Below are 63,299 nucleotides of genomic sequence, written 5' to 3'. Positions count from 1 at the left end.
ATGTTTAAGGATAAAGTGGAAAAGATTAGAATTTTTAAAAATAATGGTGTCATAGGATCTAGCTCGGAGGGAGCTTCTGGAGGAACTGCGATTTTTTGGAACCAAAAAACCATTAAAGGTAACGAAATCATCTCTGCTTCTAATAGGAACTCTGTGCAGCTTGAGCATATCAAGGATAATTTTGTATGGGTGTTAACCAATGTCTATGCGCCTAATACCAAAACTGGGAGAGCTAAATATTGGGGAAGCCTTGCAGATGACAGACTTCAGTTTGTTGATCAAAGCTGGATAATAATGGGAGATTTAAATACTCCACTAAAAGAGGAAGAGAAGATGGGAGGTCTCTCCTTCCAGCTTGATGGGAAACAAGACCTTATGGAGTTCATTAATGATCAAGCTCTTATGGATGTGAATCTTCAAGGGATTAACTATACATGGACTAATAGAAGAACTGGAGCTGACCTGATTCAAGTGAAGCTAGATAGAACTTTAATTTCTCCTGAGTGGTTAGCCAAGTATAGCTGCTCTCTTGCTTCTATTATCAAAATTGGGCCAGACCATTATCCTATCTCTTTCACGGCCAACTCTTTTTCGGCTAAGAGAAACTTCCCTTTTAGGTTTGAAAAAGTGTGGTTATCCCATCCATCCTTGGAAGCTTGTGTTGCTGATTGGTGGAATTCTGAGGTTGAGGGTACGACTCTCTTTAGAATAGCTAAAAAGCTCAATATTATAAAGGCTAAAATTAAAATCTGGAATAAAGAGATTTTTGGGGACATCTTTAAGAGTAAAATTCAAATTAAAACTGATATAAAAGAAGTTCAGGATAGAGTCCAAGAGAAGGGGTTGTCTAATGATTTGAGGGAGGTGGAAAATGTTCTTTTGTCTAAATACCACACCATTATCTCTAATGAGGAGATGTTATGGAGACAAAGATCTAGAGCCCTATTCTTGAAGGAAGGTGATAAAAAATACCTGGTTTTTTCACCTAATTGCTCTTAAGCATAGGGCAGCTAACAAGATATCCAGATTATCCTGTAATAAAGGGATTTTAACGGAGGATAATGATATTAGAAAGGACGCTCTGGAGTATTTTGGCACCCTATTGGGAGAAGTGGATAACTTGGATATCAGTAATCAAGACATCCTGTTGCAAGCTATTCCATCTACCCTGACTGTGGAAGACAATAACTTCTTATCCCGTATCCCCTCTAATCAGGAAATCAAAAAGGTGGTGTTTTCATTTCAGGGAGATAAATCTCCTGGACTAGACAGGTTTCCAATGTTTTTCTTCCAATATTTTTGGCATATTGTGGAGACTGACATCTGCAAAGGTGTTAAAGAATTCTTTGGCTCTAGAAGGCTTCTTAAAGAATTGAATGCAACCTTCATTGTCCTAATCTCGAAGATCCCAGGAGCTAATTCTTTCAATAAGTTTAGACCCATTAGTCTCTGTAACTTTGTTTACAAGATTTTATCCAAGGTTCTGACTTCTAGGCTACTGGAAATTCTTTCGAGAATTATTTCTATCCAGCATAATGGTTTTGTCCCTGGTAGATAGATTTTGGACTCCATAATATCTGTTCATGAAAATATCCATTCCCTGAAAGTTGCTAATAATCAGGGGTTCTTTCTGAAGTTAGATATGGCTAAAGCTTATGATAGAGTGAATTGGCAGTTTCTCCTATGGATTATGAGAGCGTTTGGTTTTGGTGAAAAAGTTATTCAACTTTTCGCTCAACTTATGGAAACTTCTTCTACTGTTATCGTCAATGGATCCCCGTCAAGTTTCTTCAAAATCTCTAGAGGTCTTAGACAGGGGGACCCCATATCCCCTATCTTGTTTACTATTTTAGCTGAAAGTTTGGGTAGATTTATATTTAAAAATGTGGAAGAAGGCAATCTTAGAGGTCTAAAACTATCTTCATCCAATTTCACTTGTACTCATGAACAATTTGTTGATGATTCTATCACTATGGGGGAAGCTGCCATTATGGAAGCTAAAAATATGAAGAATGTGTTGAATATTTATGAATCTGCCTTTGGTCAAAAAATTAATTGGGATAAGAGTTCTTTGTTCTTCATCAATACCCCTGTTCAAAGGCAATTAAGGATTGAAAGAATTCTTGGATGCAAAATATCTGAGCTTCCCTCTTCTTATCTGGGGCTTCCTCTGTGTATTAAGCTTGAGGATTTTTTCTGGAATAAGTTGGTTGATAGATTTAATTCAAAACTAATTGGGTGGAAAGGGGCAGTCCTTAGTCAAGTAGGCAAAGTTACTCTGCTCAAAGCTACTCTCCAAAACTTGCCTGTTTATACTCTCAGTTTGTTCAAAATCCCCAGAAAGTTTGCAGAAGCAATTGAAAGAATTCAAAAAAAGTTTCTTTGGTCGAGGGTGGAAGTCAAAAATAGAATTCCCCTTATTGCCTGGAACAAAATCTACTCCCCTAAGGCCTCAAGGGGTTGGGTTTAAGGAATATTAACTCTATGAACAAGGCTTTATTAGCTAAACAAATTTGGAGAATGAAAGGGGAGGAAAGAGAATGGAATTTAATCTGGAAAAACAAATATCTTTATATGCAACCTTCCGAGGAAGAATTTTTAGATGATTCTTTTATTGTTGAAGGATCTGCTATATGGAATGCAGTCCAATCAGCTAAAAGTTGGGCTGCTGCTGGTCGAATTTGGAACCTTGGGGATGGTAGGAAAATAAGATTTTGGGAAGATAGGTGGATAATGGATAAACCTTTGGAGGAAGTTCCAATCCTTAATGAATAGAAAGACTGGTTTAAAAGTAGGTTTGGGGAGCTAGTTAGAGACTACTGGAGAAATGGGAAATGGATAGACTTTAGCCAGTATTGCCCGGGGCTTAAGTTCCTTCAGATTGCTCTCTCTGCTAAAGTTCCTAGAGACAACAAAGATGACAGATTGATATGGAGGGAAACCCTGGATGGGAAATATTCTGTGTCCTCAGCTATGGCTATCCATAATGAATTTGTGGAAGAAATTCCTATTTGGGCTAAATTATGGAACAAGAAGTTAGTTCCTAAGGCTAATATCTTTTTTTGAATTTTCATCCAAAACAAGGTTTTAACTCTGGACAACCTTCAAACGAGAGGTTTTGTTTTTCCTAACAGGTGTTCTCTTTGTTGCAGGGAAGAAGAGACTGCTTGCCATATTCTTAATCAATGTACATTTAGTCAGGAAATTTGGAAAGTCATCTTAAGCAGGTGGAATTTGAGTTGGGTTTTTCCGAATTCCCTAGGGGATTCTTGGCAGCAATGGCAATGCCCTAGTTCTAATCCAAAGATTGTGGAGACTTGGAAACTTACTGTCCCGAATGTTATCAAGAATATATGGAAAGAGCACAACAATAGGATTTTTAGGGATAAAAGTGCTACTCCTGAAGTGGTGGTGGATAAAATTTATAGGAGCATATTTGAATGTATCTATGGTACTGATAATGGACCAACTGCTAAAGAAGATTTCAATGACAGGTGAAACCTCTCTACTACTACTACTAGTAAGGAGAAGGGCATAGAAGGTCTTGTTTGGTGTTTTCCTCCTCAGGGGTGGATTAAGGCTAACTTTTATGGGGCCTCTAAGGGGAATCCGGGTAAAGCTGGATATGGAGGCATTGTCAGGAATTTTGCTGGAAGTTGCTTAGTGGCGGTGGATGGTCCTTTGGGGAGTCAAACTAGTCATTTTGCCGAAGCCTCAACTGCCCCAAATACCATAATTATAGCTAAGAATCTTAATCATGATAAATTATGGCTCGAGGGGGATTCACTTAATATTATTAAGTGTTTGAAGGGGGAGTCAGAGCCATCTTGGTCAATTGAAAACATTATCCTAAAAGCTTGGGAAATCATCGCTAGTTTTAAAGAAATAATTATTCAACATGCCTTTAGAGAGAAAAATATGGTGGCAGACTATCTGGTGAACCTAGGAGTTAATTTTGATTCTTAAATGATTTGGCATGGGGAAGATATTAATATGAACATTAAAGAGCTCCTTAGAAATGATAGATTTACGGGGAGGGAAGGACCGCATAATCATGATAGGGTATATGAATAATTTACAATTTGATGGAAAGGTAACGATTACCTGACAAAGCGGTAGAACCCCAACCATTTTTAATATTATGTCGCACACTTTTTGGGTCAGCCTTTTCAAAATCCTGAGTAACTATAGGAAAGAAGTGTTGAGTTTGCAGAGGAATAGAGCTGAGAATCCGAATTCGAATATGGGAGGAGATTTAAGGAGGGAGGAACCATATAATACGTCAAGATGGAAGGCGATGCCGAAAGTGTAGGCGAAGCTGGAAAAAGGGTCCCTCACAAGCTTTATGGAGAAGCTGGTGGATTATGACAAAGGTAGGGTGAATCTCGCCGTTTCCAAAATTTTTGAAAATTGGTGTAATGGGTCCTTTAAAATCTATGGGGTTAAGTTCAAATTGGATGTGGATTCATTGTTACTGTGACTGGCATGCCCCATTCTGGGCTTAATTTTTTTAAAAACCTCAAAGTCTCCAGTAACGCGGTTAATTTGTTCCCGCGTAAGGAAAAAGAGAGAGCTAGAATTGGCAAAGCCACATGGGGTTACTATGAAGCTTCTAATATCAAGAAAATCTGGGGCTGGGTTTTGAACGCCATAGTGGAAGATATCACTATTGAGGGCCGATTTTCCAGGGCCCACACTTACCACTTTGTTCTTTTAAACCATTTTAGACATGACAAAAGGGTCTCCCTGCCCTACTACCTTTTCAAGTCCCTTTCAAGGTCCCTCAATAAACACAGTAAGAATCCCTCTAATCTAGTTCTCCATTGCGGGATTTTGTTGCTCATTTATGAGCACTATAAAACCCTCACCATTTTGGAAAACAAGAGGTTATCCACCTCCCTGGGGAAGAGAAAGTTGGAGGGAGGCGATTCCAGCAAGGAGAAGGCATCTTCTAGCAAAAAAAGTAAGAGTGCCTCTGGGATGGAAACCTATGAAGAAAAGATTGAAATAGAGGAAATTGGAAAAGAAGGCAGCGAAATGGATATGGATGATTCTGATGGTGAAGACAGCTGGAAAGATGAGGAGGTGGGTATTGAGGAAGAAGGTGGTGATAATGAGCCCAACAATGAAAGCCCTATCCACAGTGATTGCCCTGGCAAGGACAACAACAACCCTATGGAGGATGTGGAGTACAAGGATAATGAGGAAAGAGATGTGAATTCTGAGAGGGAGGAGAACAAGGATCCTGAGAAGGACATGACTAAGGACAGTTTAAGTGAGGATAAGGAAAGCGTAGGTAAAGGGTTATTCCTAGACAACCTTAGAAAACTCAGTGAGGCGAGACTGGATTATGACAGATGGACCTATGAACTCTTGAGAACTTGGAAAAAAATGAGAAACAGGTGGGCGAGAAGAGGAAGGATGACAACAGGGATCAGATAAAATGGAAGCAGGATATGGAGGAGAAGGTTAAATCGCTAGAAGAAGGGAGTGTGACGATGAAAAATTTGCTGGGCATTATCTCGAATATCCTGTCAACAGTCACTAAAACCTAGAGGATATTGCTAAGGTCTTTGATAATTCTAGTTCTCCTAAACCAGTGGTGGACCTTGACATGGATGAAGATACTATCCAGATTGGCAGTGGTGAAGCTACTCCAACTGGTGCTGCTAAGAGGACCAGGGCAAGTGTCAAGAAAGTTGTGGTTGTTTCTGCTAAGGATATCCCTAATCTTAGGGAAAACATCAAAGAACTGCATGGGATTAGCAACGCCTTGGTTAATGCCCTAAAAAAAATCAATTAGTTTCTTCTCTTGGGTCATGCTGGTTTTGCTGGCTTTGTGGGGCTTTAGCCAGTTCTCTATGGTTTTTTGTTGTCTTTTCGTTGGTATGTCCCTTTTTGTCTCTTTTTTCTTTATCTGCTAAGTTCTGCTTGTAAAGGGTTTTGGGGCCCCTTCAAAACCTATTTTTACCTTAATCAAAAACACAATAACATGATATTTACATGGAAACCGTTGTGGGAGAAAACCACAATACAATAATGATTTTATATGAATTCTTCTTTTCAAAAAAATTTACGCACCAACTTAATAGAGGCACCAATCCCTCATTCAATTTATGAGAGAAATTCTACTAGAGGCACCAACCCCTCATTCAATTTGTGAGCACTATTTCCCACAATTGAATTCGTAGGCACCAACCTACTAGAGAGATACCAATATCTCTTGTAGGAAGCACCAACTTCCAAAACAAATTACTACCCTCTAAGTTGCTTCTTCAATAGATGAAGGGTATATATATAATGCTTATTTCTCCACATCTATTTATTCTTCTTGAATGATCTTCTTATAGGTTCTAATCATTCCAAAAATGTCTTTAGATTCATTCGTAAACTTTCTTTTAATTTGTTCTTGAAGTCTGATTTTACTTGTTTCAAATCTTCTCATAAACTTCCTTAAATTATGCTCAGATCTGTTGATAAACCTGTCTTATTCTTTCTTCACATTTTTCACATTTTCTTATTCCAAAACATGCTTGAATAGTATTGCATTTATTCCTCACAAACACTTCTTATTTTTTCTTATTTCTTACTCCTTTCTCACTTCTTCCTTATTTCATTTTATATCTTACATTCATATATGAATTCTCCATATAACAAACTTAATTTGTATCTTCTGAAAAGAGAGTGATTTCACCAAAAGACATCTTTATTGAGGTAAACTTTTATTTGTTTGCATCTCTTCATAAACTAATAACTGGTTTTAACTCGTTGTTTTATGATTAATAAATTGTTGTCTTTAATAAGTGCTACCTTTGTTGCCTTTTTCTCTTATTTTTAATGGTTTCTTTGGACTTATGTATTGTATCTTTTGAATTGCTACATCTTTTTGTCTTGTGTGATATTTTGTCTTTTGTGCTATTTTGTCGAATGCAAAATTTGTCTTTTGTGCTATTTTGGAGATTAATTTGTTGCTTTTCAATGATTAATTTGATGTCTTCATAATTATATTGGAAATGTTGGTCTCACACATATTCATGATCACTATCCAATTACATTATCATCTTTGTTTCATATATTCATTATTGTTGTCTAATGAATATATAGGTAATTGTTGTCTCATTCCTTAGACTTAGAGTATTGTCTTTGGCTTCCCATAGCTATCCATTTCTTTTATTTTGTCTTGATGATGGTGGCAATATTATTCATGATTTTATCTTAATTGTTATACAATCTTTTGTAAATTGTCTTCTTGTCCTATTTCATGATTGATTCTCTTAGATTGTACCTCATATTAGGATTTCTTACTTCATATATACTAGGTTAACTAATAATTTAAAGGTTTTTTGCCTATGTCATCATCTCCATGACTTGAATTTAATATGTTTGCAATGAAATACCATCAACAAGTGTGTAGAATGTCCAACCTCTCATAAAACCTAATGAATCATGACTTGTCACTTGAACCTTTTATAGACTGCCAATTTACAATTATCATTCTTGAACTACATAGACATCAACTCTATCAGAAAAATCATAAAACCTTTGAACCACACAGTCAACTACTCCCGCTGAGTAGTAGCATCAACACATCAATCTAGAATGAATGATAGCACTGATAAATGCATACTGGATTGATTCCAATCAACATCAGTCAAGTCTTTACTAGAGGGGCAAAAACTCCCAATCTGTCTTTGAAGTACTCAAATGATTCCTTAGGCAAAGGTTTAGTGAAGATATCTGCAATCTTCTCTTTAGTGTTCACATAAACCCGTCTGACTTCATTTGCTTCCACCTTCCCCTTCAAAAAATTATACTTGATAGAAATTGCTTAGTCTTAGAATGAAATACAGGATTATTTGATATATCAATAGCAATAGAGTTATCACAGTGACTAACTACTGGTTCATTGTAATCAATCCTTATATCCTTCAACATTTTCTTCATCCATAAAACTTGTGTACAGTTAGTAGCAGCAAAAACATACTCAGCTTCAACAATAGATAAATAAGTACATGATTTCTTCTTGCTGATCCATGAAACAAGTTTCTTTCCAAGAAAGAAAGCTCCACCGGATGTGCTCTTCTAGTCATCAACATCTCCAACCCAATCAACATCTGTATATGCACATAGTGTAAAGTCAACATCTTGAGGATACCACAAACCATACTCAGTTGTTCCTTGCAAATACCTGAAAATCCTTTTCACCGCAAACTCATGATTCTCTCTAGGATCACTCTGATATCTTGATACAATACAAACAACGTTCATTATATCCGGTCTAGTCTGAGTCAGATATTACAAACCTCCAACCACATATTTGTACCTTGTAGGATTTACCAGAGCTGATACATCTTTCTTTGTCATTTTCTCACTTGTAACCATAGGGTACCAACCGTTTTAGAATTTTCCATACCAAATTTTATCAACAACTCTCTAGCATACTTAGTTTGATAGATGAAAATACCTTTATCATTCTGAGTAATCTGCAAAACTAAGAAAAATTTCATCTCCCAATCATAAACATCTCAAATTAATTTTTCATATTTTCAGAGAATCCCATACATATTTTATCCTCACCTCAAAAAATGATATCATCAATAAATACTTAAACAATCAATATGTCATCATCAGTGATCTTATAATATAAGTTACTATCAACATTACCTTTAGTGAAACCAAGCTTCAAAAGATATTTTTCCAATCTAGCATACCAATCTCTAGGGGCTTGTTTCAATCCATATAATGCTTTCCTTAACCTACAAACCATGTTTTTATCATCTGAAAGTGAAAAACCATCAATTTGCTCAATATAAACTTCCTCTTCAAGATCTCCATTAAAAAATGCACATTTAACATCCATCTGATAAACCTTGTATTTCTTATGGGCAACATAAGCAAGAAATAATCTCACAGCTTCAATCCTAGCTACTAGAGAAAAAGTCTCATCTTAATCGATTCCTTCCTTTTGAGAATATCCTTTACATACCAATCTAGCCTTATTCCTCACAACTTGTCCATCCTCATTCTATATGTTCCTAAAAACTCATTTAGTTCCAATAAAATTCTTATTTTTAGGCTAGGGAACTAAAGTCCATGTGTTGTTCTTTTCAATCTAATCTAATTCCTCTTCCATAGCTTTCATCCAACATTCATTTTTACAAGCTTCAATAACTGATGCTGGTTCAACTTGATAAATTAAACATACCTCATCAGTTGCCAACCTTCTTCTTGTCATTACTCCTTTGTTCTTGTCTGCAATGATATGATCTTCTGAATGATTCAACCTTACATACCGAGGAGTCTTATGAATTTCTGTTTCTCTGCTTTGATCTTCAGTCACTGTTACATTTTCTGATACTGCCAGAGTAACTGGTTCAACATTCTTTTTCGGTACAGGTGCTATCGGTTCAGTTATGATCATCTCCACTTCTGGTTCTCTCTCATAAGTTCTAATTTGACCTTTGTACAGCTCATCCACCTTGACATTAGCACTCTCCATAATTCTCTGCAATCTCTTGTTATAACATCTATATGCTTTTCTTTCATTAGAATAACCAAGAAGTATCCCTTCATCACATCTAGGATCAAACTTTCTGTTGGGTCTCAAATCAACAGATTGGACAGGTTCTAAGGAAATGCCAACTCCTATGATCAAACCCTCCAATTGACTTGGCCAACTTATAGAGTGAACCTATTTGGTTACTAACTCTCTCACTTTAGGCTCTGCAGGACCTAGGCAGGCATACCTACTCACTAGTTGTTCCTTCAACTAATGCTTTTTATAGCAGATTTAGTGTCTTAATCTGATATCTCCTAGTTTCAGAATGGCATAAGTTTCTTAAACAGACTGAATTCAGATGTGTGTATTGATCTATGTATCTTACAAAAGTATATATGTTACACTTTGGCTAAATTACCTACTATACCTACTCTACTAATCCTAATACTTAAAAGTAAAGGGTGATTGGTATGGTTAAAGGGTTTGTTTACAAATGATCAGTGCCTTTCCTCTTTTTTGGGCTACAGAGTCTTATATTTCTTCAGGACTTATTGTGTAAACTTATGAGACGGTTTTTAAACCCACCCCCTCTCGACGAGTCTATCAGTTACTGTTTCTTATGAGCTCTACTTCAATGTCTATATTGTAAACCACTTGAATGAATTTAACCCTAACTTTGAGAGACCATCCAAGGAAGAAATACCAGGAACAATTACAATTCACAAGTAAATCTTTTTTGATCCAAATCTACAATATGAAACACAAAATTTCACTGGAAGAACACAAATAACCTTATCTCCTTTAGATAATATCACAAGCAACTGCCTTCTAAAATATGTTAACTCTCAACACATATGAGAAAGAAAATGCATCTGGTTATTTTTTGATAAAAAGTTTAAAAGTACAAAATTGCCTCCCCCTCTTGTCTCTCTCTATTCTCTCTCTTTTTTTTTACATTTTACATCACACATGTATATGTGTTTGAATGGTTTTCATACCCCTTTGGGTGAAAAGACACCCCCCTTTTAAATAAAAATAATTCCAAATCCCGAAATTGCCTTAGTTTATGTAATTAATTGTCACTTTACAAGTTGTTTAGGCATATTAGAGGTATTTTAAGGCTATTTTATGGGTATATAATGGATAAATGGTCTTTAAATGATGTAAATACCCCCTTTGGTGCTTCACACTCCATTTTTTATGCCCATTATTGTGTTTATGTTATGGTTTCATATTGTGCAACAAATATAAAATATATTACTTGTACCTATTCAATATATATATATATATATATATGTATATATATATTTGGAATTTTTCTTGCTCCTTGTCTTGGAATTTGGAATTCTAAAAATTGCAAATTTTAGGGTTCCAACACTTTCCAATGGAATCATCTCTTTTGATATAGCATTTGCTACCAAAGATTCTGAAATACTTAACTAAAGGTGTATGACCAAACCATAACTCATAAGGTGTCTTACCAATGTCTCCTTTGATATGTACTCTATTGAATGTTTATACCGCCGTGCTCACAACTTCTCTCCAATAGATATGAGGCATATTAACTTCCATCATCATAGTTCTAGCTGCATCCAAGATAGTTCTGTTCTTTCTTTCCACAACACCATTTTGTTGAGGTGTCCGGGGGGCAGGCAACTGTCTCCTTATCCCATACTTCTCACAATAACTATTAAATTCACTGGATGTAAATTTACCACCCTGATCTAACCTTAAGAATTTAATCTTCAACCTTTTCTCTGTCTCAACTTTATCTTTAAAGATCTTAAACTTTTCAAAAGCTTCATATTTCTTCCTCAGAAAAGTAACTTGCATCATTCTAGAATAGTTATCAATGATTAGCGTAAAATATCTATGACCCTGAAAACTCTTTATTCTAGCAGGACCACATAAATTAGTATGAATAAGATCAAGAACATCATTAGATTTATATTGAATACTCTTAAAGAAGTTCTGGTTTGCTTTCCCAATTGACATTCCTTACATACTGGATTGTAGGGCTTCACAATCTTAGGTATATCTCTAACAACCTTAGTTGAATTGATCATTACAATGCAATCAAAATTCACATGACACAACCTCGTATGCCATAGCCAACTCTCATCAATTTGTACAATCAAACATATCTCACCAGAGTTCAAATGAAAGATGCTACCTTTAGTCTGTGATATCTTTAACTGCCTTAGTTGAATTGATTTTTACAATGCCATCAAAATTAACATGACACAACCTCTTATGCCATAGCCAACTCTCATCAATATGTGCAATCAAACATGTCTTCTCATCGGAGTTCAAATGAAAGTTGTTACCTTTAGTCTGAGTACCAGTTGCAATCTCTAATCCCGATCTGTTGATAGTTTTGCATTTTCTATCCTTGAACTATAATTGAAATCCCTTATCCACCAGCTGTCCTACACTCAAAATATTATGCCTTAAACCTTCTAAATAATAGACTTTATTAGTGTTATGCTTACCATCCAATGATATAATTCCTCTTCCTCTGATCATGCATGCTTTGTCATCTTCAAATCTAACCAGACCACCATCAAATTCTTGCAAAGATAGAAACTTCCTTTTGTCTCCAGTCATATGATGTGAAAATACACTGTCTATCACCCATTCATCCTTATCTTCAACTTTAGTAGCAAGGGCATTCTCTTTATTTTGAATGACAGGTTCCAGAGCATCTTCCTTGATAGGTAACAATACCCATTCCTTTCCATTGCCAAATCTTTTGTTGGTTCATCATCAAAATCATCAGTCACACCTTCCTCATCCACATAGTAGCATGATTTGTCTTTGTTCCCCTTATTCTTATGCTTGTTCTAATATTCATGGTTAGGCTTAAAAGATCTTCTATCTTTTTCTTCAAATCTTGAATTCCTCTTAGGACATCTAGATGCAAAATGACCTATGTTATTGTATGCAAAACATTTGAAAGGTGATTTTCCTTCATATTCACTTCCTATCGAACCTTTAGGTACTCTTCTAGAAAAAAGGGCTTCAAGTTTCTCAAGCTCTTCATCTTCTTTCTTCATATCCTCTAGTTCCTTCACATATAGCACTTTCCAATCACTCTTGCTGGTTGATGATGTAGATGCCTTGAATGCAGAATCTATCTTTGCAACTTCTTGAGGACCAAATTCTTCAAGCTCAAAAGAAGATAACTTTCCAACCAAAATATACCTATTGACAGAAGTGTTAGACATTGTTCGCAGCTCATTGATTGTAGTAGCCTTCATCTTGTAAGCAGGTAGAAAAGCTATCAATACTTTAGAAACAATCTCATCTTCGCTCAGAGATTCACCACAACATTGAATTCCCAAGACAATTTCATTGACTCTTTCCATAAAAGTCGCAATTCTCTCATCTTCCTTCATTCTCAGGTTCTCATATCTCACCTGATAACCATCAAGTTTAGCAATTTTAACAGTAGGGTCACTTTCATTCAAAGTCTCCAACTTATCCCATGTAGCTTTTGTAGATGATTTGTCCGTTAATCCCATTACTTGCTGATCTGAAAGGGTGCTCAAAAGGGCTTCTCTAGCTCTGCAGTCATTTTCAATGTTCTTATCCAAGTCTGTCGGAGAAGGATTGCTAGATGCCGAATCGTAAGGAGTATAGACTTTCTTAGTTATCTCCCAAATCTCTTTGCTAAGACATCTCAGATGAGTCTCCATCCGAAGCTTCCATACTCTATAATTTGTTCCTTCAAGCCTAGGGTTGTCCTTCCGGTAATCAATTGAAGTTGAATGATTATTCACCATAGGATCTTCCTCAAGCTGTTAAGCTTCTGCAAAGAGGACCAAGCTCTGATACCAATTGTTAGGATAACCGATGGACAACTAAGAGGGGAGGAGGTGTGAATTAGTTGCCAATAGATTATGAAACTTTAAGCACTTAAAACCTTTAACTGGAATGCATAAATCAAATACTGGAATAACATATATATCAATTAAGCATAAACATAAATCATAAACCAAATACCATGCATCTACAACACATAACACCAAGATTTGTACGTGGAAAACCTGGTAAAGGGAAAAACAATGGTGGGAAGCCTACCCACAGTTAGATGATACTTCTGTAGTAAGTATGTGATTACAATAAGGGGCCTACACATGCAGGAAGGCACACTGCCTAGAGGACACTTCTCATCACAAAGGAGCCTCATTAACTATAAAATATCTCCAGACTATAATCCATAAATAAGAATGAACTACAAGAATATCATCTCCTATGCCTGAGTACAATTCTGGTTAAGCTCAATACCAAAGGTCTTAAACCTCTTACACAAACCCAATTTGATCACCTATGATCAACCAAAACCTCTGCATACGATTACAACTTTATTCGCACACAGATAATCCCATAACCCATAACCCATAACCGTGACCATAAAGAGATCTAATATCATATTTATACAAACCTAAGACCTAAACAATTAGTTCGGCCACCTAAAAGGTAATACAATAGATCCATTACATAAGCCCACAAACCAATGATAACCCTTCATCTTAAAGGCGAAACAACATCATCCAATCAATAAATCCAACTGGTAACACGTTGTGAGCATCCACCAACACGTTACATAAATTGGTCCATACCTAACAAAATAGCTCCAGACCTAAAATATGTCGCCATAAGCCAAATGCAACACCACCAATCAACTGGAGCACGAACATGATAACCATCAGCATCCTGAGAACCAAGCCGCACCAACACCACTTAACAATCCATCAAAAGATCTTCAACAAAGCTCTAACGGTAAAACCCTTACCAGTAACCAAAAGACTTACTAGAACATATGATAGCTTCCAAATCACCAAATCCAGAACCAACTGAATGAGATACGCATTTGAACCACATGAATAACCAACCAAACCAATTCCACCAATCGAAACATATTTGAGAATACCGGAGATGATCTCCAAATCAACATCACAATCCAACCACTCTACCGGAACCCGATAGACAACCAAGCAAGCTAGTGTTGACATTAATGACAAACATCAATGGAACACATAATCAATTCCTCCAAAATGCCAACAATTAGACAAAGATCCAACCATCTTTAGGAATTTAGTAAAAGTGGAAGCCATTTTGAAGTGATCCAAGACTTTCATTGTAATTGAGGTAAGGAGTTTAACCCATGAATTGTAGAAAATAGATTTTTGTTGTTTATATTCATATTGTTTTTGATTAGGGGAAAAAAAGGTTTTGAGGGGACCCGAAACCCAATAGATTTTACCGGGATCTAGAACCCAACAAATCAGGCTGCTAAAAGAAATAAACAATGAAAAACCACAGCCAAAATCTTGCAAAGATGACTAACACCAGCAACATCCAGCATAGTCATGCCACACCAAACAAAGCTACATCTCCAAACTATAGCACGGAAGAGTAATTATCGAGGGTATAACAAGCACTCTCAGCCAAGTTTTAGGGTTTTGAAAGGTACCCCTAACCTTCATTAATAACACCAGATTACAACAGATATTCATACAATTTGAATCTGGCCAGTAGGGGTTTTGAGAGGTTCCGTCAACCTTCAAACTGGGTTTTAAAATGGAACCCAAAACCAGCAACCAGGGGTTTTGCCAGGCACCCTCAACCTTAAATGAAGAGTTCAAAACACCAAACACAATATTTTCCCCAAACCAAAGACAATAGAAAGACAGACTGGGCCCTTAAAACTATTAGCAACCGACCTTCCTGTGGGATAAACCAGGAACACACAACTAGAAAAAGGGGGAACAAAGACCCAAAAAACCAGAAGGAAGAAGGCCAAACCAAGAAACAACAAAAAGGAACTAGTCTAGGAGACAAGCTGGGAGTCTGGGAAAAAGAACTTCCAGACCCACCCAAGGAGACACCTTTGAGAGAAGAAACAGACAACCATATCCAGCAGCAAGAGGAGAACCAAAAGTCAAAAATCCCCAACATTCCATCTCTCCACCTCAATAGGAAAGAAATCCACCTCTACAGGATGAAGAATGAAGCAGAAAGACAACAACCAATGCTCTCCAGCAGCAAGCAGAAACCAATCCTTTCCCCTCCACTAAATGTCCACCTCCATTAAAAATATGGTCACCTCTAACAGACAAGGATGGGAAAAGAACAAGAGCCAAGAAACCCCTCTCAAAGGTTCACACCAAAGACAACTCTCCACCTTAAGAGGAGAGTAGCCCAACAAAGAATAACCAACAAAAGAAGCTCCTTTGAAAAACCAAAGCACCAAAGGGTAGAACTGCAAAAAATTTTCAGCACAAAGGAAAGGAGAGAACACAAAACAAAAAAAGAGCCTCTCCACAAGAGATCCGCCAGGACCCCAGATCTTCCCAGACACCCAAAACGCCTCCATCGCTGTCCTGGTCTCCACTCTTTCCTCTGCACCAAACTCCTCCACCCACCATTCCAACAAAGAAGAGCCACAAAGAGCCCCATCAGACAGAGTTCGTGACATGGAAGGTGAAAGGAGGAGAGGGAGGAAATCATCCTCATCCACAACACCGTCTTCCCCATCTTCTACAACTCCTTTTCATGAAACCCATCCCGCTCTCGCTCTCCATTTCAAATTTTCTGCATGGCTGAAGCATGTTTTTCTAGTCTCTAGTTATTCTCATACTTATATAGGCAAATATTAATTTAACTTTTTAAAAGGACAGTCACCAAATACAACAAATAGTTGCCTAAGTCTGAGATCAAAGATAGCTAAGTCTATGAAGTAGTTGGGATCAAAATTTATTAGACCCAACCATCATTAGGAATTTAGTAAAAGTGGAAGCCATTTTGAAGTGATCCAAGACTTTCATTGTCATTGAGACAAGGAGTTTAACCCATGAATTGTAGAAAATAGATTTTTGTTGTTTATATTCATATTGCTGATTACATAGGCAAATATTCATTTAACTTTTTAAAAGGGCAGTCACCAAATACACCAAATAGCTGCCTAAGTGTGAGATCAAACATAACTAAGTCTATGAAGTAGCTAAGATCCAACCATTGTTAGGAATTTAGTAAAAGTGGAAGCCATTTTGAAGTGATCCAAGACTTTCATTGTCATTGAGGTAAGGAGTTATATAGGGGTAGTTCAATATTTGAGAAATCTTATCAAATCATATTCCATAGTTGTAATGCTTTATATTCCCTAATGGCAATTGGTGTGTCCATGTTATATGGGGGTAGAATGGACGTATTTTTTTTTTTAAATATTGCCTATTCGTCGGAATTTCGATGGAAATGCCTAACATAGGCCTCGACGAGAGTGTTGTACCTGCGACAAAATTTTTCATTACAGGTACAACATTCTTGTTGGAGCTTACTTACATTTGTCATCAGAATTCCGACGTTATCCCCATCATTTTTTGACGGGAAAGTTTTACTTGCGACGAAAAATTTCATCACAGGTACAACATTCTTGTCGGAGCATAGTCCCATTTGTCGTCAGACTTTCGATGAAAACCCCAACATGTATTGATGAAAATAGTGTGCATGATTTGTTGGAGGTTTGATGACTTCATTTTCATCAAAATTTTGACGAATTAGACCACCACAATATGTATCAATTCGACGAACATAGCGTTGGTATTTCAACGAAAATTTATTCGTTGAATATTCCGACAAAATTTGAGCAACGAAAATCTTTTTGCCATTTCGTCTGATCTACGACATTAATATGTCGAAATTTCGATGACAGTTCGTTGGAAAATGACCCCAAATGTGTTAGTGGTAGATGTGTGCACCATGTAACAAAAAATAAAATTTATGGAAGTTATTGGTGTAAGTGCGAATACAATAGAATTTAGTGAGGTATATTCCAATTTTATATCTACCTTTTTCCACTACATGAATTATCTGAAACATATAGATATAATATTTTTCATAAAGAAGGTGAGTTGTCCCCTTGAATGAATGATAATCAATATGGAGCACCTAAAGTGCAACTCAAAATGCTTTTTCTAATACTAGAAAACTCAAAAATGAGACAGTGCTCATATTCTTAATACAAAGGTGTGGTGATAGTGCACGCTACCTCAAAAGCTTGATCAAAAGTCTTATGAAGCTGTTGTTTAATGATAGTTTTCATTAATAGTGCTTTTATAAGTATTTATCCTATCTTGTTGTGTGCTTTGTTGTGTGTAATGTCTTGTCTTGTAAATACACTTAAAAAGAAATCTATTGAATGACATCTAATTACAAATACCATTGACACTTGAAATTTTTTTAAGATCATAATAACAATATACTTCAAAAGATCAATGAAATTTGAATTAGAATGACACTATTATAAATATACTTAAGAATAAGTTCATTAAATAATTTTGAAAACTCTAATGCTTGAAATTTGAAAGAAGTGGATGGAATTTGAATTAAAGTGTCACTATTTCAAATATACTTATAAATAAGTCGACTGAATAATTTGGAAAATCCTAATTGAAAATATTTGAAATAAAATTACACGTGTAACTTGCATTCATAAAATTATACCTAATACTTGTACCATAATGCAAAGATCAACCCCTATTATACTACTAGCAAACATTTATGTAATCAATCTATTTTTTATATTAAAAAAATCTATTTTTTATATTAAAAAGCAGCAGAAGTAAAAAAAAGTAGCCGAATTTGAAAACTTTCTTTCCACAAAGGCTGTAGAATATTTGCACAATCTGTAGCAATGTGATATGCGTGCAAATGCGATCTATACCTCTACCCCGAATAAACTTTGCAGCAAGCACTTCTTTTAGTGACATCTTTCTTTCTTTTCATTTGAATGGAAATAGAAAAGACTGCTGTGATAATGGAGTCATCTGGAGCTCCAGTTGTTCTGTTCTGGGTTCTTCCCATGTGTGCACAATGGTAGGCCATGCATGCAACTACTTTACAAATCTGAAACCAACGAATTCCAGGCATTGTCGTTTTCATCAGGGAATGAATATGTTTATGACGCCTATGCATTTAAAGCTGCTCCTACAAGTTTATAGAATTATTCATTTAGTGTACGTAATAAAGAACTATCAGACTTGAAAGAGACATAAATCTCTTAGTTTTTAGTCATAATATATTATAGAAGAGGTATAGAATAATAAGTTGAAGTATATTGTTGTTATTATTATAATCTATAAAAGTAGTTCAAAAGATCAATGGAATTTGAATCTTCAAAAGAAAAATGAATAAAGAAGAAGATGAGTGCCTAGTTCACTTTCACTATTACAAGTTTTATTGGTCTAAGATTTAGGTCTCAAAATTTTGTAACATCTTTGGAACTAATTTGAAGTTGGATGTAATTTTGTGCATAAGACTATTGCTTTCTTTGCAAATAATGTCTTCTTGACATGCTCCAAATCTTTTGTTATCTATAGAATCCTAGTTCAAAAAATATTGCAGTTCCATTTTATCATTATCAACTCATTATTTAGTACCTATGAGATATTTTTTTTATTATTGTAGTGAACTTGATGATGATCATATAAGAAAAACCTTACTAGGGTGCTTACAATATGTACAATGAAGGGCCTCATTAAAATTTTCAATGTTTAACATCGCTATATTTGTAAACTCCTTCCTTGTAAGAAACTTGCCTTCACAAGCTTTTATCAACTTGATTGTCCATGTAGTGGTTTCCAGCCACTCTACATGTACTTCATCTCTCTCTTGGTGTTTGTTCTTCTTAAATGCATACTATGAGCACACATCGAGCCATTAGATTACTTAATGATAATCAACTTAGCTTATCAAAAAAATTTAATCAAACTTCATATAAACATATACCATGATTTATGTGACAACTAGAAAGCCGTATTTGGAAAAAAAAGTAAATAGACAAGCTTAAACACTCATATTGAACTTACAAGAACATGCCTATGATAGACCCAAGTATAACCCAAGTATAAGGCCTTTTAATAAAAAGATGAAAAAAAACAAAGTTTTTGGATTGTAACAAGATTTATACTTGAAGAATCAAAAGCATATATTGAAACATGTCATAATGTGAACTTAAAATGCTTAATCTTTCTGAAAAGACGCTATATTAAAGCTGGACCAATCCTTTAACCCAATGGAATAAGACTTCATAGAGTGTCTAGACCCACAATCTCAAAAAGGCCAATGTATTGTAAGTTTAAAGATCAAAATTCTGAAATAGCATAATCTAATATTCAAATAAAATCATCTAGAATTTTTCATTCCACAAGGTTGTGACATATTTTGACAATCCATTGCAATGTGATATGCGTGCAAATATGAACCCTATCTCACGCCGATTTCAGCAAAGCCTTCTTTTAGAGGCATCTTGCTTTTTCTCAGCCAAATGGAAATAAAAAATACTGAGGTCATCTAGAGCTCCATTTGTTCCATTTTTCTGGTCGAAGTCCATGTTGGGTCCTGCTTGTTTGTACAATGGTAGCCCATGAACACACCCAAGCACTTTCCTGTGTAGTCTTTGAATATTTAAATATGTAATGGGCACATTAGATTGATATACCCATTTAGCGTAGTGTAACAAAGAATTATAAGATTTTAAAGAAATATAAATCGTTTTTGTTTTTGTTTAACTGTAAGGTATTATAGCAAAGGTATAGAAAACAAAGTTGAAGAACATTGTTATTATTATGAATTTACAATTTAGTATAAAAGATTGATGAAATTTGATTTACACTATCGTATGTCTTATATTAATTTCTTCAAATCTAAAGATTCACTCTTCCTATCGGATATGAGGCTTCTTGTAAAATTATTTTGATATAAAATTCTTTGCTCTTGATTCATGCTATTAGACATTCAATAACTATGTAATCATAAATTTAGAATTACTCATGAGCCATAATATATAGAGAAACCTAGGTATACTAGAGAACATTCAACACATTACTAGATATTAAAAGATTAATAAATTTGTCCAATACGTAGTTTGGGTCTACAGATATTGAAACCTTCTAGACATGAACTATACTTTTAAATAGTGAAATCTAAAAGGCTTTTTTATATAATATTCACTTGTTTCTTACAAATATAAGCTACCCTATATAAATTTTAATAAGTTTGACTTCTATCAGAACCATGCTTATCAACCCCAAGACTTTCATTAGCCAAATTCTAGACATAATTTCCTCTTGAAAGCTCACTTAGCTCCATCTTTTGTGTTCTCAAGATGCCACAAACATCTTATGTAATAGAGCTCAATGAATTGCCTTAAATCCATGGTATTATGCTCTTTTTTCATGATTGTAAGCTGAAGCTTAGGGGAATTGATGTTTAACACGTGGCTTAATAGTAATATAAATAATGGCCTAGGGAATCAAAAGGAAACAATGGTAAGCTCCACTAACTTTCATTAATCCTTTGTCCAATTTGTAAGTTCCCCAATATGAGTGATTGCATATTATTCTAGTTTTATTAGATTAAAAAATTCATGGCATCAAGATCTTAGAAATGGGTTTAATACAAATTTTTATCCAAGATACTTTTAGACCTATCCAAGAATCTTCATAAACCTTCATGTTAGTGTAGAACATTGCTAGTAGATAAGTTTTTAGTGGATAATATTACTAGGATATAAGCTTGCTTAGGTGTTCCTTTTACATGGATTCTAGTGATTGCATATTATTCTAGGTAATTAACCCAAGATTCCAAAGCATTGAACCAATGTATTAATTTGCAACAAACTGTTACAATACACTTGTAGGCTCATAGTCTTTACATGGAATTTGTACACCTTTCTCTTTTGGAGGAAAACTCACAACATAACCCTACAAAGAATAATTTTCCTCACCCCTCTCTTAAACCCAAACATAAGACATATAATATATAAAGAAATACAAGTTTGAGGTAGCTTCTAGATCAAGCCAAAAGAGAGGGTCATTCAAATCCATGTGGCACACTTTTCAACCACCTCTAAGCATGGAAATGACACCTGTACATCATTTTCTAACCCCTCTTATAGGCCCCCCAACTTAGGTAACCATTTTCTCCAAGCAACATGTCTTCTAACTCTTTGTCCAGCCTATCATAAGAATCTATAATAACCTATCACACACACACACACACACACACACACATATGTATATGTATACATATATACACACACACATATACATATATATACATGTATATACATATATACATATATACATACATATATATATATATATATATATATATACATACATATATATATATATATATATACATACATATATATATATATATATATATATATACATACATATATATATATATATATATATATATATATATATATATATATATATATATATATATATATATAGACACACACACACACACACACACACACACACACACACACACACATAGAGTATGGAAGGTGACTCGCCATGGTGACCATAGGGTGAGAGACTCCATTCCACGATAGGTCATGAGTTGTAGGAGTGTGGGACCTTAGCCTCCACTCTTTATCTAAGGGGTGTGGCCATTGCATGTATTACAACCCCCTTAAAGGGCTGCAACCCACATAAGGGACATGACCCCTATGGGAACATCCTATTAAATGGAATAATGGGTGAAATATTGTTGTAGATGATAACTGAGTCAAATATGTGATCTCATGAATTTCAAAGTTGCCATAGGTAAGATGAGAGCAGCCTCCAAATATGAATATGGAGAGAAAACAATGTTTATGTGACTATCATCAAATGAAATATGATTCTCCTAAATTATCTCTTTAAAAATGGAAGTATGAGACTCTACAAATAGAGATGATATGTCATATATCTAATAGAAATGCATCCTAAAGAAAAATGATCAATATCTTGGTGCATAGAATCACTAGAATTATGGAGATCAAAATACATTTAAATGTAGCATAAGGTGAGGGAGAAGAATTGATATTGAACAACTCCTATGCACATATTAACAAATTCTAGTAAGTAATAATTAATTTCACTTTCTTTCACGTTAATTGTAATTGATTTCTAGTTTCAATAGTGTGAGAATTTTTGTAGGTGTTTTGGGTCACACTCCCTGACCAATCATAAAATGAAAGAGAATAGTTGAAGGAGAAAAAAATCATCCTTATAATGGTTCACAAAGTGTGATTCAAAATGTTGATACAAAAATTCTCACATAATTGAATTAAAAAATCAGTTACAATTAACAACCTAGACTATGGAAATCAGATGAATTTAATTTCTTTGACTGAGAGAATAGAGGGCAACTTAGATAGGTTTTAATGGCTATGAAGAAAAACCATAGATTGTTTTTCTCCAAGATGAGCTATTTTTTCTCCACAAGGCTGGATCTCTAAAAACAAAACGTAACAATTAATCAATATATGAAAGAAAAAATGACCTTAAATATTAAAGATTACTTTGATTCATTTTATGCAAACATAACAATTAAATCAATATAAAGATATTAAGCAACTAAATCTATCACTTAAATCAAAATATATCAATTAGTCAATGGGCTAGTCTTGGTTTGCCCCACTACATATCAAATCTTGTTGAGTGCAAGGCTCCGACATAAAAAGTGGTTGAAGTCAGACTCGTGCCCCAGATGAATTTGGTAGAACGTATACCCTTTAGTCCTTGGCTCTTAGCCAAAGACATTCTCCTGCTCCAATATCCAAAAGCTTACAAATTTGTGGACAAACCTCCATCGAAAAATATATAAATTAGTCCAAAAAGCTGATTTTATTGGCTGCAGCTATTCTGGCTCCAAAACCATGTGTGTTATTGACTCCTTCGAAAAATCACAGCCTTAGTTTTCACGATCAATGGTCTGTAATGCATCCTCAACTTCGTGTTAATTGACTTTCCGTGGTACATTAGTGTGTTTTTGGAGCCAGAATAGATTTTATTGAATGTCTTGTTTCCAATATATTTTTGGTGCCTCAGATGTCCTGAAAATGATGTCCACTCAATAAATCGATTCCTTTACTGCAAAGAAGGATAGGTATTATTTGATTAAACCTGAGAAGAACTGTCCCGTACAATTCCTTTGGACACATAGCTTCTGATAGTTAACGGGTTCCTTTGCTACGGGAAAAATCTTTAAAATACAACAGCTCGCTGCATAGAAAACAGCATCCAAATCCCATCTTGAAGTAGTAGAAGGCTTAATGATATATCCAAGTAGTAGTTTTAATCCTGAGAATTAATGGGGTTCAAGAAGCTTCCCATTAGCCCACGAACGCCCCAAGGGTTTCGATTGGCAACGTATGACGAAGTAACCAGTAACACCTCCATGCTTAGGACACACAATATCCTCAATGGCTCCGAAAATTCGCGTCTTCTGGATAGCGTTTTCTTTAATGGTAAAGATCAAAGTTCCTTTGAAGCCGATTCTTGGCCAACGATGGAGATGCTGGTCGTTGGAGAAACTCCTACGCACATATCAACAAATTCCAGTAAGTATTCATTTATTTCGCTTTCTTTGATGTTAATTATAATTAATTTTTGAATTCAATTGTGAAAATCATTGAATGTTTTGGGTCACATTTTCTGAATCATCACTACAATTTTTTCATTTTCTGAGTCATCACTACAATTTAGAATTTTTTTTTCTTACATTTAATGATCGAAAACATCATACAAAAAATTACACAATTCAATCTAGAAATCTGATTTAATTTCTTTGACGTGTTTTCAAAGTAAAACTGAAAATGATTATGTCCGTCCCTCACACATACAGATTTACTGAGGAAGAAACTATACTCTGAAATTTCTCTGCGTGGTAAGAGAAGAAGAATTGCGTTGCGTTTATCCTGCTTGTTTCGAGATATAGAGGCCATCCATTGGTTACTGTGTGAGAGTGAATTTAAGTCCGAGTTGAAGGAATATTTCCTGGAAAATATAGAAAATGAGGTACGAAAGTATTTTCCGGATCTCTTGAATCGTGAAAATTTTGTGTGGAGATGTCCAGATAGGAGAGGCTGAAGTGAGCGACATTAGATTATGCTTTGAAAGTTGAAGGACAGAATAATGCTCTAGCAATTGTGGAAGTTGTGGTAGATAAATGCAGGGAGACAGGAAGTTTGCTTGTAAATGATATAGTTTACTCACAAATTCAGAGATTGGCAAAGATGACTGTATACATAAATTATGCAGAAGCAAATCTCATGGGGATATTGACAAAGCTGCTATCAGAATGTGCCGATCCATTGCAACATAAGGATGACATTATTCAGCCAAACTTTGTGAAGATTTTAAGGGAGGCAACTAATAGGGGCTACGAGGGACTAATAGATGCTCTGTTAAGATTGGAGGATAGTGAATATGAGTTGGAAAAAGATGAGGTGGATAAACCGGGAGAAAACTTGTTGCATTATGCAGCCAAACGAGAGTATGGGTACAAGATAGTGAAATTTTTGGGCCAAAAATGTGAAAATTTAATTGGTTTGAGGAACGAGAATGGACGAACTCCTCTGCATCTAGCTGCAATGTATGACAACAGAGAGCTGGTGAAGGAGGTGAGTGAATTCCTGCCTTCCACTTTTGAAGATGCTCTGAAAGCAACTGATTACGCCGGACGGACTCCATTTCATTTGGCTGCTTGTCAAGGAGATGAAAAAACTGTCCAAGAGTTTCTCAAGTATGGATCGGATCCCTTCAAACGAGACATTGCAGGCAAAACTGCAGTGCACCATGCTGTAACAAACAAAAAGAACAAAGACATTGCAAGGAAGATAGTGGAGGCGCTCTTGAATCATTTAGAAAGTAACAAAAAGAAGGCTCTTCTCCTATGGGTTTCCGCAGCAGGTATCGGCACTGCAGACCAAGCAGAAGACATAGATCCAGATCTGAAAAAATTTCTGGAGGAACAGAAATTTGCAACTTCCAAGGGTGTAAATATATTAGAAGCAGCAGCAATGTCTGAAGACTTAAGAATGACTTGGGAGTTTCTCAACCGAGGTGGTGATATATCATCTATTGAGAAAAAGTCCGCGTTCCGCAGAGGTATGTTTGTTATAGTATCTTTCATTTTCTTGAATTCTCATTCATTTTGATGATGGATCAAGGAGTGTGATTTGAAATGTTGATGATCGAAAATCTTGCACACAATCAAATCTAAAAACTGTTTTTCTTATTGTTATGATATTGTAGTCTTTTTTAAGATCAGATCAAACCAAAATTTAGAAGTGTTGTAGTATTCCAGTCTTTTTTAAGATCAAAACATTTTAAATCTGGGCGTGACTTATTACTAAATATCTTATAGAATTGAATGCATGATTTTTTTACAATTCATGAAGTTGAGTTTTATTTTTCCTAGATTTGATTGTGTATGATTTTTTTCATCAACATTTTAAATCATTTTCTGTGATTTATCATCACGATGAAAGAGTGCAATTAGAATCAAAACATTGATTTGAAACATTGATGCAAAAAATTCATACACAATCAAATCAAGAAAAAATAAGACTTAATCTTATAGAATGTTCAGAACTCCCAGTCTGTCCTGACTCTTATATCAGATTGACCTTTAGTGAATGAAAATTTTACCTTCCAGATCTATTACAGTTATATGGGTGGTTATCTCTATAAAGAAATACCCATGTTGAAAAGTCTGTAATACTTGAGGAAGATCTTTATGGAGGTGTGATTGAATCTATTGTATGAATAGAATATTTTTGGGTGAAAATGCAATTTGTGGATTCAATTGTATTCAAGATTTTTACATCAATGTTTCCATATTCTATAATCTATCATCAGAATGAAGAAAACAAAAAGAAATAAATGATGAATTGAAGAAATCTCAAAATATTGATATTCTTGTGTGTTTCTTTATTTGCGTTTCAAAATCTACACCCATCTTTCTCGATCTGACTTATTACCGATCATCAAACTTTTACATTCCACTTCTATTACAGTTATTTTGTTCAAATTTTGTCGTGTTTTATGATAATAACATGCATGTGGTTGCAGTAACCAAGGCGATTAGTAAATTTTCACAACTCGCAGCCGACCAGCACACATTGGTGGACACTCTAGGTAATGTTTTTTATATCTGCTTGTAGAATATATATATGATTCTCTTTCAAATCTAACTGAAACGAGACTGCAAATGGGAGCAGGACGAAATGTGCTTGTGGAGTGCATCGCCGCACATTTTCTGAATCCATATATTAAATCTCCTATCACAGTAAGCATTTCAGGTGGAAGCGGCACAGGAAAGAGTAGTCTCATGTATCAGGTATGGAGTCATACTTAAATTTGAAGGATTATCATCCTAAATTTCAATCGCAGCTGTGAACTTTACCTTCTCTTCAAATTGTGTGGGTCCAGATAGAAGCCTATTTATTGATTACAGCTGCTCAATTAGCCTTTCCATATTTGTGGGAAAACGAAGATTTTAATGGAGCGAGAAAGATATCCCTCACTATTAAAGGAGTACAGATGTGCAAAAAAATTGAGAAAGGAGTTTACACTTTGCTAGGAAACAGGAATTACAGAAACTTTAAAGAAGATGTTGTTCACTTGTCTCCACAGCAAAGGCCAGTAAGTTCATGTTCTCTGAGAGGAACAGTAAGCAATTATCATATAAAGACTGCTGGTATGTATTTTTATTAATTCTTAAATTAATTACATGAGCAATGTGGAGTATTGGCAGACAATGTCACTGGTGTATTTGTTGAGAGAATATCTACCAAAATGCAAAGCTGTTTATAAGTCTCTGGCATGCATGGACGTAGCTCAACTGGTGAGATCAAAGACTAAATCAGACCTGCATGTTCCTTTAATATGAATCTTGTCAAAAGTCTAATATTTAAGCTCTAAATCTTTACAATGTTGAGGCTTGTAGATGGAAGAAGGTGAAAAATCATCAGTTCATGAGATTGAAGGTCAATCACTGGGAGCAATTCCAAGGATTTTAACTGTGAATTTCAATGCCGGCAACTATCGGGGAAGAACAGAAGCTTGGGCAGGTCTGGCAATTGAAATAACAAAAGAAATTGAGGCTTCTATGACTTGGGCCCAGTTGTTGAGCACACGTTGGAGAAACATGTGGATCAGACATGGTCAGGATTTCTACTTGCGCTTCATATTCCCAGGTGTTCTTTTGGTTTTTGTGGGAGCCTGGATTGGTTGGGCAGCATGGAAGCTGCTAGACCGGGAAGGCCCGTCAGAATTAAAAGATTTAAAATATGGATCTGTAACTGCAACTGTGATAGTAATTGTGTGGTCTATATTAGGCAAAATAGTTTCAGTTTTACAACCTATAAGTTCACAAATGAGTGGATATTTCAGCTTACCTGATCATTCACAACAGCTGGGTTATCAGCAAAAGGTAATTGCAGACATCCAGTTTCTAAAAGAAGAAATTGGGAGAAAGCCCTGCTTCATTTTCTCTTTTATTGCGGGTGAAATGTGTAAAAACTGGTGGGGTTTGTGGAAGGAGAACGTTCAAGGCACTTGCATTCCTCGATATGGCTCAGCTCCCGAGGGTAAGCTGCGGATAATAGCTTTTGTTGATGATCTCGACCAATGTGAGGAAACAGTGATACTCCCGGTATGGTTTTCTCATCTAGATTAATTATTAGCGTTCTTTCTTTTCTTTTTTTCTCCTTCATAGCTTCTTTTTAACTGATGATTCCCCACCTTCTCAGATGTTATGGGCAATAAATCTGGTATTCAAGGTGTGCGAAATCAACGTTATCTTAACAATGGACAAAGCAACTATTGAAACAGCATATCGAAAGTCTTCGTTGGTTCAAGACAATGATTTTGCAGACAAGTTCATAAGTAAAATTGTACAGCTGCCAGTGAACATACCAGATCCAACAGATGACGAATGGTTAGAGTTTCTTGATACGGCGATGCTACGCAACAGAAAAGTAGAGTCTCAGCAGACAACGGGTCGTGTTGAGACGCTGCCGATCAACGAACAGTCCAGGATAAATGGAGGTATGAAAATCCATAAAATATAATTGAGGAAAATCTTTATATAAATAAATATATCAGTGTAATTATATTGTTATCAAGATTCAATTGTGTAGTTTTTGAGTCAAATTCATTTACCCATGTTTCATGAGTATTGGTTCACACGAACCTATCTTCCATGAGAATGAATGGTCCACTTAACACTCATTGCATCTAGGTGAAGCATTGGGTAGTTTTTGAGTTAAACTCATTGACCCATGTTTCATGAATAGTGGTTGACAAGAACCCATCTCTCCTAAAAATAAATGATCCACTTAACAATCATTGCATCTAGGTGATGCTCACAGACGTAGGTCACCCATCCCAGTACTACTCCGACTCAAGCACGCTTAGCCATGGAGTTTCCTCCAAGATGAAACACACTTAGCTTGCAACCTCATTTATCTCCTACTTATCTATATCAGTGTAGTTTATATTGTTGAATTATTATATTATTGTCACAATTCAACTGTCCAATCCTCCTTTTTTAGCATTCTTCATTCTGATGATAGATCATAAAATACGATTTGAAACGTTGATGAAAAAAACTGCAACACAATCTATTCCAGAACTATAGATTGTAAAAACCTGATATCATCAATGCTGGACTTCTTTAATTCAATTTTATAAGTTTTAACTGTAGGAATGATTTACTTCCTTGGTAGTGAACGGTAATCGTACTATGCACAAACTATCAATAATCTATATTCTAATTTGTCTGTCGACATTAGGAAACCGAGGAGAACCTGAGAAAGTACGTGGACCGAAAGATATCGAGAGTGGAAAAAGTTCAATAAAATGGGAAGGCTGTTGCATTCCATTTTTGACCGACTGGCCAGTGCCATGGCTTAAAGGTAACCATATGTATCAGCTAAGTATACAAGCCGCTGCTTCTAGTCAAATTTGTATTGACGAAAATGTTGCAAATAATATACAGGGATTACATCTTGCTTTCTGTCTTTCATACATGGCATTCTCCACTTTCTGGGTTTTGTTGTTTGCAACATCAGAGAAGAAAATGAGAGGCATCAGCCCGATTATAGTGATGATTCAGAATCTTTCCCAGATGGTACGAAGATTTTGTTTCAGCGTTTGCAGCAGGTTAGAGAGTCGTGGATGCTGAGTTACAATGATGAAGAAGCAGAAGCTTTTCATCAATTGAAATGTTATGCTACAGGCAGCCAGAAGGTTCCCAGAGAATGGAAATGCTATATCACCTACCATAACTTTGCAAAGAATATTGTCTCTAAAATGGGCAAAGGAAAAAAATTCCCTGTCGGTTGGGAGGTCGAATTCATGGTCTGGACTTTTGTTTGTTTACAATGGAAACACGAAATCAATGTTTTAATACAGGTAAGTATACAATAGCATTACTCTTACATTCCTGTGACTACATTCCACTATAAATCATGGTGTGCACTATAATTACTAGGATGACCTTTTCTCAGGATTGGTACAAGTATGCCTATGTGAAAGAAAGCGATCGACCAGCAATACTTAAAACTTCACTGAAGAAAATTGTTGCAGACTACATTGCACAACGCAATTGGGGAGAGCAAACGGGATAGTGTTAACTATTTACATTATCTGTCATCCGGCAAATACGTGGCATGCGTTGTTGGCAAAATGTTACATGTGGCATTGACGTGACAAGGAATATATAATGGTATTTGTGTAAAGTGAAAAATTGAAAAGTCTGAATGGTTTGTCGGCAGTTTTATTTGAGACCAATGTAAACTGACAAGTTTATTAATTATTGTTAGTCCTTTCTCGCCAAGTATTGACTTTGCATGGCGGACTCCAAATTTTTGTTAAACCTAATTGAGGTTGTGGGTATCGAATTACTCTGAGCAAACAGTTTTGTTGCATTTTGAAAGATTGTATCCATTTTGTAAATCAGACAGGTAATAATTTGGGTCAAGATATCTTTGTGCGAAACAGGGAATTGATCGATGGATTCACGCAGGTTCATTATTTGTTGTCTATTTCACATAGAGTTTCAGGTTTATGCATTTATCTTACTCAGTGAAAATACAAGTTTGCTTATATGTTCGTTTTGCTCTGTATGAGAATCTGGAGTGCATGAAAGAAGGAAGAAACTTCCTAAGGCCAGACAGAATCTTGTGTCTCAGGTATGCGGTTTCTTGGGCAGAATCGTAAAATTCACAGGTATGAAGGTTATGTTCTTGATTCACTTCTAAAGAGGGTTTCGAAATCGATATATGGCTATGCAGTGTTTTATAAATCTTTTGGGGTTTTAAACCCAGGGCACTATTTAAAAGTTTGTTGTTTCAAAGCAAAAGGAAATATGTAAATGTTTCAGTCAGTTATGCCGTTATGAAAACTGTCTTCGAATATCTCTCAAACGAAGATTAATGTTTATCAGCTTCGCCTAAAACAGATTCGTAATCTGAAACAGATCTTTTGAAGTTTTTTAAGAGGAAGATTGTTAAACAAATTCTAACTAGTTCAGTTAGAAATATGTAACTGTTTTGTTTCGAAGTTCATATATAACTTGTAATCTTTAGATGCATGTACGTATGTGTGTGTAAAAAACATATATATATATATATATATATATATATATATATATATATATATATATATATATATATATATATATATATATATATATATGTATCTGAAGATTAGCGGGTCTGAAAGTTTTATCATAAACTTGTGTACATGTACAAGTGATATATGCACATTTGTATATGTATATGAGTTGTGTTAAATTGTGTTAAATTTCTGAGCAGTAGTGACTGCCGATTGTAAAGAATTGGAATGAATAAAAGATACAGGTTCATGGAGTGGTTTTTCTCCCTATGATAAAATCATGAGATTTTGGAGGGTTTTCCACTCGGCACAAATTTGGTGTTTCTTCATGTTTGTGAATTTCATTTCCTTATGCTTATGATGAATGCTTACACTTCTCCTACATAAACTGTAAATATTCTGTTTTAAACTGCTTAGTGAAAAATTTAAGAAGGAGTTGCTTATTAGAACAATACAGTTCTGATTCACCCCCCCTCTCAGAACTGTGATACTTCCAACAAGTGGTATCAGAGCGTAGGATTCCTTTAGGAATTGATCTCTGGTTATTGGAAGTTATGGCACAAAAGACTGGGACATTTGAATTTTGATAATCTTGCTAGAATCAGCAAGAACAAAAAGGTCAGGGGTCTACCACAAATAACTAAACCTGCATCTGTTTGTGAAAAGTGTATAAAAGGTAAACAAACAAGAGTTTCTTTTAAAACAAAAGAATATCTGACAAACAGACCACTTGAACTAGTACATACTGATTTATGTGGTCCAACCAAAACAGCCTCTTTAAATGATGAAAAATATTTCATGTTGTTTATAGATGATTATTCAAGAATGGTTTGGGTAACATTTTTGAAACATAAATCAGAAGCCTTTGAACGTTTCAAAATTTTCAGGAAGATAGTAGAAAGAGAAACTGATTTAAAACTGAAATGCTTAAGATCAGATAGAGGAGGAGAGTTTACCTCTCAAGAATTTATTGAGTATTGTGAAAGACGAGGTATAAAAAGACAATACTCTACTGCTAGAACACCTCAACAAAATGGGGTTGTAGAGAGAAAAAATAGAACTGTCAAGGAAATGGCCAGGACTATGTTAAACGAAGCAAAGTTGCCTGACAAGTTCTGGAAAGAAGCTGTTCATACAGCTGTCTATATTTTAAATAGAGCTCAAATCAGAATTAGGACAGCTTATACACCATATGAATTATGGTATGGGAAAACAACAAATGTTAAGAATTTTAAAATATTTGGTTGCAAATGTTTTATCAGAAAAAATGATGATTCTCTAGAAAACTTTAACTCAAGATCTGATGAAGGGATTTTTCTTGGGTATTCTACACATAGCAAAGCATATAAATGCTATAATAAAAGGCTGAACAAAATTGTAGAAGCCATAAATGTTATGTTTGATGACACATCTGTATGCTGTAATGACAAAGAAGAATATGAAAGTTTATCTTTTCAAGAATCAGAGAGTTTTCATAATGAAAATCATGAACAAGATAAAGTTGAAACTGATGATGAAGATGAACTTGCAGGAAGAATAGAATCAGAAAATAGTCCCAATTCTAAAATCACTAGTGATGGATCAAAGATAAAAACATCTTCTAGAATAATAGCTAAGAGACATCCTGAGTCTCAAGTTATTGGTGATATTGATAAAGGAATTTTGACTAGAAGAAAAGCCAAAATAGGAGAACAAGTAAATATTGCTGAACAGTTTTGTTTGATAGCAGATTTTGAACCAAAGAATGTAACTGAAGCTCTATCAAATTCTAGTTGGCAAAATGCTATGCTAGATGAAATAAATCAGATAGAGAAAAACAAGACTTGGGAACTTGTTCCCAGACTTGATGATAAAAATATTATTGGTGGAAAATGGATATTCCGCAATAAACTAAATGAGGAAGGTGTAGTGATCAGAAATAAAGCCAGATTTGTTTGCAAAGGATATGCACAACAAGAAGGAGTTGATTTTGGTGAAACCTTTGCACCAGTTGCAAGGATGGAATCAATCAGAATCTTTCTTGCATATGCCACTCATAAAAATTTTACTGTTTACCAAATGGATGTCAAAACTGCTTTCCTAAATGGATATCTTGAGGAGGAAGTTTATATGGAACAACCAGAAGGTTTCAAATCTTCTGACAAGCCTGATTATGTTCTTCGTCTCAAAAAGGCCTTATATGGTTTAAAACAAGCTCCTCGAGCTTGGTATTCCAGATTAGATAAACATCTAATTGCAAATGGATTCATTAAAGGAAATGTGGACAGCACTTTGTATACAAAAATGGACAATGAAAATTTATTGGCTGTTGAAATATATGTTGATGATATTATTTTTGGTTCTACTAATGATCATTTAGCACAAACTTTTTCAGGAATCATGGAGTCAGAATTTGAAATGTCTATGTTAGGACCTTTGACATTTTTCTTGGGAATTCAAGTCTCTCAGCTTGAACATGGTTTGTTTATCTCTTAACTGAAATATGCTAAGGAAATGCTTAAAAGGTTTCAAATGGATACTTGTAATCCAGTTGGTACACCAATGGAAACTGGATGTAAGTTGATGAAAATTGATGAATCTCCTCTTGTTGATCAAAGAGAGTATCGATCTATGATAGGAAGTCTTTTATATCTTACTGCTTGTAGACCAGATATAATGTACTCTGTATGTCAAGTTGCTAGATATCAAGCAGCTCCTCGTCAATCTCATCTCAATGTTGTTCACCGTATCTTTAAATATTTACAAGGTACTTTGGATTATGGTTTGTGGTATCCAAAAAATGATGATTTTGCTCTCATTGGTTATACAGATGCTAATTGGGGTGGATGTAAAGATGATCAACGAAGTACTAGTGGTGCTGCATTTTTCTTAGGTGATCGGTTAGTTGCTTGGCACAGTAAAAAACAAGATTGTGTCACTCTTTCTACTGCTGAGTCTGAAGTTATTGCTGCAACGACATGTTGTACTCAGTTAATTTGGATGTCTTATCAGCTTTCAGATTTGGGTATTCATGTTCAAAAACCTCTAAAAATCCTTTGTGACAATACCAGTGCTATTCAGATTTCTAAAAATCCTGTTATGCATTCTAGAACTAAGCATGTTGCCATCAAATTGCAGTATATTCGCGAACATGTGTCATCCAATGAGGTCATTCTTATTCATGTACCTTCTAAATTACAAGTTGCTGATATTTTTACCAAAGCTCTTCCTAGAGAATTGTTTGAACAGTTCAGAATTCGCTTGGGAGTCTTCTCCCAATCCATGCTGGGATAAGTTTTACAGCAGATGGTTAGATTTTTGATGCATAAATTTTGGGGGAGTAAGTTCAGTGGTGTTTTGAGTGGTGTTTTGATTTGGCACAGGTTCAGTGGTGTTTTGAGTGGGTTCAGTGGTGTTTTGAGTGGTGTTTTGATTTGGTACAGGTTCATACAGTTTCAGTTCAGTGGTGTTTTGATTGGCACAGGTTCATACAGGCTCATTTGGCACAGGTTCACAGGTACAGGTTTAGTTTTGATTTGATCTTTTGGCACAGCAGTTTTGGTTTGTTCAGGTTTGGTTCTTGTATTTGGATGCACTTGGGTCATAGGTTAATCATGTTTTCATGGTAAATCTGTTTGGTATTTCAGTTCATTATCTTATTTATGATCAACGGTATTTCAGTTCATTTTATGTAATGGTGAAAATTTTTGCATCAAAAATGGGGGAGATTGTTAACTATTTACATTATCTGTCATCCGGCAAATACGTGGCATGCGTTGTTGGCAAAATGTTACATGTGGCATTGACGTGACAAGGAATATATAATGGTATTTGTGTAAAGTGAAAAATTGAAAAGTCTGAATGGTTTGTCGGCAGTTTTATTTGAGACCAATGTAAACTGACAAGTTTATTAATTATTGTCAGTCCTTTCTCGCCAAGTATTGACTTTGCATGGCGGACTCCAAATTTTTGTTAAACCTAATTGAGGTTGTGGGTATCGAATTACTCTGAGCAAACAGTTTTGTTGCATTTTGAAAGATTGTATTCATTTTGTAAATCAGACAAGTAATAATTTGGGTCAAGATATCTTTGTGCGAAACAGGGAATTGATCGATGGATTCACGCAGGTTCATTATTTGTTGTCTATTTCACATAGAGTTTCAGGTTTATGCATTTATCTTACTCAGTGAAAATACAAGTTTGCTTATATGTTCGTTTTGCTCTGTATGAGAATCTGGAGCGCATGAAAGAAGGAAGAAACTTCCTAAGGCCAGACAGAATCTTGTGTCTCAGGTATGCGGTTTCTTGGGCAGAATCGTAAAATTCACAGGTATGAAGGTTATGTTCTTGATTCACTTCTAAAGAGGGTTTCGAAATCGATATATGGCTATGCAGTGTTTTATAAATCTTTTGGGGTTTTAAACCCAGGGCACTATTTAAAAGTTTGTTGTTTCAAAGCAAAAGGAAATATGTAAATGTTTCAGTCAGTTATGCCGTTATGAAAACTGTCTTCGAATATCTCTCAAACGAAGATTAATGTTTATCAGCTTCGCCTAAAACAGATTCGTAATCTGAAACAGATCTTTTGAAGTTTTTTAAGAGGAAGATTGTTAAACAAATTCTAATTGGTTCAGTTAGAAATATGTAACTGTTTTGTTTCGAAGTTCATATATAACTTGTAATCTTTAGATGCATGTACGTATGTGTGTGTAAAAAACATATATATATATATATATATATGTATCTGAAGATTAGCGGGTCTGAAAGTTTTATCATAAACTTGTGTACATGTACAAGTGATATATGCACATTTGTATATGTATATGAGTTGTGTTAAATTGTGTTAAATTTCTGAGCAGTAGTGACTATCGATTGTAAAGAATTGGAATGAATAAAAGATACAGGTTCATGGAGTGGTTTTTCTCCCTATGACAAAATCATGAGATTTTGGAGGGTTTTCCACTCGGCACAAATTTGGTGTTTCTTCATGTTTGTGAATTTCATTTCCTTATGCTTATGATGAATGCTTACACTTCTCCTGCATAAACTGTAAATATTCTGTTTTAAACTGCTTAGTGAAAAATTTAAGAAGGAGTTGCTTATTAGAACAATACAGTTCTGATTCACCCCCCCTCTCAGAACTGTGATACTTCCAACAGATAGATCAAGCAGCCAAGTAGGTATTCATTGTATCCAACTCTATTCAGTCATCACCTGTTGGAAGCGAGGAGAAGGAGCGAGAGCGTTGGGAAAAGTTGCAGGAATGTTTGGAAAGCTTGCACGATGTGTCTATGGATGGTATTCGTTGTTTCCAACACTTCAGATACCACTGTGATGCCCGGAATCTGGTGCCAAAACTTTATAAACCACAAAAACACTTGCACCGCCCTAGCAGCTACCTCCTCCGGCCTTCAACCCCGTAAGAATTGAGACAAAGCTGTGAGTGGGTGTCCAAAGGAAAAAGAAAAAGAAAAGATTCCTTTTTAGTTCGTGATGTAGATGGGTTTACAATGGTTTATAGTAATATGAGACTAGATTTTGTATTTCTTGCAGAAGTCATTTAAGTGTATTACAAATGAAGTATCATATTTTACTTTTAAGATATATGACTTAAAAATAAGAAGTACAAAATAAACAAAACGATTATATAAATATACATGTTTCTTACTATATGCTTTCTTTGTAATTTTGCTTTCAAAGAATATATATATGATTTAGTTTCTCTCCAATGTGTCGATAATGGTTAGATGAATTTTCAAGACAAAAAACTGTATTTGTTTGTATTGTAGTATGAATGTTTTATTATGAAAAGAACGGGGATTCCACTTCACATTACTTCTAGCTAATTAGTTTGTATTATTAGGATAGTATAGGAATATCATTTTTCTTTAATTTTGGAGTATTTTATGTATTGTCTAATGAATTTGTATTTAGGAAAAAAGTACTTCAAATTTTTAATTTTGTAAATAAATAATATTAATTATAATATTTTTTAAAAAAATCAATATTTTCTTTTGTCCAATCAAACAGAGGTTTTAGTTATTTATATAAAATATTGAAAGCATCTTTGTCAATTGAAGAGGAAGAACATTATTTGTCAATTGCAAGATCTTTTAGTTAGGATTGAGAATTTGAAAACCCCACAAAATTGCATCAGATTTGAAAAGAATAGAGAAAGATTATTCAACTTGGAGAAAGCAATAGAAAAGTTAAAAAGAATCAATAGCAATCTAATGTACATAAAACTGTCATTGGGATAGTCATGGTGGGGAGCAAAGTTAAGAGAAGGGCGAAGAAGAATGGAGAAAAGAGCATGACATAAGACAAAAAGAAAGGAAAGAAGATTGTGCCTGATATAGCTTGGGAAACTACTCTAGAACAAATGGCCACGGATTGGGACTTTGTCTTTTAGAGTCTGTTATGCTTTAAATGTTGTTCTATGTTTTGTTTATTGGTGTGCCTATTACGATGTCTATGTGCTCTATTATTACTGGGCTACTATTTTTTCCATTAATAGATAAGTAGTTTGTGTAGTGTTTTTTGTTGGCTTGCCCTCCAAGCCTACGGTTTTGATGGTTTTTTTATACTAGTCTATAAGGGTTTGAGGCCCTTCCTCCACCTATCTTAATCAAAACCATTATTTTTGAGATGGATTCTATTATTGTTATTGCATTTTTGTAAAAGGAATTATCTTATTTCTTTATGGAAGTTAAATATTGCAGTTAAGGAGGTTCTTGTCTTGCTGCCAACTTTTAATTTTATTTCTAATGTCTATATTTAAAGGGAATGAAATAAAGTGGTCGATTGCTTGGTTAAATGGGATTTTAAAATAGATAGTGGCTGAAGTGTAACTAAATGAGAATTACCAAGCTTACTTTCTTGTGTCTAAGTTTTGTTTGGTTTGTTGTTATTATTTATGGGTTTTGTGATATCAAGGGAATCTTCCTTAGGTTATCCTACTTTAGACTTTATTGATAGATATGGCTATTTGAGTATATAAATATATTAATTGGACGTAATTTATTTTTATATATATTTATTCTCTTTTACATTAAATACACTTAAAAAATGTAACAAGTTTGATCTTCTAGTAGAAATGGCCCAACATTGGTAGGGTCATAAAAGTTCAACAATTGTATGCCCCACAAAGCTATAAAATTATAAGTATGCAAGCGAAATTAACATAAGAAATAATAATAGATCTCAAGAGATATTAAATTAACAAACTTAGGGAGATGGTAAACATATACATAGTGCAAAGGATAGCAAGTTTCAACTAAAATAGTGGCACACAAACCCATGCAAGTATGACTGATAATAGCAACAAACACAACCAATTTTATCCTAAAAAAAGAAATATCTCTTAAAAGAAATATTCATGAGAGAAATATCATAAATCATACTTGAAAGAATATTTTATACCAACACCCCCCTTAAGCATAGCTAATGTGGATGCAAAGAGGTTGGGTCCCAAAAAATTGACCTTATGAGGTACCCAATTACAAATAAACCCTCAAATAGTGGAGAAAGGGAGAAAAATCAGTGAAAAAAACTCCCACCCAAAAAATTGGAAAAGAAGATGACTAGAAGACCCCCTTGAAGAGGATGATTCTACTAAAGTAGATTGCAACCCAAGAATAAGACATCATAGATGAATGAACTATCTCTCAATAAAATATCAACAACCTACTCTAAATATTGGAAATGAACTAAATCGATTATCCAGTTCTATGAATGAGCTCCCAAATGTAATGCATATGAATACCTATTTTCTTGGTCTACTAACATTGGACAAAATTCCTACATAATTGGATGGGGTTCTAGTTGTCACAATAGATTACTATGAAATTCTTAAAGTATATAACTAGAAAACTGAATTGGAACACTGCACAAACCAAATAAACATTTACTCCAAGTTGTAACACTTGAATCCACATATCAGAGAACTACCAAGCATTCTTTGGACCAGTTCTGACAAACATCCCACTGTTAGAAATAGCAACAACTAGCTCAACCATTTGAGTAATAGAGGACCTGTAAACTTGATAGTACAATATAAGTAGATCATAAATATTATATCCAGAATGCAAATAATTCTTCCACTAAGACATTAAATACTCATTCTTGCACAAGTATATTGTTTCTTGTATATTGAAACTTCCACTACACCAACTTTCCAAAAAAACCTCAATATCACTACGAGACCACATAGCAACATCATAACATACTCATCTGCAACACATAGTGACATCAATGAAAATAAAAGACAGCAACTCAAGTTTCCAACATTCTCCCCCTTTGTCATTGATGGCAACACACCACCAACAACAAAGAAAACTGAACTCTCTCCTAATCTATATCTCTCTCCTCCTTTGACATCAAGTACAAAGGGCACTCTACTAAACTCTCTCTCTCTCTCTCTCTCTCTCTAATAATTGCAAGACTCATTGCTCCCCCTACAAGTAGCCACCACATCATTCCAGGAGCAAACGACGGACTTTAAAACTCTCCCTCGACAGATGCACTAACTAAACACATCTAGTTTGAAGGAGGGGATGCACTAACTAAACACATCTAGTTTGAAGGAGGGGAAATAACCCTCAACTTCTATTAGAGATAATCAAAGGTATCCTTTTCCAAAGCCTTAGTAAAGATATTTGCAATCTGTTCTTTAGTAGGAATATATTGCAATCTGAATTCCTTCTCTGCAACTTTCTCTCTTAAGAAATGATACTGGATTGCAATGTATTTAGTCATTGAATGCATTACAAAATTCTTTCAAATGTTAATAGCACTTGTATTATCACACATAATAGGAATTTCTTCATCAAGCTTCACTTTAATATCACTAAGAGTTTTCTTCACCACACAACTTGAGTACAACAAGATGCTACTACAATGTATTCTATTTCTACAGAAGATAATGATACTGAATCTTGTTTCTTACTTGATCAAGATGCCAATCTATCTCCCAAGAAAAATGCACCACCACTTGTACTTTTGTCATTTACAAATTTGGCCCAATCTGCATATGTATAAGCTTTGAACAGTGTGAAACCATCATCCTTCTTATACCATAATCTGAAGTCCCTTTCAAATATTTGAAATCTCTCTTCACTTCTTGATCATGAGATTTCTTAGGATTAACTTGATATCTTGTAACTAAACAGACAACATACATGATATCTAGTCTTGAAGTAGTTAATACAACAATCCTCCAATCAGGTATGTGCACAAAGATGGTGGTCAGAAAAGTGGACACCACCCAAAAAAAACATGGAAAAACAAGCAGCACGTACAGGGTTTTAAAATTTGAAATTCCCGCATACGCGCTTAGGTTTGTTCTTCCCGAGCCTAGAGAGGATAGCGCGTACGTGCTGCTTTTAGGAAAATGAGCGCATACGCACTACGCCTAGGAAAATGAGCGCGTATGCGCTGCTCATAGGAAAATGAGCACTTAAGCACTTTAATAATCCAAATATAACCGCGTACGTGGTGCCTAGTAAAAAAAGTTTAAAAACAAATCTGGGTCTCATTTACCTGTGAATAGCGCGTTTTTTACTTCATTTTTTTTCCATTTCCTCTCCTAAACCATGAACGGGGTGCTAGATTTGTCCTCCAAGCTATGGATCAAAGTTAGTTCTTGTTTATTTTTGTCTTTCTTTCCCGTTTGTTCAATTTGTTTTACATTTTGAATTTAATTTCATTAATTTTGATTAGGTTTTTTCATTTTTTGTTTCAAAAACTAGATTCTTCTAATCCAGAACAAAAACAACCAAATGCACCTCCTAAAAACCCACAAGAACAACCAAATGCACCTCCTGAAAACACATAAGAACAACCCCCGATTCCTCCTTTTGATCGCACACCCGAAACACAGGAGCAATTAATTAATTAGTTAGGACAAAATACGTCTAAAATCAATAGACTGATTGTTAAATTGAAAACTTCTGAACTTGAGCATCATCAATCCCTTGCCACTAAGCTAGAAACATTAGCTAGTGGTGCCATAGCTATTTCCACACAAATTACCAAATGGGGAAGCTTTAGAGATAGGTGTCGTCAATTCTATGTCGATGGGCTATCATACGATGGAGTAAAAAACAAAAATATTACTAAACAACAAATATGTGTCCTTTTCGTTGATCCCAAAACTGGTCAGTCATTACCTCTTAATGCAAAGAGGTTTCCCATACATTGGTGTACCAATGTGCATATGAAGAATCTTTTTTGGTAGAGGTGGTGGATGGTCTTTGATGATCCACCTTGTAATAATTAAGAGGTGCCATTATATGTTTTGAGAAAAGTATATTGTGAGTTTGTGCTCAATATGCGCCCAAACTATTTTGACATGAGAGAGTTCCATGGTAGAGGTGGTGGCTTTGCCCAAGATAGACTTGGAGCTCGTAGGCGATTACCCGCGGAGAGTTGCCACCCCCTAGCACCCAAACCCAAGGTGCATCAGGCTATCCCAGTACAACTGAAAGAGTCGATGGAGCTACAGACTCTTCAGGCGGCCCCAACATTGACTGGTGCCATCATCCAGCATGGGACATCATTAGCACACCCTATTGTATTGGATGATGAGCCATTAGGTGGCGATAGAGAGCCCATCCAACATATGTGTATCAGTTGCTCGGGGATAGATGATGCAACCGGTGCAGATGGATCCTCATCTCATCTGTGCATGATTTGCGAGAGTAGATGTCAGACCCGCATGACTGAGGATTTCACGCTGACAGATGAGTTGATGGACATGGTGTTTGCCCATGAGCCACAGACATAGGCGTGTTGATTTAAATTCATAGCATTTTATTTATCAGTCACATTAAATTTGTAATTATATAAATGAATTTTTATTTATACATCGATTTAAATTGAGACAAATAATATGCATTTCAAGATGCAGTAGTGGTATCCCATACTCCTCCCCCAGTACCTATAGCTGCAACTTCGATGCCTGAGGTATAAATTTTGTAACATGTTAAAATAGAATAGTACACTTTGAATTCAAAAAAATACAAGATATACTAACCATCTTTAATGCTTGGTCCAATTTCTGGTTTGTAGGTGTTGACAGGGGATGAAATGTCCCAGATTGATGACATCACGCTCTTAGCGATCGATTTTGGCCTACAAGGCTATACGGTATCATATTATGTACAACCCTTTTTATGTATTGTTTTGATGGAATATGCAAGTCATTTCATTTTAGATTTTTAAAATTATGTTTAATTTATTATCTGTACTAATATCTCATGTTAATTTTGTTTTTTTAGGGTACTCCCTCCGCATCTAGGGCTCATCCTAAGAAAAAGAATTCCTCGGAGATGCCAAAACATGGGAAGAAGGTAATTGAACACATTTTTAGTTGTACAATTATTTGAAAATGTTGAAATCAAGTATTAGTTGGGGTTTGTAGATTGATTAGTGTTTTTTTTATGTATTTTAGATGTACAGTGGCCATTGAGCTATGTGGATTTTTTGAATGCACCTAATTCACCCGTGGATCAAGAGAGGGCGGAGGTATGTATCTCTACTTTATTTTCTTGATTTCATGATTATATGCACGCGTACATGTGAACTTGTGATATATTATAATCTTATATTTTTTTCATATAGGAAATATCCATACCTATTTCATCAATTGTGAACCCTCCTTCGTGCACTGGAGAAGCATCTTAGGATCTGGTACACTTTTGTTTGATATGTAAAATTAATTGTTTTTAACCTTCAATACTGATCATTATATTAATTGTATTTAATCTTTGAACATTTTTTGTACAGGTAATAGCGACAGTTTCTACATCGATGGTGAGCCATCCTCAGTCCATTGGAGAAGCATCTAAGGCACAGGTACGTCATTTTTCTCTATATTATAGCTTTTAAGTATTTTTTATATATTTATGTTAGTACATTGTATTAATTGTACATTTAATCTACAATAGACCCCTTTGTGGTACGACCATAACATGGATCCATTTAAGTATGTCTTCAAGAAAACTCCTAAGAGTGACAAGGAGAGGAGAGTGAAGACATTAGCTCCTAGAGTAGCCGATGAGGTAATCTACATTTCAATTGCAAAGGAGTTAAAGTTAAATGCATAGTTATGTTGTTAATTGTGAACTATTTTCTATAAAAGAATTCTAACTTGGCTTTTGAATTGTGGTTTTACAGCCATCTACAGAGCCACATACTACATTGAAGAGGCTTGATTTTGATGATCCACCACAAGTTTAGGATCATATAGTGTTAGTTTTGGTCATAGAATGACCAATACATGTAGATACATTCTACATTTTTATTGTATATCGACTTGGACATGGCATATGCCACATTTTTGTAATACTTGTATTGACTTGGCAGACATGCCTTATATATATATATATATATATATATATATGTATATATATATATATATGTATATATATATATATGTATATATATATATATGTATATATATATATATATGTATATTTATATATATATATATATGTATATTTATATATATATATATATGTATATATGTATATATGTATATATATATGTATATATGTATATATGTATATATATATGTATATATGTATATATATATATATGTATATATATATATGTATATACATATATATATATATATATATATATATATTTATTCGATCCAATAAATGTGTACTGAGTTCATTATTTTGTATTCGTTGTATTTTGTGGTTGTCCTTTTATAAATTTAAATGAATATTTGCATATGTAATCAACAATATGAATATAAACAACTAAAATATATGATATAAAACAATGCAATCGTGGAATATGATTTGATAAAATTTCTAAAATGTTGAATTAACCCTACAAAACTCCTTGTATTCAGTTCATTATTGTGTATTAGTTGTATTTGGTGGCTGTCCTTTCATAAATTTAAATGAATATTTGCATATGTAATCAACAATATGAATATAAACAACAAAAAAAGACAATATGAATATAAACAACAATATGTGTTTGGTGCGAGAGCACCCTCACGCTCATAATGGTCAAATTTTGTTCATCATGTGCACAAAATGACATCGCAAGTGTGTCTGGGTGGGAATATTTACGCTAGGCATGCCCCTATCATGCATCCCAAAGCGCCAGAACATCGAGAGTCATACCATACCAGTGCGATCTCTCAAGTGCCCTGAGTCCAACAAATTGTCAAAATTTGATGGACTGTTTCTTCAAATCTAGGACACATATTGTCGATTCGTTTGAACTCATGGGGTTGTGTGAGGCTCCTCTACAATGTTCTGTCTTGGTTTTTGATGAATCAAAGCCATTTTCAATTGGTAGCATTTTTTCGCTTGCTACAAAAACCGTCAGTTGCATGCAATGCAAAGTTGCCAGATTGGATAGAATTGATTCAGTTCGTCGTGTGCACAAACCGATGTCATGAGAATGTCTGGGTGGGTAGGTTTATGCCAGGCATGCCCCTGTCGTGCATCCCAAAGCGTCAGAACATCGAGAGTCATATTGTACTGGTGCGATCTGTTAAGTGCCCTAAGTCCAAAAAATTGTCAAAATTTGATGGATTGTTTCTTCAAATCCAGGACACATATGGTCGATCCGTTTGAACCCATGGGGTCACATGAGGCTCCTCTACAATGGCCTATTTTGATGAGTTGGAGCCATTTTCAATTGGTAGCATTTATTCACCTGCTGCAAAAACCGTCAGTTGCATGCAATGCAAAGTTGCCAAATTGGCTAGAATTGATTCGGTTCATCGTGTGCACAAATAGACATCATGAGTGCATATGGGTGGGTAGGTTTATGCTAGGCATACCCCTATTGTGCATCCCAAAGCGTCAGAACGTCAAGAGTCATACCATACCAGGGTGATCTCTCAAGTGCCATGAGTCCAAAAAATTGTCAAAATTTGACAGACCGTTTCTTCCAATCCAGGACACATATGGTCAATCTGTTTGAACCCATGGGGTTGTGTGAGGCTCCTCTACAATGGCCTAACTCAGTTTTTGATGACTCGGAGCCATTTTCAATTGGTAGCATTTGTTTGCTTGCTCCAAAAAATGTCAGTTGCATGCAATGCAAAGTTGCAAGATTGGCTAGAATTGATTCGGGTCGTCATGTGCACAAACCGACGTCACGAGCGCATATGGGTGGGAAATTTTACACTAGGCATTCCCTTCTCATGCATTCCAAAGCGCTAGAACATCGAGAGTCATACCGTACCGGGGTGATCTCTCAAGTGCCATGAGTCCAAAAAATTGTCAAAATTTGACGGACTATTTCTTCAAATCCAGGACACATATGGTCGATCCATTTGAACCTGTGGGGTCACGTGAGGCTTCTCTACAATGTCCTATCTTGTTTTTTGATGACTCAGAGCCATTTTCAATCGATCGCATTTTTTCGCCTACTGCAAAAGTCGTCAATTGCATGCAATGCAAAGTTGCAAGATTGGCTAGAATTGATTCGGTTCGTCATGTGCACAAACCAATGCCACGAGCGCGTCCGGGTGGGTAGTTTTATGCTAGGCATGCCCCTGTCGTGCATCCCAAAGCACTGGAACTTCAAGAGTCATACCCTATTGACGCAATGTAGAAGTTGCTTGACAACTTTGTTGACAATTTTTGCTCAAATTGTATCTAGTCTCAATCTATGACCCCTATGACCCGATAATGACTCAAATAATTCTCCATTATTATACAAGAATAAAGAATGCTCATGATTGACTAGGGACACATCACATATACTCAAAACATAGTCACAAAACATTGACACACAAAATAGTCACATATTATTCAAAAATTTGCCTCTAAATATGGTCAAATCAGCTCTTGGCTATTTGATTATACAAAAAAATGTCTTACAAATCATCTCATGGGCTTTTATACAAAATTTGACATTACAATATGTGCGATTCAACTCATCGCCATTTTAATATACAAATCATCTCATGGGCTTTTATACAAAATTTGGCATTACAATATGTGCGATTCAACTCATCGCCATTTTAATATACAAAACTTGGCATGTACATATGTACAAATCAGCTCATTGCCATTTAAATATACAAAATTATGCCCCTAAACAAGTAAAAATCAGCTCATGGGCATTTATATATACAAAAAATGAATATAGAACAATTCATCGACGATTTATACAAAATTCTCAAAATCATTCTACTCTGAACCATAGAATCAATCAAGTGAGCCTTCAGGATCGGCTCTAACTCGTATTGTGTCAAGTATTGCCTCATGGTCAGATTCAACGAACTTTCCATAAAATCTTGTTATGAGGTCTACCACGATACTTCATCAAATGAATATTTGTTGCAACAACAAGGTTAGAGAAATGAAGAATATGTCTATGTGTTTCAAAGTCCTCGAACAACCAAACATTAGAATTCTTGATAAGGTATCTCCGAAGCCATGTTCCTGTCATGACAACATACCCTATTGGGTAGTCAATACCCTCTTTGTCAATGATTGTGGTTGTCAATTTTCTCTTAGGCTCAACACAATGACACAAATAGTAATTTGTTCCTTCTTCATTGTTCTCTTCTGCAATAACTACATACACATGACCTGCATTTTATAAAGTGTTAATTAACACCAAAAATAAAGTATGATGTACAACAAAATGAACCAAAAAGAATACTTGCAAAAAAATTAACTCAAAAAATCACCTGAATCCACTAGGTCAGATACATGGTCAAAATCCACTGATGTCTCCATCTGGCTCAATTGTAGTGCTTTGGGAATTTGATATGAATCAATGGGAACCAACGGTCTACAAGACCATTTGTCAACCCACTCTTGTGATTCACATTCTTCCCATAAACAATACATGCATGAAGATAAAAAAAATACCATCTATCTCATATAAATTACCAGTGAACTTGAATTTGAACTCATAAATGAGTGCATGTCACTCAATCCTGCAACTGTACAACAATCTAGATAGTTTTCAATGTTAGATTCAGTGATCAACCAAAAATATCTACGAACCATTGACGTCCCTGGATTACCTGGACCCATCGTAGACTTACACCATTGCACAATTGTTTCTGCATCTATTAACTCAGCACCACCTCCATACTTCAATTCATCCTAGCTAGGGCTCTTTTCACACATGCTCCTACACCATCATGCTCTCCCTTACCATGTCCTACCTTAGTAAAATTCTAAAAATGTTGTACACCACTTGTCATATGCATCCTTGTCAACCAATGGGTATGTGCACCAAGTTGTGGTACCAAAAGGGGGTCTTAAGATGCCACTTTTTTTTTCTTCTGAAATCAGCAAAGTCTGAACTTCAATGACAAATTGAAGATAGTTACACTCCAAACTTGAAGATGTAACAAGAACAAGAGTCATAGTGCTTTTAGTCTACTTTCTAAAATACTAATTTTTTTTTTTAAATGGTGGAGATTAAGGGCTTCAAAAAGGGGGGCCCACAAAAAGTGGTCCTGTTTTTATGCAAAAAACATAACATAGTGTCTGTTGTGGCTCCCCTAAAATGTTAACTTTTTTTTTGAATTTTTAAAATCGCTTCGGTGAGAAATTAGCTAACACCTTGAAGTTTATGCCAGAATTTTTAGCTAATTTTTTAATGAGTATATGATTTTTTACTAATTTTCGAAGTGGACACATCCCGAAAAACAGAAATTTGAGCGTGCTCCCCCCTAAAATCATTGAAAACAAATAAAAAATCAAAACTTTTTAAAAAAAATTGTGTAGAATGGAGTCTAGTTTCTAAAAATGTAATTTTTTTCAAAATTTGATGAACGTGTAAAAATCTAGACCCAAAATAGTGCATGTTGGTTTTTGACAAAAAACGGACACACTAACAAAAGAAATTATAGATGAAAGACTTAACGAAATCAAAATTTGAAATAAATTACATTTTTGGATAGCTAAGAGGGAGCTCAAGTTTACCACAGTATTTTTTTTAACTTCATTGAAACACGTGCAAACCTGACGGAGAGCATGACCAAAAATATGTCAAATTTTTTAATGTTCTAACAAAAACACGTCTCTAGCCTGAAATGGTCGTCCAAAACTTTGGGTTGGATGCCCAAGGCAAATCCAAACCATAGGTTTGGTGTTTCCCAAAGCGGGACATTTGGTGTGTGCAAAATATGGCGCTCGCCCTATTTGGCGTGCACCAAATATGGCACTCGCCCTATTTGGCATGCACCAAATATGGCGCTCGCCCTATTTGGCGTGCACCAAATATGGCGCTCGCCCTATTTGGCGTGCACCAAATATGGCGCTCGCCCTATTTGGCGTGCACCAAATATGGCGCTCGCCCTATTTGGCATGCACCAAATGTGATGAATAGATATTCCACATTTGGCGCGCGCCAAATGTGGTCCATATTCCACATTTGGCGCATGCCAAATGTGGATGAAGAGGGAGATAGCTCAAGGGATAGCAGAATAAGGGAATTGTGAGAGCTAGAAAGGGGAGGGACAAAGAAGAGTATGTATCTATAAGAATGAAGAGCTCGAGAAGAGGTAAGGGGAGAGAGAGAATATGAGATCTTGTTCATACAGAGAGATGGAACTATGAGGGAAGGGAGATAAAGAAGGGAGAGGTGAGATGGGGGTTTCTATGTACACATTTGGCACTCTCCCTATTTGGCACGCGCCAAATGTGGAATAGATACAAACTCTTCTTTGTCCCTCTGCTCTCTAGCTCTCACAATTCCATTATTCTCCTATCCCTCAAGCTATCTCCCTCTTCATCCTTACACCCATCTAATTCCCTCTCTCACCTCTTTCCCTCAGTTTTTTCCTCACTCCCTCCTCCCTCTAGGTCCTAAGGGGTCATAGGACACCATAAGACCCCTTAGGACACAAAATGACCCCTAATGACACCTAAGGGGTCATATGGTGTCCTAAGGGGTCATAGGACACCATATGACCTCTTAGGTTACCATAGGACCCATAATGACACCATATTTTTTCCTAAGTGGTTATAGGACACCATATGACTCCTTAGGACACCATAGGACACATAACGACACCATATGGTGTCTTAATGGGTCATAGGACACCATATGACCCCTTAGGTGTCATTAGGGGTCATATTGTGTCCTAAGGGGTTATATGGTGTCCTATGTCCCCTTAAAACACCATATGACCCCTTAGGACACCATACGACCCATAACGACACCATATTGTCATATGGTGTCCCAAAGGGTCATAGGAAACCATATGACCCCTTACGACACCATACAACCCATAACGACACCCTATTGTGTCCTAAGGGGTAATATGGTGTCTTAAGGGGTCATAGGACACCATATGACCCCTTACGACACCATGCAACCCATAACAACACCCTATTATGTCCTAAGGGGTCATATGGTGTCCTAAGGGGTCATAGGACACCATATGACCCCTTACAACACCATAATGACCCATAACAACACCTAAGGGGTCATATGGTGTCGTATGGCCCCATAAGACACCATATGACCCCTTAGGTGTCCATACGACCCATAACAACACCATATTGTGTCCTAATGGGTCATATGGTGTCCTAAGGGGTCATAGGACACCATATGACCCCTTAGGACACTATACGATCCATATCGACACCGTATTGTGTCCTAAGGGGTCATAAGACACCATATGACCTCTTAGGACACCATACGACCAATAACGACACCCTATTATGTCCTAGGGGGTCATATGGTGTCCTAAGGGCTCATAGGACACCATATGACCCCTTACGACACCATACAACCCATAACGACACCTAAGGGGTCATATGGTGTCCTATGGCCCCATAGGATATCATATGACCCCTTAGGTGTCCATACGACCATAAAAACACCATATTATGTCCTAATGGGTCATATGGTGTCCTAAGGGGTCATAGGACACCATATGACCCCTTAGGACACCATATGACCCATAACAACACCATATTGTGTCCTAAGGAGTCATAAGACACCATATGACCCCTTAGGACACCATACAACCCATAACAACACCCTATTGTGTCCTAGGGGGTCATATGGTGTCCTAAGGGGTCATAGGACACCATATGACCCCTTACGACACCATACGACCAATAACGACACCTAAGGGGTCATATGGTGTCCTATGGCCCCATAGGACACCATATGACCCCTTAGGTGTCCATACGACCCATAACGACACCATATTGTGTCCTAATGGGTCATATGGTGTCCTAAGGGGTCATAGGACACCATATGACCCCTTAGGACACCATACATCCCACAATGACACCATATTGTGTCCTAAGGGGTCATATGGTGTCCTAGAGGTCATAAGACACCATATGACCCCTTAGGACACCATACGACCCATAACAACACCCTATTGTGTCCTAGGGGGTCATATGGTGTCCTAAGGGGTCATAGGACACCATATGACCCCTTACGACACCATACGACCCATAACGACACCTAAGGGGTCATATGGTGTCCTATGGCCCCATATGACATCATATGACCCCTTAGGTGTCTATACGACCCATAATGACACCATATTATGTCCTAAGGGGTCATATGGTGTTCTAAGGGGTCATAGGACACGATATGACCCCTTAGGACACCATACGACCCATAACGACACCATATTGTGTCCTAAGGGGTCATATGGTGTCCTAAGGGGTCATAAGACACCATATGACCCCTTAGGACACCATACGACTCATAACGACACCCTATTGTGTCCTAGGGGGTCATATGGTGTCCCAAGGGGTCATAGGACACCATATGACCCCTTACGACACCATACGACCCATAACGACACCTAAGGGGTCATATGGTGTCCTATGGCCCTATAGGTAACCATATGACCCCTTAGGTGTCTATACGACCCATAACGACACCATATTGTGTCCAAATGGATCATATGGTGTCCTAAGGGGTCATAGGACACCATATGACCCCTTAGGACACCATACGACCCATAAAGACACTGTATTGTGTCCTAAGGGGTCATATGGTGTCCTAAGGCGTCATAAGACACCATATGACCCCTTAGGACACCATACGACCCATAACAACACCATATTGTGTCCTAAGGGGCCATATGATGTCCTAAGGGGTCATAAGACACCATATGACCCCTTAGGACACCATACGACCCATAACGACACATTATTGTGTCCTAGGGGGTCATATGGTGTCCTAAGGGGTCATAGGACACCGTATGACCCCTTACGACACCATATGTCCCATAACGACACCTAAGGGGTCATATTGTGTCCTATGTCCCCATAGGACACCATATGACCCCTTAGGTGTCCATACGACCCATAACAACACCATATTGTGTCCTAAGGGGTCATATAGTGTCCTAAAGGGTCATAAGACACCATATGACCCCTTAGGACACCATACGACCCATAACTACACCCTATTGTGTCCTAGGGGGTCATATGGTATCCTAAGGGTTCATAGGACACCATATGACCCCTTACGACACCATACGACCCATAACGACACTTAAGGGGTCATATGGTGTCCTATTGCCCCATAGGACATCATATGACCCCTTAGGTGTCCATACGAACCATAAAAACACCATATTATGTCCTAAGGGGTCATATGGTGTCCTAAGGGGTCATAGGACACCATATGACCCCTTAGGACATCATATGACCCATAACGACACCGTATTGTGTCCTAAGGGGTCATATAGTGTCATAAGGGGTCATAAGACACTATATGACCCCTTAGGACACTATATGACCCATAATGACATCCTATTGTGTCCTGGGGGGTCATATGGTGTCCTAAGGGGTCATAAGACACCATATGACCCCTTAGGACACCATACGACCCATAACAACACCCTATTGTGTCCTAGGGGGTCATATGGTGTCCTAAGGGGTCATAGGACACCATATGACCCCTTACGACACCATACGACCCATAATGACACCTAAGGGGTCATATGGTGTTCTATGGCCCCATAGGACACCGTATGACCCATTAGGTGTCCATACGACCCATAACGACACCATATTGTGTCCTATGGGTCATATGGTGTCCTAAGGGGTCATAGGACACCATATGACCCCTTAGGACACCATACGACCCATAACGACACCGTATTGTGTCCTAAGGGGTCATATGGTGTCCTAAGGGGTCATAGAACACCATATGACCCCTTAGGTGTCCTTACGACCCATAATGACACCTAAGGGGTTATATGGTGTCCTAAGACACCATATTATATCCTAAAGAGTCATATGGTTTAATTTTTATGGTTGTGGCTATCAAACTATAGGGTATAGAGTAGAAATTTATCAAAGGTTAAAAAATTTCAATGGAAGTCATTTGGCGCTAGCCAAATGAGCCGCACAAAAAAAAGGTTATAGGGTATAGAGTAGAAATTTATCAAAGGTAAAAAATTTCAATGGAAGTCATTTGGCTAGCGCCATATTTGGCACTAGCCAAATGAGCTGCACAAAAAAAAGGTTATAGGGTATATAGTTAGTGTTTAGTTTAAGGTAAAAAATTTCAATGGAAGTCATTTGGCTAGCGCCATATTTGGCGCTAGTCAAATGAGCTGCACTAAAAAACGGTTATATGGGACCCTTGACCCATGATCCAAGCCCACATTCTCTCATTTTGTCTTCTTTCTGTGCATGATCAGACAAAAAAATGCTTTTTGCATGTGTTGACATTTTATGCAAGGTTATTTTATACATTCCATTAGCTCTCCACCACCTTTTTTTTCATTTGGCAACGCCAAAGAGGAAGAACATAGTTTTTTTATCAAATTTGAATAATTGAGGTAATATTTTCTTGTTTTTAGAATTCAAATACTTATTAAGTGTTATTTTGTTTAAATGTTAGAATAAAAGTGTGAGTCAAAATTGATTATAATCCTATTAGATTTACATTAGATTTAACAATGCATTTGAAGGAAGTTGCATAAGAAAATTATTTGTTTAGTGGTTTAAAACAAAATTTGCAATTTCATACATCCTTTTTAAGATCTTATGAAATAATTTAGAAAAGGAATACATGAAATAATTTCAATTTCATATATGTAGTTTAACATATGCATCATCATCATCATGCCTCTGAAACGACCAAAAAATGTAACACCGGAAGAGCGTGAAGCTAAGAATGCAAAAAAAAGAGAAGGAATGAAGAAACTTCGTGAACAAAGGAAATTGAATACCATAGAAGAAGAGGTGTCAATTGAAGAGGTGCCAATTGAAGAGGAAGATGAAATATCCATCCAATCTAAGAGAGAGACAAAATTGGCCACACAAAGGCAATAGATGTAAAACCTTCATGCAATGAGACAATTGAATCCCAAGGTTGAGAGCATGTCTACAACAATTCAAGTTGAAGGCACCCTATCTCTTACATCTCAAGTTGAAGGCACACCATCTCTTATTGGCACACCGTTGGTGTCTACAACATCTCATATTGAATACACTCCCTCTATGACATTTGACGTTGCAAGTACTTCATGACTGACATCAAGTATTGGAGCTACACCATCTTGTACACCTCAATTTCAAGGTATGTCATCATTTTCATCTCTTCTTGAAGGTATGCCACCTATCCCTAATGTTGTTGACATTCCTAATCTTGAGATAACTCAAAGTTTGAGAATACCTCCTAGAGTTTTGCATAGAAAGCCTAAGTATTTGATTGATATTGATGCTAATGTTTTGAAACCAATGGTTGACAAGTTTTCGAAGTGTACTTGTCAAAGACATGCTAGCCAGATATGGAAAATATTTTTTGAGCCTTTAAATGAGACAGGAAGATGTCAACTATTTGTTGAAATGATGAGAAATCTGAAATTTAGGCCTATAATGAAGATTCTTGGGCTAAGAACATCGATTGAATCAAGCGACAAATCTATTGTGAAGAATCTGATGAATGCATATGATATTGTTGGTTCTAACTCACGCACAAAAGATAGTAATGCCACACGATGTGTCATTACATCAACAATTGTAAGCACTCAAACTAAGAAAGATTGCCTCCTTAGAAAGACAAGTAAACAATTGAAGATAAGTAGACAAACTCTAATGAGAGCTTTGGGAAGGCGACAAAGAGCGGAGGATCCATATAACAATGAGTTATGGGCATTTTCCAGTAGATTACCACGGAAAGATAAAGCAATTGTTGAAGCCTTGAGATCCCTAATTGAAGATTTTTGGAAGAATAACACAAGGGTCTCTCCAAATCAAAGAGATGTTGTAAGAAGGAGGATTGGTAGTAAAATCCGTGATCCACATCCGAAACATTTTTTGGATGACTCAAACACAATTTTTCGCCAAGTTTCAATGTATGTATCCTCAAATAAAAATTAGTCAAAGGTTCTTTGAAATGGTATAGCCTTTTTATGTCAAAATAAATCACACACGCACAACTAGTTGTTGTAGAGTACATATTGAATTTTCTAACCATTATGATGTTTATGAACGCATATGTATAGATTTGCATGCTAACAATGTTTTGTAGGAATGCAACATAAATGGTCCACCGACATCTTCAAGGGAATTCATATCTAGCATCTTATGTGAAAGAGTAGATGGTCAAGTATATTACAATAAGTGTTTCTTGGATGGTGCATGTGTTGATTGTGGTGGATTGCGACATTTACAAATTTGTCAACATATGGATATTGGACAAGAAATTGGTAATGAATTAGTAGAATTTGGAAAATATAAGACACTGGCCTACATGCTAAAAGATGGAAAAGAAGAAAAAAGGTGTGAATTGGTTAGTGAGAAGATTCTAGTGTATCGATCTCATTGGTTGGACTCACAATTAAGCTATGCAAGGACACATTTCCACTTCATACAATCATTTCAATTGTTGAATTTGCAGAGAACTACACACTACAACCGCAAAACGAGGTGCAATCACAATATTACAACTCCACACAAGTTACCATATTTGTGCATATAACATTCATTCATCACATGATAGTATGGAAGAGGATAGGAAGATATTGAGGGAGTATCATTTTTACATCAGTGATGATCACTCACACCCTACAGAGTTTGTGCAAGGTTGTTTTCAGATATTCTACGATGATTTGGCTAGCTGAGGCATATCATTCTGTCAACATATCATATGGTCAGATAATTGTGCATCTCAATTTAAGAACTCTTAGATGTTTTATTGGTTGAGTAGGATGCATAAGTTGACTGCTGTTCAACAAATGTGGAATTTCTCTGAGGCTGGGCATGGAAAAGGGGAGCATGATGGTGCAGGAGCATGTATTAAAAGAGCTTTAGCATGAGAAGAGTTAAAGTACAAAGGGAATGCAAACTTGAAAGATGCAAAATCAATTGTTCAATGGTGCAATGGTACAATTGGTCCAGGTAATCAAGGTAAGTCTTTATTTCGTAGATTTTTTTGGTTGGTAGATGATACTAACATTGCAAAATTAGAAGATTGTTGTACATTGATAGGATCGAGTGAGCTACACTCTTTCAAAAGCTCTAATACAGGTTCATGGACTATCCATACGCATCGGATGGCATGTTATTTTTCTTCATGTAGAGATGGTGCCTATAATGACTGTGAGTCAAAGGAGTGGGTGGATGAATGGCTTATGAGACCTCTAATCCCACTTGAGACATACTGACCTCTGAGTGCACTACAACTCACATAGATGGAAGCATCAATTGACTTTGACCATGTGTCAGATTTAGTCCAACCAGGTAAATTATCCACATGCAATTTTTGTACTTTAATATTTTACCTTAGTTGTTTGCTAAATTCTTCTCAGTTTATCATTGAGTACCCCACAAGATCAGTAGTTGTTACTGGTACATGGCTTAGAAGGTACCCAGTGAAGAAGTCTAACTTGTGGATGTTCGAGGACTTTGAGACACATAGGAAGATTCTTCATTATTCTAACCTTGTTGTAGCTTCAAATGTTCATTTGATCAGGTATGGGGGTAGACCACCAAACAAGAACCTATGGAAGGTTCGTGAGTCTAACCATGAGGCCATACTAGACATGATAAAGAGTAGAGTAGATCCATATGGTTCATTGGATTAAATGTAAATGTAAAAAATTGTAATATCAATCTTATTTGGATATATGTACATGACTTGTATTTTTGACTACTCGAGGCATTGTAATATAAAAAATTATGTTTTTGTCTTGTTTTGTGTGATTTTATGTAAATAATGTCATTTTGGACAATTAGAGATCACATGGAATCATTTCATGAAGTATGCCCTGTTAATATGGTAAAAGATGTAAAAAATGCTCATTTGTTGTCAATCACTCAAAGTGTGAAAAATTGTCAAAATTTGGCATGGTTTTTCTTGATGTTAGTGAGATGTAAGAATGATCCATCTGATCCTACGGGGTCATGTTATGGCACTCTAAAAAAGCCTCTCTCGGTTTGGGTAGACTCGGATCTAGTTGCTCGTGGCGACTCTTTCTCGGTCGTGACAAAAAGCGACATATGAGTTCAATGAAAAGTTGCACAATGCCCCATCTTTCAATCCGCTCATTGCAGAATCGAACCTTCAGCTCGTACGCATCTGGGTGGCTGGGTTTACACTAGGAATTCCTTCTTTTTTCTCTCCAACTCGCCCAATCGTTGCGAGCCACACTCGAGCAGCACCCAAGAGCTCAAAATGTTCAAAGTTGTCAATATTCGGCATAGCGTTTCTTCATGCCCGTTAATCATAAGAATGATCCATCTAATCCTACGGGGTCATGTTATGGCACTCTAAAAAATCCTCTCTCGGTTTGGGTAGACTTGGATCCAGTTGCTCGTGGTGACTCTTTCTTAGTCGCGACAAAAAGCGATAGATGAGTTCAATGAAAAGTTGCACAATGCCCCATCTTTCAATCCGCTTGTCGCGGCACCGAACCGTCAGCTCGTATGCATTGGGGTGGCTAGGTTTACACTAGGAATGCCTTCTTTTTTCTCTCCAACTCACCCGATCGTTGCGAGCCACACCTTAGCAGCTAAATCGCCCAAGTGCTCAAAATGCTCAAAGTTGTCAATATTCGGCATCGCATTTCTCCGTGCCCGTTAATCATAAGAACAATCCATCTAATCCTATGGGGTCATGTTATGGCACTCTAAAAAATCCTCTCGCGGTTTGGGTAGACTCGGATCTAGTTGCTTGTGGCGACTCTTTCTCGGTCGCGACAAAAGGCAATAGATGAGTTCAATGAAAAGTTGCATAATGCCCCATCTTTCAATCCGCTCGTCGCAACACTAAACCGTCAGCTCGTACATGTCAGGGTGGCCGGGTTTACACTATGAATGCCTTCTTTTTGTTCTCCAACTCGCCCGATCGTTGCGGGCCACACCCTAGCGGCCAAATCGTCTAAGTGCTCAAAATGCTCAAAGTTGTCAATATTCGGCATCACGTTTCTCCGTGCTCGTTAATCATAAGAATGATCCATCTAATCCTATGGGGTCATGTTATGGCACTCTAAAAAATCCTCTCTCGGTTTGGGTAGACTCGGATCTAGTTGCTCGTGGTGACTCTTTCTCGGTCGCGATAAAAAGCGACAGATGAGTTTAATGAAAAGTTGCATAATGCCCCATCATTCAATCCGCTCATCATGAGACCAAACCGTTAGCTTGTACACATCGGGGTGGCCGGTTTTATGCTAGGAATGCATTTTTTTTTCTCTCCAACTCGCTTGATCGTTGTGGGCCACACCCTAGCAGCCAAATCGCCCAAGTGCTCAAATTGCTCAAAGTTGTCAATATTCAACATCACGTTTCTTTGTGCCTGTTAATCATAAAAATGATCCATCTGATCCTACAGGGTTGTGTTATGGCACTCTAAAAAATCCTCTCTTGGTTTGGGTAGAATCAAATCCAGTTGTTCGTGGTGACTCTTTCTCGGTTGCAACAAAAAGCGACATATGAGTTCAATGAAAAGTTGCACAATGCCCCATCTTTCAACCCACTCATCACGGCACTGAACCGTCAGCTCGTACGCATCGGGTTGGATGGGTTTACGCTAGGAATGCCTTTTTTTTGCTCTCCAAGTTGCCCGATCATTGCGGGCCACACCCTAGCAGCCAAATCGCCCAAGTGCTCAAATTTCTCAAAGTTGTCAATATTTGACATCGCGTTTCTCCGTGCCCCTTAATCATAAGAACGATCCGTCTGATCCTGCAGGGTCATGTTGTGGCACCGAACCGTCAGCTCGTATGCATTGGGGTGGCTTGTGTCTTGGATTACAAACACATATTTAGGTTCAAAGCTTAAGTAATAATAAACTTTGTGCAATTATTCATCTAATCATTTGTACTGCAATTATGGATAACCATGATAAATGATTTGCATTAACCAAAAAGCTACAAATCCATGCAACATTGTATACCTTTAAAACTATCAAATATATCCAATACAAACAAATAGGCTTGCCAAAAGCCATATGGACTTAGAATTTCACATATTCATAAAACAAAACATATGTTCAAAATTGCTATAAAGGCATACAACATGATATCCAATAAAGTCAAATAGGGGCTTCCCAAAAGCCATATGGACATAGAATGTTACATATCCGTAATAGAAAACATATGTTTGAATTTTCCATATAGGCATACAACATGGTATCCAATAAAGTCAAATAGGAGCTTGCCAAAAGCCATATGGTGATAGAATGTCACATATTTGTAATACAAAACATATGTTCAAAATTGCCATATAGGCATACAAAATAGGACCCTATTCTATTCATTTCCCTCTAGGGGAAGGAAATAGATCACGAGATATCTTTGCCTAATGAGGGGATGGAGATGTATATGATGCAGGTGTCTTTCGAGTACATCCACTCGACCTCCTCTCCAGACTTTTTTGTAACTCCACCTGATACAATGAAAGAAATGATGTTAGCATATACAAAAATTGAATTTTAGAATGACATATAATAGAATAGTCACTTACCACATACAAATAATCATGATGTTCATCCACAACAGGTGCACGTTCATGATCTGGAGTGACAAGCCCCTCCTATAAGCATCACAATATAAATTAAACTAAATACAAGTGTCATTAAAATTTTCAATAACATATTATTAAGATAACAAATGTAATGCTAAATTTACTAAATTTACAAATATGTCTCATACTTCTGTTAAAGCAGTTGAACTTGCTACTGCTGCAACAACACCACGCTCCATTGATGCGCAGACAGAAGGAGGAGTCTCTGAATTCAACATCTAAAAATTAAACAAAGTATATTGATTAATCACCAAAACTATCTATATTATTTAATAACAACATTAAAGATAAATTGTTTACCTGGGTGAAAGATTGTTGATGAAATACACTACAAGGTGTTGATGTTGAAGCTCTAGCATCAAACTATTTGACATCCAAAATGAGTAATTAGAAAATCATTCACACAAGGTTCAACTATCTACATATAATAATTATATTTTTTCACTCGTTGTATACCTGTGGAGTCGACGAAGTAGTGAAAAAGGGTGCTGCAGGAATGTTGCTAGTATTGTGAACACTTTGACCCTGATTTTTTATCATAATAATTTACTAATTTATATATATTCTCAAATTTACATATAAGATTTAATAAAAAGAATGAAATGAACTTGTAATGAAATTCACCTGGGTATCAATGCCAAATGTTTCGTTCAACAAGGATTCTGTCATGACAACGTTCTCTATAGCAAACTCCGCTCGTGCACGTGCATTCTCATAACTATTAGGATCATAAGTGCAAAGAGAAACACAAGATTGACAAAAATAAGCTGGAACTCGATGCCTAGAAGAATCACCATCATAACTCGCATCACCCTCTACTAGAGGACTAGCATAATGTATAAGGGTCTGAGTGAGTGAGATAATTGAGTCTAGAGTTTTGACCTCAATACTCTCCTTCACAATGGAAGGAATAATAACATGCTCCACCATAGGTTTGGCCAAGGGTCTTGGTGGGAGCTTTGGTTCATGCTGTGCACCCTCTCTATCATGCGAGGAACCCCCACCTCTACCTTGGAAATCTAGAAAATCAAAATAGTTTGGGATCTCATTAATGACAAACTCATAGTACAGTTTTCTCAAAAAGTATTGGGGTACCTCATGATTATTGCATGGGGGCTGATCAAATACCATCCACCACCTGTCCCAAAAATTATTCTTAATCCCTTCATGATGACACCAATGAATAGGGAATCTCCTACATCCAGGGTGTAAAGGTTGATTCATTCGGGGGTCCGTAAAAAGAGCACACAAGTCAAATTTATTAATTTTCTTTTTCTTCACTGCCGCATATGATAATTTGTCAGCATAAAATTGCTTCTGTTCTTCCTTCTTATGGGACCAAAAATTTATTTGCCCACTCACAGATTGTATGTGAGATACAATAGATTGCAAAGAATTGGCAAGGTTTGTCCTATGGGAGTTTGTTCCAGTGGGATCTTTTAGCCTTGTGATTAAACCTTCAAGTTCTTTTTGGCTATTTTCTATTTGACCTAATAGGTTTTCTTGTATACCTATCGGGTGTCTAGGGATTGTAGTAGGTTCTTGATGTGCTTCTTCTTCAATATGGTCTTCATGAGGAGCTGATTGATGTGCTTCTTCTTCAATATGGTCTTCATGAGGAGGTGATTGAGTGTTTTCAATATTTTCTTGTCTAATCTCATTTTCTGATAATGAAAATAAATTTAAATCAATAAACCTAGTTTAATCTTCAAATTAATAAAAAAAATGGCAATAAGAAAATAAAAATACATACCTCTTCGATCTCTTCGATGGCGTGGTAGAATTTTGATGAGAGATGGACAACTTAGTGCCCAATTTCAAGCTTTTACAAAGGGCGAGCGCAAGAAAATAGCACCCAAAAATGCCAAAATGCAGGTTTGGAATGCAAAAATGCGGAGCAAGGTTTTTTTGCTATTTACAATGCACATACGCCTTATAAGGTGCACACCTTATAAGACACACCCCTTATAAGGCGTGCGAACTATAGGGCGCACGCCCTATAGTGCGTGCGCCTTATGCGCCTTTTAATTTTTTTTTGAAGTGTGGCACCTTTTTGGTACCACAACTTCGTGCATATACCCCAATAAAACATCCTTGCATTCTTGAATTGCGCGGTGCAATTATTTGACCATATTAAGTGTCAGTTGTATTGTATGTTCCTTTCCCTTAAACTATCATAGAAAACATTAAAGCATCCTTGTACAAACTCCGATGAATGAGTACGATCATCAGTTATGTAGAAGTGATACTCTCTTACAAACTTTCTATCCTCCTCTGTGCTATCATCTACATGCATGAATGCTATGTGTACAAAAATAGAAACTTGTGTAGAGTGATAATACATGGATTGCACTTCATTTTGAGGTTGCAGTGTATAATTTTCAGCGAAATCAATGATAGAGACAATGGTGCCAAGAGGAAATGTGTCCTTACATAACTTGAATTGCTCATCTAACCATCGAGCTCTATGTGTATGCATTATGTACTCATAAACTAGTTTCTCTTGAAACATTTTCATAAATTGAGCTACACATATATCAGTTTTCACTAGCTCACATCTCTTCAAATCTTTTCCATCTTTAACTCCATATGTGACTGTCTTGTATTTTCCAAAAGAAACTAGTTTCGTACCAATTTCATGTGTGCTCTCCAAATGTACGTATCTTGGTAAACGTTGCAAACCACCACATATAGCACAAGAACCTTCCAAATAAGGCATCTTATAATAAATGCAACCATCATGTCTATTACATAGCACACTTGAAATAAATTCTCTTACCGACTTAGAAGGTGCTTGTATATTATATTCCTGCAAAACATCGTTAGTGTGCAAAGTAGAACAAATATGACGAAAAATATCATAATGCATGGAAAATTCAAATGCATCCTACAACAACACGTGGTGCATACATGATTAATCTTAATATAAAAAGGTTTTTCCATTTCAAAAAATCTTTGAGAAATTCTTATTTGAGGAAACTTTTGAAGGAATCTTTCATAAAATTTAGTTTGAGTCATATCCAAATAGTGTTTGGCATGTGGCTCATGATTTGTAGACCCAACTCACCTTCTAACAACATCTCTTTGGTTGGGCGAAACTCTTGTGTTGTCACACCAAAAATTTTCAATTAATGTTTTTAGTGCATCAACAACAACCTTGTCTTTGCGTGGTAGTCTACCCGAGAATGCCCAAAGAGAATTATTGTTAGGTTCCTCTATTTTTTCTCACCTCTTTAATTCTTTACTTAATGTTGTTCTACTAATGTTTAATGACTTACTTGTTTTTCTTATCAAACGATCTTTTTTTATTTTCTTGCTCATTATGGTTGATGTAATGACACATCGAGTAGCATTAGAATCTTTAGTACGTGATTTTGAACCAATACCTTGATATGCATCAAATAGATTTCTCACAATAGTTCTTTAACTATTACTTTCAGATGATCTTAGGCCTAGAATTTTCATTGTCTCTCTAAAATTCAAATTTTTAATCATTTGAACAATTAATTGACATCTTGCGGTTTGATTTAAGTTATTAAAATAGTTTTGCCATATTCTTTTAACCATTCTCCTACAAGTTCGTTCATTCATTTTATTGGGCATTGACTTCAATATATTCTCATCAATGTCAATTAGATACTTTGGTTTCCTATGAATGATTCTAGGAGGTGTTGACATCAGTGCATTATGTACATTCAATTCATCAAGTAGAGAAGGTGTAATATGTTCATCATTTAATTGATTATTCAATGCGGTATCTTCTTCAATTGCATTAGGTTCAAATGGTAAATCAAATGTCTCTTCTTCAATTGCATTAGGTGCATTATATTCATTTGGTAAGTCGAATTGAGATGTTGAGGATGACATACCTTCTTCTCCCATTGTTCTTATGTCACACAATTTCTTCATACGTTGCCTTTGTCTTTCCTTTTGAGCCTCTCATTGTTCCATCGTTCCTCGCTTGTTCTTTCCCCTGGTTGATATCAGTTGTCCTAAATAGAATCATATTACATATATATGTAAAAAAAAGTTCATAAACAAACAAATAACCATAAATATGCATCTTATCACTATTTTTTGGAATCAAACTATTAAAAAATCACAATACTATTGACAAAAACTAACAAGAACAACAATTCAATCATTTGAAATCATGCAAAAAAAAAAAATTCACTTACTTCTATGTATAAAATAGTGATAGAAGTGCAGACACAGTTCCAATGGGGCCTTCAACAACCTCAAAAACTTCTTTTGAGATCATTGAGGCTCTTGGGCAACTAAAACTATGTCTATAAATCACGTACGTGCTACATTAATCACCGTGTACACATTGTTAGTCCATAAAATGTTGACAAGCCCAACAATATTTTTTTTCCC

General features: G+C 36.1%; 2 protein-coding genes across 2 annotated transcripts; both read left to right on the top strand.

The window, feature by feature from the left end:
* Positions 1 to 26,390: 26,390 nt before the first annotated feature.
* Positions 26,391 to 29,984, top strand: LOC131067605 (uncharacterized). The gene is made up of 9 exons (XM_058002679.2): positions 26,391 to 26,487; positions 26,571 to 26,689; positions 26,782 to 26,994; positions 27,107 to 27,196; positions 27,299 to 28,006; positions 28,104 to 28,401; positions 29,148 to 29,270; positions 29,354 to 29,769; positions 29,865 to 29,984. Exons 1-9 carry the CDS (start codon positions 26,406 to 26,408, stop codon positions 29,982 to 29,984), a joined length of 2,169 nt encoding a protein of 722 aa, XP_057858662.2. The 5' UTR covers positions 26,391 to 26,405.
* A 1,813-nt stretch (positions 29,985 to 31,797) lies between these two features.
* On the top strand, positions 31,798 to 34,762 carry LOC131067604 (uncharacterized). The gene is made up of 6 exons (XM_059220432.1): positions 31,798 to 32,836; positions 33,095 to 33,430; positions 33,503 to 33,984; positions 34,090 to 34,190; positions 34,335 to 34,468; positions 34,599 to 34,762. The coding sequence occupies exons 1-6, from the start codon at positions 31,798 to 31,800 to the stop codon at positions 34,760 to 34,762; spliced, it is 2,256 nt and encodes a 751-aa protein (XP_059076415.1).
* The last annotated feature ends 28,537 nt before the right edge of the window (positions 34,763 to 63,299 follow it).

Source organism: Cryptomeria japonica, chromosome 5 (genome assembly GCF_030272615.1).
Source record: "Cryptomeria japonica chromosome 5, Sugi_1.0, whole genome shotgun sequence".
NCBI classification, from domain to species: Eukaryota; Viridiplantae; Streptophyta; class Pinopsida; order Cupressales; family Cupressaceae; genus Cryptomeria; species Cryptomeria japonica.
This window is presented reverse-complemented; position numbering and strand designations above follow the sequence as displayed.

Excerpts from the sequence above, each read along its gene's own strand:
- LOC131067605 (XM_058002679.2), top strand. The coding sequence starts at position 26,406 with ATGCATGTGGTTGCAGTAACCAAGGCGATTAGTAAATTTTCACAACTC. Across the intron at positions 27,197-27,298 it reads GCATGGACGTAGCTCAACTG|ATGGAAGAAGGTGAAAAATC; the intron begins GTGAGATCAAAG and ends TGAGGCTTGTAG. Across the intron at positions 28,402-29,147 it reads ACAGTCCAGGATAAATGGAG|GAAACCGAGGAGAACCTGAG; the intron begins GTATGAAAATCC and ends TGTCGACATTAG.
- LOC131067604 (XM_059220432.1), top strand. The coding sequence starts at position 31,798 with ATGGTTTGGGTAACATTTTTGAAACATAAATCAGAAGCCTTTGAACGT. Across the intron at positions 33,985-34,089 it reads TTTCAGATTTGGGTATTCAT|TATATTCGCGAACATGTGTC; the intron begins GTTCAAAAACCT and ends ATCAAATTGCAG. Across the intron at positions 34,191-34,334 it reads AAAGCTCTTCCTAGAGAATT|GTTCAGTGGTGTTTTGAGTG; the intron begins GTTTGAACAGTT and ends GATTTGGCACAG.